This window comes from Azolla caroliniana, unplaced genomic scaffold (genome assembly GCF_043228905.1).
Source record: "Azolla caroliniana isolate FFs.n. ecotype wild unplaced genomic scaffold, voAzoCaro1.0.p SCAF_7, whole genome shotgun sequence".
In the NCBI taxonomy this organism is placed as follows: domain Eukaryota; kingdom Viridiplantae; phylum Streptophyta; class Polypodiopsida; order Salviniales; family Salviniaceae; genus Azolla; species Azolla caroliniana.
In genome coordinates, this window is record NW_028230442.1 from 9,154,287 (window position 1) to 9,226,375 (window position 72,089).

At 39.4% G+C, this 72,089-nt stretch overlaps 5 protein-coding genes across 6 annotated transcripts; 4 read left to right on the forward strand and 1 right to left on the reverse strand.

Annotated features, from left to right (window-relative positions):
- The first annotated feature begins 3,825 nt into the window (after positions 1 to 3,825).
- On the forward strand, positions 3,826 to 6,898 carry LOC147861879 (putative pentatricopeptide repeat-containing protein At3g15130). The gene has a single exon (XM_087322670.1). The coding sequence runs from the start codon at positions 4,105 to 4,107 to the stop codon at positions 6,874 to 6,876; it is 2,772 nt and encodes a 923-aa protein (XP_087178796.1). The 5' UTR covers positions 3,826 to 4,104; the 3' UTR covers positions 6,877 to 6,898.
- Positions 6,899 to 10,104: 3,206 nt separating this feature from the next.
- LOC147861880 (zinc finger CCCH domain-containing protein 66-like) lies at positions 10,105 to 37,752 on the forward strand. Its single transcript, XM_087322472.1, has 7 exons — positions 10,105 to 10,445; positions 35,019 to 35,094; positions 35,239 to 35,286; positions 35,834 to 35,971; positions 36,460 to 36,720; positions 37,019 to 37,276; positions 37,370 to 37,752. The coding sequence occupies exons 1-7, from the start codon at positions 10,105 to 10,107 to the stop codon at positions 37,550 to 37,552; spliced, it is 1,305 nt and encodes a 434-aa protein (XP_087178598.1). The 3' UTR covers positions 37,553 to 37,752.
- A 5,423-nt stretch (positions 37,753 to 43,175) lies between these two features.
- On the forward strand, positions 43,176 to 49,325 carry ABO1 (IKI3 family protein). Of its 2 annotated transcripts, XM_087322823.1 has the most exons (5): positions 43,176 to 43,422; positions 43,743 to 44,039; positions 45,048 to 48,202; positions 48,294 to 48,380; positions 48,761 to 49,325. In XM_087322823.1, exons 1-5 carry the CDS (start codon positions 43,204 to 43,206, stop codon positions 49,023 to 49,025), a joined length of 4,023 nt encoding a protein of 1,340 aa, XP_087178949.1. In that variant the 5' UTR covers positions 43,176 to 43,203; the 3' UTR covers positions 49,026 to 49,325. The 2 variants fall into 2 exon arrangements, with proteins under 2 accessions (XP_087178949.1, XP_087178950.1); XM_087322824.1 differs by lacking the exon at positions 43,176 to 43,422 and having other exon boundaries at positions 43,901 to 44,039; positions 45,024 to 48,202.
- Positions 49,326 to 49,996: 671 nt separating this feature from the next.
- On the reverse strand, positions 49,997 to 52,759 carry LOC147861882 (pentatricopeptide repeat-containing protein At2g03380, mitochondrial-like). Its single transcript, XM_087322978.1, has 2 exons — positions 52,637 to 52,759; positions 49,997 to 52,522 (listed from the first exon to the last, which is right to left on the reverse strand). Exons 1-2 carry the CDS (start codon positions 52,724 to 52,726, stop codon positions 50,474 to 50,476), a joined length of 2,139 nt encoding a protein of 712 aa, XP_087179104.1. The 5' UTR covers positions 52,727 to 52,759; the 3' UTR covers positions 49,997 to 50,473.
- Positions 52,760 to 57,182: 4,423 nt separating this feature from the next.
- LOC147861883 (GDSL esterase/lipase At4g01130-like) lies at positions 57,183 to 60,036 on the forward strand. The gene is made up of 5 exons (XM_087322993.1): positions 57,183 to 57,595; positions 57,834 to 58,052; positions 58,266 to 58,426; positions 58,937 to 59,213; positions 59,591 to 60,036. The coding sequence occupies exons 1-5, from the start codon at positions 57,292 to 57,294 to the stop codon at positions 59,845 to 59,847; spliced, it is 1,218 nt and encodes a 405-aa protein (XP_087179119.1). The 5' UTR covers positions 57,183 to 57,291; the 3' UTR covers positions 59,848 to 60,036.
- Positions 60,037 to 72,089: the final 12,053 nt, after the last annotated feature.

A 72,089-nucleotide genomic window follows, 5' to 3' on the forward strand; every position in this document is an offset into this window, starting at 1 on the left:
ACAATTCATGTCAGACCTTGGATTGACGATCCCTGACTTGCCAAGCTTGAGGGGGAGTATAAGAGAGAATAGGTGTCGTGATGTGGCGTGCTCGAGAGTGGGAAAAACCGGTGAAAGGGGGGGGGTAAAAAATGTGCATGTGCAATATGTGTGCACACAAAGCGATTAGTTGTGCATATGCAAAATAAAAGGGAAAAGAAAGGGTGGAAAGGATGCATAGAAGCTCGTGCAAAAAGTAAGAGAGAAGAGAGATAAAATGTAGAGACAGGCTAAGAATTTATAGAGATAGAATTATATATTATATAAGAGAGAGTTAGTGGCCTAGTGGATAGTCACCTTGACTACTATCTAGAGGTGCACAGTTTAAATCTAGTCTTATAGTGCAGTGTGATTTAAGGAGTTTTATTCCTTTTTCATTGAAGACAAAATTGGCAACCCCCCTTCTTTTTTTCCTATAAAAGGAGGTCGAGAGGGGCTCATTCGGGAGGACGTTTTTGGGAGGAGGAGACTATCACCAATTTTCCTTTGGAGCTCTTCATCTTCTTATTCACCACTTCTCTTCATCTCATACCCCTTTATCCCCCCATCGTCATGTGCTCGTCTTCTTCGCGTCGGCACTCGAAGTGCTCGTGAGCCCAAGCTTCATTGGTTCGACGTTGCTCCGCCCCGTTCGTCATTGCGAGCCCGTGTGGTCGCCGTTCGGGTGGTCGTGGTTCGTTGGGATTGGCATTTTGGTGGTGCTCGTGTGTTTATCTTCGCCGTGTTCGGATTTGCTTTTGTCTCTAAGGGCATTTAGTATTTATGTTTTGATTGAGCTTGTGGTTAACTATAAGTTGCCATTGTAAACAAAACCCTATTTTATAAAGGGTTCTCTTGTGTTGGAATCGAACACGTATTTATCTCTTTGGTCGATATCATTTGTGTTTCTTTCTCTCCTTCTTTCTTTATTTGTGTCTTCCTTGTACGTTCGGTCGTCTTGTGACGAGGGAGCGTTTCGGGCGTGCCCATGCACCTCTCCTCCTCATAAAGACGTACGAGCATTTGTGCGTGTGTTTGTGTCTTCCGTGTACGTTCGGTCGTCTTGTGACGAGGGACCGTTTCAGGCTTGCCCATGCACCTCTCCTCCTCATAAAGGCGTACAAGCATTTTGTGCGTGTGTTTGTGTCTTTCTTGTACGTTCGGCCGTCTTGTGACGAGGGACCATTCAGGCTTGCCCATGCACCTCTCCTCCTCATAAAGGCGTACGAGCATTTGTGTGTGTGTTTGTGTCTTCCTTGTACGTTCGGTCGTCTTGTGACGAGGGAGCGTTTTGGGTGTGCCCATGCACCTCTCGTCCTCATAAAGACGTACGAGCATTTGTGTATGTGTTTGTGTCTTCCTTGTACGTTCGACTGTCTTGTGATGAGGGACCGTTTCGGGCTTGCCCATGCACCTCTCCTCCTCATAAAGGCGTACGAGCATTTTGTGTGTGTGTGTTTGTGTCATCCTTGTACGTTCAGTCGTCTCGTGATGAGGGAGCGTTCGGGCTTGCCCATGCACCTCTCCTCCTCATAAAGGCGTACAAGCATTTCGTGTGTGTGTTTGTGTCTTCCTTGTACGTTCAGCCGTCTTGTGACAATGGAGCATTTCGGGCGTGCCCATGCACCTCTCCTCCTCATAAAGGTGTATGAGCATTTGTGTGTGTGTTTTGTGTCTTCCTCGTACGTTCAACGTCTTGTGATGAGGGAGCATTCGGGCATGCCCATGCACCTCTCCTTCTCATAAAGACGTACGGACATTCGTGTTTGTGTTATCTTCCCCTTGTGCGTTCATCTTGCGTGCTCATCTTGCTTGTACCCGTTTGGTCACTTGGCTCGTGCGGTGATCTCGAAAGGTCGACGAGTCGTGATCAACGAGAGCCACCGGCCTCACAAAACAAAGGGCAACAAGACCCTTCTCGGGAAGGGGTCAGGAAGTAGTATTGTCATAAAGCAAACCTCGGGTCTTCTCTATCCCTTGAGTACTCCCTAGTCCAAGACCCCCGTGGTCCCGCCCAAGTAACACACGTGCGCGAAACTTCGCGACACTGGATAGTGTCTGAACTGGGTACAAGCTGAAGCGGATACCAGATATCGTCCGAATCGGATACCAACCAACGTGGACATCAAACAAAAGGAACCGACCCAAGTTGAGCTTGAGGGGGCATGTTGAGAATCAACCTCAACCTAGTCTAGTGTGTGAACACACCCTTGAGAGTGTATGAACACTTAAAGGTCAAAAGTCACACCACTACTCTCTACACATTAACTATGTGTCATAGAATCATATTCTATGACACATAACTAATGAGTTGCCACATTCCCCATGACCGATGAGCTTCGGTAGTTAATGACGAGAGAGGGTGACTATATAAAGCACCCTCCTCCTACTTTGTAATGTGTCGGTTAACCTCCTTTGTAATATACATCTTCTTGAGTATTCTATTGTCCATTCTATCTAGTGTCTCTCTCCTCTCCTTCTCTTTCTCTCTCACACACACATAACACACATCTTTAACCTATTCCGCTGCATAGAATCACCATCGATTCTTACAATACCACATTTTAAGTCATCTTGTTACATTATGTATCTAAATTTTAGACTTTGAAGATGCACAAAACTTCATGTAGAATGTGTTAAGATAGGTCATGAATTCACATTTTACATATAAGAGTTACCTCAGCTCCTGAAGTATGTTTGTTGTCAAAACTCTCCCAGGTTTCAACCTCCAACTTACTCTAAAACAAAGGAACCATGCATTAAAATTATAACAAGACTTATTGTCAATAATTAGAATGCAAATGTGCATTTTGAATGAATGTTAGAGTTATATATCAAACTAGCCTTTATTTTTAGTATCTCCACTTCTAGAGCTTGCGTATTTAGGATCAATGACTACAACATGATAAATAGATCGTTCTATCTTAGTGACAAAACATCAACTAAAATATTAAAAAAAATCAAACTCATATGCTATAAGTTTTTGTGAGAAAACACCTAATATGAAGTTTCTATACAAAGAAAATGTCTCTCTACTAGTACATACCGTATGTCTCTACATCTTTATGTATCTCGTAAATGTATTCTTCTTGTTAAGCAGCTTCCTGAGTGTCTAGGGTTCAAGGTTGTTGAGGATTTACTTTGCTACATTTGTAAGTATGGAAAGGAAGGAGTTGTACTAGTTTTTATGATAAGTTGGGGAAGATATTACTATCTTGAAGGATTGCCTGAAACTCAACGTATCTTTCCTAAATCCCTAAACGACGATAAATATAGATGAGGAAAAGAAAAAAGTACTTACTGGGTGGAGGTGGAGGTTTAGGTTCAGGTATAGATGGTTGAGCGCAATGCAAGTGCAGGTTTAGGTTCAGGTGGATGCGCAGGTGTAGCAAGTTTCAAATATTCAAAAATAGGGGGATAAAAGAAAATGGGCAAGGTTTTACCAAAGCTGCACGTGTGCTCGAGTTAGGTGCACCACGATCCCGGGTTAGGCTTGAAGACTTGGGTTAGGTTTACAGAATTACACGGCGCGAGTTAGGTTAACAAAGTCTGGGTTAGGTAATCTAATGGCATGATCACTACCCGGGTCAGATGTGACAAAGGCTCATCAGAGCCGGGTTGGGTTTTCGGTGCGAGCTTTTTTGTGGACAAAGATCGAACGGTATAGATCACACGCGCCATTAAAAACGTGACCTGCACCGTCCATGACTGCGATTTCCTCAAGAGGCCTCTTTATTATTTGATAGCAAATATAAACGTCGGTGTGTGTATGTCCACATGATGTTTAGAAAGAGTGAAGAAGAAAGAAGCATAGCTTTGTAATTTCCCTTAACAAACAACAAACGGGTGATGAGAGAAGAATCAAGACACAGAGACAGAGAAAAGAATTTAGGATTTTATAGACTCTGTTTCTTCTTTCGGACATTTTTTCTCTCAGTTTTGGGACATCAGAAGGTAACCAGATGTTTTTTCTGTCATCATCGTCATCTTCATCATCATCAATTTACATTCTCTACTATTTCTACCGGAGTTTTCTGAAAACCTGAAAGCAAGAGAGCCACAACAACCAACGAAGCATCCTTCGATATGAATAATCTAACTTGGGTTCAGACCAATTCAGAAGGTAAGTTTCTTAAGAACGTTCAATTCCAAGAGAGAAATAATCTTTTACAATTGATAAAATCATGTGAAAAAGTCAAGGACATAGTCAAGCTCCAGAGAATACATGCTGATATTCTTCATAAAGATCTGACTATAAAAGATGTATATGTGGCCACATCGCTACTTACGGCATATGCTAAATGTGGGGCTCTTGAGAAAGCGAAAGAAGTATTTGAACAAATTGTAGTAAAAAATGTTGTAACTTGGAATGGATTAATCACCGGATATGTCCGCCATGGCCTTGTTAACGAAGCTCTCGAATGTTATGGCCGAATGCGAAGCCAAAATGTTGCTCCGGATGTGGTCACTTATACTTGTATTCTGAAAGCATGTGGTATCATAGGATCTCTTGAGATTGGAGAAATTGTCGCTGCTGAGGTACAAAAACAAGGGCTGTTTAGAAAGGATATTATGCTTGGAAATACGTTGGTTGATATGTATGCAAAATGTGGTGCACTCAAGAAAGCTTGTGAAGTCTTTGAACAGCTCCCTGTACGAGGTGTGGTTTCGTGGAATATACTGATTTCAGGATATGCACAAAATGGACTTGCGGCTGAAGCTGTGAAATGCTTTAGACAGATGCAGGATGAGGGAATCTTAGCCGATTCAGTAACTTGTCTTTCTATTTTGAAAGCTTGTGTGATCTTAGGGGATTTGGAAATGGGTCAGGACATTGATGCGAAAGTTAGAAAGCAAGGGTTGCTGCATGAAAACCCGGTGATTGGAAATGCTTTGGTTGATATGTACGCGAAATGTGGTGCAATAGGAAGAGCTCGCGATGTATTTGATCAGCTTCAGGTCCGGAGTGTGATTGCCTGGACTGCATTAATCACAGGATACGTTCAACATGGACCCGTTGGGGAGGCTCTCAGATGCTTCAGACAAATGCAGAAGGAAGGTGTCAGCCCGAATAATGTAACTTTTATGTGCATATTGAAAGCTTGTTCCATTTTGGGGTCTCTTGAGGTTGGAGAAGACATTGATGCTGAGCTTAGGAAACAAGGGTTACTACAAAAAGATGTTATGCTGGGCACTTCTTTAGTCGATATGTATGCCAAATGTGGTGCACTCGATAAAGCACAAGATGTACTTCAACGTCTCCCAACACGAAATGTAGTGTCTTGGAGTGCACTCATAGCTGGTTATACTCAACATGGTCAGGGTGGTGAAGCTTTAAAATGCTTTAAAAAAATGCAAGATGATGGAGTGTCCCCGGATGTAGTTACTTATATTTGTGTTTTGAAAGCTTGCGGCATTGCGGGGTGTCTTGAGACAGGAAAAGACATTGATCATGAGGTTAGGAAGCAAGGTTTATTGCAAAAAGATAACCTACTTGGCACTACATTAGTAGACATGTATATCAAGTGCAACGCACTTGAAAAAGCACAAGAAGTATTTGACCAACTTGCAGTGCGAGATGTAGTATCGTGGAGTGCACTGATAGTGGGATATGCAGAGCATGGGTTTGGTAATGAAGCACTAAAATGCTTCAAACACATGAAAGGCCACGGGGTCTCACCTAGTGCGATCACTTATATCGGTGTTTTGAAAGCTTGCGGCATTGTAGGATCCCTTGAGATTGGGGAAGATATATATGCTGAAGTTAGAAAGCAGGGATTATTGAGAAAAAATATTGTGCTTGGTGGCGCATTGGTAGACATGTATGCCAAGTGTGGTGTCCCCAAAAAAGCACAAGAAGTATTTGACCAGTTGCCGGTGCAAGATCTCGTGTCTTGGACATCGCTGTTGTTTGGACATGCCCAATTAGGTCAAGGTAAAACGGTTTTAGACCAGTATAGGATAATGATCAGAGATGGTATTATGCCTGACCTAATTACATTCCTTGTTTTGTTGAATGCTTGTAGTCATGGAGGACTATTGGAAGAGGGAGAACAGTTGTTCAATGAAATGCTTCATGTTTATCATCTCAATCCAACCTTAGAACACTATACTTGTATGATTGATCTATTTGGACGAGCTGGACACTTCGACAAGGCGAAAATGTTGCTCAACAAGGTTCCAAATTCAGACTATGGTCCACTTTTGCTTGCTATACTAGGCGCTTGTGGAAAATGGGGAAATGTAAAACTTGGAAGATGGGCCTTTGAGCAAGCGGTGAAGTTAGATGAAAAGTGTGCTTCAGCATATGTTTGCATGAAAAACATATATGCAAGGGCTGGAATGCAGATGGAGGCTGATGAAGTTGAATCACAGAGGGTGAAAAGTAAAGCGTGGATGATACCAGGGTGCTCTTGGTGGAGTGATATTAGTAGGAATGTACATTCATTTGTTGCTGGTGATAAAAGCCATCCTCAAACTACACACATATATGCAAAGCTAGAAGAGATTCATATGAAACTTGCACGAGAAGGCTATTCCCCTGGTCCGCATTGTCTATCTCAAGTTATTCCATGTGAAGATAATGAGGACGGCTTGTGTGTTTATAGTGAAAATCTAGCTCTTGCATGTGCTTTGATCAATAGTCCCAAAGGTGCACCATTACGTGTTACCAAGAACATGAAGATGTGTGAAGAGTGTCATTCTTACACAACGCTTATATCGGTGATTGAGAAGTGTAGGATACAAGTGAATGATCCAGATCGTGTTCACATTTTTGAGAATGGTAGATGTATTTGTGAAGATACTAATGATGTTGAGCTTTCAAGTTATGGATTCAGGCAATTTTCATATGATTGAGTTCAGATATTTTCATTTCTTATGTTGTTTTTTTGCTGTTCATAGTCCAACTTAATGAGCCATTTGTAGTTTCAGAGTACAAGAGAATTCATATTTACAGATGCATGGAATAATCTCAAAAGATTTTGTGTAAAGATTGACTCTATTCTTTGTGTAAGTAAGTTATATCTGAATTAAGAATAAATAATCGATAAATGAGCATCTGTAGCCCTATACTGTGGTGATATCTATGATGGGTCTTCCATCATATTTAAATATAACTCCTTGTCACATGTCACACTCAATAAGCTCAAGCTAGGAGTGCACTTGCAACTAATGGAGAATGAGAAGAAATGGGAACATTGAGCTCAAACAATGATTTGAGTAGAGATAAGGGTGGCACACTTTTGGCCACTCATGGAGAATGAGAAGAAATGGGAAGTGAGGAAAGAGCCTAGAGCTCATACAATGATTTGAGAAGGAGTAGAAATAAGGGTGGCACACTTATATTATATGATGGGTTTTTCTTAGAACATGAAGTATCAAAGACTACAACGAAGACTATGAAAATGGGGTATTATGGGAACATAGTTTGGTGGATTGGATGGTTTCCATGGTTATGGTGGAAGGATAGTCGTGGTGGTGATGGAATAAGAAAGATAAGGAACCAACGGTTTAGGTTCTAGGTCAGTCTAGTATATGGATAGTTAGGTTATGGCTAAAGGAAAAGATTAGGACAAGGGTCAAAGGTTCCAACTTGGTGGACCAACACTTCGCACATACTAAAGGATGTGCAAGTTTGGTGCGGGTGGATGTCATGATGTGGGAAACACATAGGAGGAATTAAGTTAAACTCGGAAAATTAAAAAGGTTGAATGATAAATCAAGAGTGTAGTAACAAAGACATATATCGACTTGGACTTAAGTACAACAAAAAGGCTTAGCTCAATTGGTAAAAGTGTGTGTTATGAGTTGGAGGTTAGAGGTTTGAGTCCTACTTGGACCATAGGAATTTGGGTGGATAAATGAATGTGATGGTATTAAACATTATGATTACCCTTTTGCTAGCATCAAGCACCAAAAAGGGTAAGTAAAGGGTGTAAGTGGGAAGAAAGCATGGTATATGCTAAAATGAAAATGAGGGAGAGCCTCTCGAATTCTATACAAAGGTGAAGAGGCCTTATTGTTCGGAAGCGCAACTGAATTCTACAAAGAGAGCAAGACCAACAAACAGAATGTTTGCTGACCTCAGTGTGCAAGAGCAAATCAGGGTGAATCCAAACCCAACTCGATATGATAACAGAGTAAGGGTATGAAGAGGAAGAGGACAAGAGTTGATTGAAATAGATTGTGTGCTACCAAAGGTTGGTGTAATTCAACATGAGTTTCAAGAATGGAAGCCAAAACCAGTGGAAGAAGAAAGGAGAACTTTGATTTTGGATCTTGATTAAGTCCTTGTGAATATGCGACTGCAGCAACAAGGGAGGACGAGAATCAATTTTTGAGATGAGTTGTGCAATGGTTTGATTTATTTATTTGGAGTGATAAAGTACGTAATGAAGTTTGGAACTATGTGGATTGAATCTTCCCAAAGTGGTCACCCAAATTTAAGTGTTAGTGGACTAGGGAAAATTGTGAAGAAAAGGACTATGTAAGGTTCAAAAGCCTTGATGAATTTTGGTATGTGTTCCCAGTTTATAATGAGGACACTACCTTAATAGTGGATACACAACATTTTCGGTAATACCTCAACCTTCGTAGATGTTGTCTTATTGTCCTAGAAGATATGCAAGAAAACTACTTGGTGGAAACTCTTAGTAGCCAACTTCAAGCATGGTTATCATACCGAATTGAGTACATAAACAACATATGTAGAGAGGTTCCACTCAATTCGAATAGCTTGGCAATTTATTGTAAATTTGTGGAACCATCATAGTCTTCAATATTTTCTAATTGATGTAATTTAATAACAATATTTTACAGAAAAGTATGATCTCTAGGAAGCTACAAATTCCATGGCATAGTGTTCTAAATACATTCGTACACATAACTCTAATTGTATATAAATTTGTGAAGTTCTATATTGTGATATCGGTACTTTGATGCACCTCACCAAATGAGAGTACATGTATGCTACTGGTTTGTCTTCTAAAAGCTTGTAAACATAATCAAATTCATCCACTCTTGCATAAAAAATACCTTCGATGTAGAATGCCCCAGCAAATACACATTTCCTGAAGCATCTACAATATTGTGAGTTGCATCTCCAATTTTGTTTGACATACACAATGGTAGCAAAAACATGTTAATTCTCTAATTGCAATACGATGACCATCCTTCATAACCACGAGCAGAGTGGAGAGATTTTAGTTTAGGGATTCCTTAACACTCCCATGTCTTCTCTCAATTTACTTAATCTATCATCCCTTCCCAAAATACTCTTTTGATATCTCCAACCTATGAGTAAATACCAATTGCACTAGATGACATACCAGTTCTTAAAAAATCCACTACATGAGTGACACAATTTAGATGCAAACCATTGACCTTTAGTTGTTCACGAGTAATTGCTCACTTTATAGTTGCACTTGCTCCATCAAGTTCACCTTTTCTATGAATAGACCCGAAAAAGTTCCATCTCATCTCTAATCTTGTTTTAGAAGGATACCTCCCAACCAAATACAATGGTCGTTTAGCCTTGAATTGTGATGCAGATCCATCAGACAAAGCTCAATGTTGAGTAAGCTCCAAATGTTAATCTAACAACCATTCTAATGTAGTTTAAAACAATGTTGAACAAACAAGGGATCATGTTTCTTATCATCATATATAAAGAAATGAATTACTTTCTTTACATCACTTGAAACTCGATAATAGCTTATATGCACAAAAATTGTTACTTGTACTGACCACCAATTTCATTTTGCTTCTTGAAGGTATAATTCTTTGCAAAATCTACGACTAACACAACTACATCATTTGGAAAATTAGATATTGACACCTTGACCTAATTGGCTTACCATAAATAAGTAAAGTTGTGATTAATGAACTTCTTTGAAGATACTTAAAAAAGAGACAACAAATCACTTGGTTTAAGCAACTTTCTAACTAAATCCTTTATTTTACACACCTTGCCTTCATAAGTCGTCTCAACATTTTCAAATGACCTAACAAGGATTAAAATTTCACTAAACTCTTTTGGACACCACCTAAATCTAGTAGGTCCATAGTCTTGAATGCTTTTATCGTATGGAAGATGGAGTCAACCTAGTCGTGGTAACTTATATTTGCATCTTGAAAGCTTGTGGCATTCTTAGATCTACCCACATTGGAGAACACATAGATACTGAGGTCAGAAGGTTAGGATTATTTCAAAACAACGCTATGCTTGGAAATGCTTTGGTAGATACGTATGCTACATGTGGTGATATAGGGAATGCACAAGAAGTGTTTGAGAAGCTTCCTATTCAAGATGTTGTATCTTGGAATGCATTGATTAATAAATATGTCAAGGAAAAGCTTCTCAATGAAGCTTTGGAATGCTTTTCAAAGATGACGAAACTAGGGGTACATATAGATGCGGTCACTTGGTACTTGCATTTTGAAGATCTGTAGCATGTGTTGAGTGCGTGCAATCATGCGGGGCTTTTAGAAGAGGGAGAGAAATGGTTTGATGAGATGTCTAAGGTTTATTGGTAGAACATTAAACTTGTATTATCGATCTATATAATCGCAAAGGACGTATTGAAAAGGCCAAATCTCTCCTTGATAGGGTATCATCTTCTGGTCATTTGTAGCTATTGTTAGCTATACTATACGTGTGTTCCAAAAAGGGAAATGTAAATCTTGGGGAATGGGCCTTTGAGCAATCAATAGAGATAGGGTGAAAAGTGCATGGTTGCATATGTGAGCATGGAAAATTTATATGCTACTACTAGTATGCAAATACATGCAAATGAAATCAAAGTTTAGAGAGTGAAACATTTAAAACATTATTTACCTATTTTTTTCATATTACTAATGACATCTATAATTGTTATACATGCATAACACCAAAGCTTGAAGAAATGCATCAAAATTTATGATATGAAAACTAGGGAAATGTGTTGAAATACAGTAAATTTTCCTACATGAATTTCCTATAATTTTTTGTTATTTCTTCGAATGCTCTTGTACAACCCAATGTTCAAGCAATTATTTTTGCAACTTGAGCAATTCTATGATCTAACCTCAAATTTCTCAAAACTTCTTAGATTCCTAATCTATTTCGAATTTTCTCTTTCAAAATTTAAATACCAAAAGAAAAACCCTAATGTTATTCTCAGTAAGCATACAATTGGAGAAGGGCAACCATGACCCTAATGAAGATACTCGTGAGGGATCAGTATTTGAAACCATGACCCTGAACATTGGCTAAAAGCTCATAGTGATGCTAAGTTCATTACCTCCACATCCCCGAATATGAACTATGTGCATGCCCTAGCAACTGTCAGTGCGATGTAGATAGTAAAAAAGTGTATTGCTTGAACCTCTCCCATATACCTATAGAAGTTGAAGGAGAGGAAACACTCATTGAGCCTATCCACTTTGTTCGCCTAAACCTCACAATGTCAAAAATGTTAAATGAAATAAATGGGACACCATGTATGCAACAAATTCCTAGACAATGTAACATGACCTTGGTGATGAAGACCACTCTAGTAACCTCTCCCCTCACAACTACCATTACTCTTGCCAAATTGCCAAATGTACTAGAGGAGGCAAATTTCCACGCACACTTTTGACTATATGAGCAAGGGTCACACTTCATCATGTGGCATAGACCGCAAAGGACAAGACGTGTACAAGGTGCGACATGCGATAGCTTGACCAAAGTAAAGGCAATCAACCTAGGAGATGAAGACAATGATAAACTAGTGCTAATCAAAATTGAGCTCACACAAGCATACAAAGTCTCCTTAACAAGACTCTTACAAGAATTTGAATGCCAAGAAGACCTTGAACACAAAACAACGTTTGCCACTCAATTTGATACATTCGCCTACAAACAAATGCCATTCCGCCTCACTAGCGCCTTGAGCAAAACCAATGAGTTGATCACATCTTTGCTTCCAACTAATGCAATGGAATTGAATCATATGTCAATGACATGTGCATCCATTTAGGGTGGGGTGTCCACCTCCAACTATTGTGCATGACATTCACTAAATGTAGAGAGTACCAACTTTGCCTTAACTTTCTCAAGTGCCAAAATTTGGGTGAAACATGAACTCATCTTAGGACATACATTGTACAATGATGGATATCCACCTAGAGCCACAATCAAACTCATATTGTAGCCACATATAAAGAAATGACCCCAAGTCTTGTTGGTTAAATATATAGAAGGTTCATTAAAATGTTTGCAAAAAAGTGTGACCCTTATACGACCTCTTAAAAACATTCACATGGACAGAGGAATGCATGACCGCCCTTGAACTCCTCAAGGAATGTCTATCCAAAGCATCCATCCTCCTATCACTTGAGTGGGACAAAGAATCCCACATGAACACATCTGCTTTTGTGATCGGAGCAGTCTCAACCCAACCTACAAAAGGAAACCTTGACTTCCCAATAACTTTCCCCAGTCATCAACTCAATGTTGCAGACGAAATTAGTCTACAACGGCGCAAGATGGACTCACAATGATATATGGAGGCAAGGAATTCCAACACTACCTCTTATCTATCACTTTTGGTTTTATGTTGACCATCAGTATCTTCTACACCTTGTCAATGAGACACATGCCATAAGGTGGATCTCCCCATGGATCATCAACTTCCTTGAAATCATCATGCAAAAAGTGAAAGACCACGTTCTTGCCAATCATTTACCGTGACTTTCAAGTCGCAAAGTAGCAACAAATTATTATTGAATCAAACGGGTTGAAGCTGAAGCTTTCCAAAAAAGAGATGCATGGGAATGGCTAAATTCTTATACAAACATGTGGTCGTGTGATTCGGATGCCCCTTGGAGTTAATAAGCAACCAAGGATCTTATTTTCTGAATTTAGTTACTCACCTCCTTGGTGAATTCATGGTAGTCCATCGAAGAAGCTCTTCGTAGGGTTTCAACAAGGTTCTTTGTAACATCCTCACATAAGTAGTGGCCGCATCATGGTCCAATAGAAGTACAAAACTCCAAGCGGTGTTCATGGTTTGTGAACCTCTTACAAAGTCGTGACTTGGCACACATGGTTTAAATTGGTCTATGGTCAAGTTGTCATCTTGGTGATTTCTTTGTACCTAGCCTTCATATCACTGCCCAAGAATGATGGGATGGTGACCTCCGACCTTCTTGCCTCGAAAACCTTAAACTCTTGATAGAAACCTACTTGCTACCATACCATGCCCTTGTAGAAAAAGCAAAACGAAACAAATGGCATGATAACAAGGTCAAAAGGTAAAGATTTAGTAGGAGGAGGCACAATCCTCTAATTCGTCTCCCAAACATCCAAAAAGAAACTCAAACTCCAATCTGAAGGACCCTATATTGCCACCACAATCACAAAAACAAGAGCATGCATTTTAAGAACCTTTGATGGCCTCGATTTTCCAGGGTTTGTCAACAAGGAGTAACTTGAAATGCCACTATGGTCCAATTATGTTGGAATCTCAACTCATTCTAAGAAAAAGGGACATGCAAAAATTGAGGAAAACCTAAGTGTCTTGCATCAATCAAAACCAACCTTCAACATGCTCAAACTAAACTTAAATGTTAAGATGTGACCAAGGCTAAATCACAAATGCTCTATGTGCCGTGTCATATCCAACAAGTTCCCCTATTAGATATGGTGGACATTGGCGTAACATCCACACTACTCTCATTAGAAACTTAGGAAACCATTGGATTGTAAGATCTGAACAAGTGCTTTATCAAATTGTGGAATTTGAAGGGTCAACATCATATTGCTTAGGAACCCCACATGCTCAGTCTAGTTGACTTGGGGGTTGATTTTGATCACAACTTGTGTCTTAGTTAGAGGTTGAAATTTTACATCATTGTGTGTTATATGTAATGTTCTCTATAGTTTTCCTATCAGTGGCAACATTTCTCAAATTTCTAGCATTGGAGCTCAAACTCCTTTAATCTAGCATACATTTCTATTTTTCATAAGTTTACTTTTCATTAGTCTCTTTAAGTAGGGCTTAATCTTGTGATATTAATGTTTATTCTCTCTAAATTTTTGTGCTTAAATCTAATTGAGGATGTTCTTGCAACCAATCACACAAGTCAATATGGTTAGTGTATAGTAGTCAGTTACATTAATTGCAAACAACTTTAATTTGTGATCAAGAGGAATTAAGTGATATTTTTGTAACTACACATTATTAGTAGTACTATGGATAATGTTGATATTACAACTAATACTAGGTCTTGATGTTATTACACCAACTTTTAGTTCCATTTTAACATCATATGTTTCAAAGACATACTATTCTAATGCTAGAAGTAACTTGTGAAGTCGTGAAAATTTTACATTTGCAAGACACTTAAAACACTTGTTCAATGCAAAAACTTGAAACTTGAAATTGTAAACCTATTGTTTTAAGATCGTGAAATATGAACTTTTTGTCATGATCACAAACATCAACATATTCCTCACAAATTGAACCACAATTGTAAGGTTGCAAAGCACATATTGTACCACTTCAAACATACATAAACAAATTTTAGAAGGTAAGAATCAAGATCATGCATTTGTATATTATCCCTCTGCCTAATAGAATTGAAGGCGAGTGTATTGAGTCTCTTATGTGATGCATATAAAGGCAACACTTACACATTGGACTTCCACTGTCCACATCAAATCTCTAATTGAATCATATTGAAATAGTTGCTCCCAATATGTATTATTGGAGTGCAATGTGTACACTTTTCCTTTCCTTACTTAGGAGTAGTTACGACTATAATTTTTAATGCTACATAAAATATTCTTGACAACCAAGATGAAACATGCTAGCAATTCCTTTTTTATATCATTAGTCACAATTTACAAAATAAATTTTCCCACACACGCTAAATTCCATTTTTCTCAAGGCACTTTGGAAGTTTCTATTTTGGAAAGTTTAAGCTATGTCATAATAATTATATCATCAAGTGGTGAATGATTTAAGACATTGTCAAACCATCACTTTGACCTCACACAATTTGAAGTCATTACTATTTAAAAGAGCCCCATTAGTGGGCCAAGATTTATTGACTAGGTGAAGTGCAAATCCTAATACAAAGTGTTGCAAAGCATCAAATGCTAGCAACTAGTGTTGTTATGAGGTAGGCAATATTCATGTTCCTCGACATCAGATGTCTTCAGCGTAATCTCCTTGGTCTCCTTCTAGTTTTTTCCATATTATGCATAATCTCGTGCTCAAGCACTATAGATGTCATCGTCATGTTTCCTTCAAGCCATAACCTCTCTGTCTTCTTTTTGTTTCAAGACATGATGCAATTCTATTACTTCTATCATGACTTGCCACAAAGTAAGCATCCTTATCCATGGGTTACAAAAATCAAACAAAACGGAAAATATTGTCAAATATTCCGTTTGATTTCATGGAAAGTGAATGCATTAAGTAGATTACACTTACTTTTTTATTTTCAACCAAAGGAGAAACTCATGACATTTGTACCATTTTTGTGTATTTAATAGTGGATATTTGTCACTAGCAAGTATGTGCGGTCCTCTACCACACCTCTTGTGCAATTGTCTACGTTTCGTAGGTCATAAAAGCAGAAATGTTTTTTCCCAACAAGAAGAAGATGAAAAGTGTATCTTCATAGAATAGTCAAATAGCCCATATTTAAAATTTCATTTTTTAATCCCTAGTACCTACAAAGAATATTACAATGATAATCCATTCTTCATTGTGCTTCCATTATTATTTTTTCTTAATTTCATTTCTTAGGTGTTAAAGCTTGTTCAACATTTGTATACCAATTTTCTCATTTTACCAATACATGTATATATAAGAGAAGCCATGCATATAGATGCATACCCTTGCTACATTGTATGTATGACTTTCCATGCCAAGTTCTTGGGTGCATAGCATGGAATGCACCAAATTTGGAAATTAATCAGGAAACATATTTATTCATATCATTCATTCAAGCACTAATGTTTTTACTAAATTCTTAGAATGAATGTCTAAAATTGTCTTATTTAAGACTATGAAACATTTTTTAGGTATTATATATGTGGAACTTGTTGGAATTTATGGTGCCCTAAGTGTCCATGTGGACATATTGTAGCCCTATTGTATATTCTCTAGTTTAAATTGTATTTGGCAATTATAATGGAGGATAGGTGCAAGATGTTGTGCCATATGATGGTGTCTCTCATGTATTAGTCATTTCATGCAATAGACATTTCTAGGTCTATCCATTTGATGTTTCTATGAAATAGGCAAAAATCTAAATTAAAAGTAAGATTTCTTGAAGATCTCTTCTATTGCTCTACACTACATTTGTGTAGGATCATGACCACAAAAGAAAGATTGGTTGAAGACTTTCCATTATTTCTCCATATCTACCTAATCAGCACATGCATTAAAGTGACCATTTACCACCTTGAAAGGGTTCACTAAAGGAATATTTCAAATATGACCAATGATGTTAATGGGTAACGACAACATGAACATAACTGAGTTGAAGTTGTTGTTTCCATTTTGATGACTAGTCTAAAAAACATCAATCTTTTATATGAGATGATGAAAGACTTGTTATTACACACACTAAATCAAGCATTTACATAAAAGAACGACGAGCTTGTAAACTCAACGAAAAATGAATCAAGAGCGGACTTTTACATTTCACATTCAAGAAATACAATTCTACTTAAAAAAGTCTGCCAAAAACTTTTTAAGTCTAGTTAAGATCATTATAAAACAAAATGGCACTCCATTTATAACAAGAACTTGGTTATATACAATGAAAATTTAGTGATAGGACCATTGAAACAATAACTTTGAGGAAAAGATGGAACTATGTTGTCGATGTTAGTGAAGTTGGCGCTATATTATGACATTGATGCATTGAGGCTCCTTCCACTCGCAATGCCTTTGACAATTTGGTTAGGACACTTTTTGAAACATTTCATGTACTCAATAATCATTCCTATATGTTGCACCACTTATTTGGCTAGTCATAGATCATAAATTTATTAATCAATAGTAGTAGGCTTTTCTTTCCTTCCTAAGAGAAACAATAAATTATACCTTTTGTAATGTATGCATATGGCAATAAGTATAAACAAATACTTTTAGTATGGACTAATATGAGAACTATTTTTGCACGAACATAACATGGATTCCGATGTGCATACCTCAATTCATAATTGTAAGATTGCAATGGACACACTTCATCTCATACTCCCATGGACTAATATGAGAACTATTTACCTTTGTAAGCATTGGAGGCAAGCATTGTCCGTTCCAAGGATGACTTAGAGGAAGGAAGGTGGCGGTTGATTATTTTCAGATAGTAGGAACCCACTTGTATTGTTTGATGATTGGTTTGTTAATCACTGCTTCAGTGTTTAAGGTGGTCTATAAACATTGAGTGCAAAAGCTCTATGACAAAAGCTTGAGCTTGAAAGCTCAAATGGTAAACCCTTAACCCCAAAGCTCGAAGGCTATATAGCAAAGACATCCAAGCACCCTTCTCCAACAAAATTATCATTGTCAATCATTCACGCCCCGCCTCTAGAGGTTTCTATTTCTCATCCCGAGATCGTAGTTAAACATCACGTAGACCTCCTTCTACTCCCCACACTTTATGCCAACAACATCGTGACTTTGTCCACAAGTGTTCAATCAGATTTTGAGGATGGTTCCATCATATCATGGATCCCCTTATTGAACTATTATCAAGCAAGACTATTGGGGACTTCGACTAGGGATGATGTCACTTTGTGCTCCTCTCAAGCATTGATGTGTGAGTTAGCAAAACCCTTTTTCAATGTCGTCGAGATGCAATGCCCTCTATGGTGGAAAAGAAGACCAAAAATCTATGGATAAGAAGAGGAGGTGAATAAGAGAAAATGAAAAATAATGACAATATACCTTAATGCAAAAATCTTCCAAAATAATGAAACAAAGAGCTGCTTCTCCCCCAAAAATTCCCAAAAGAAGAACCCCTAAGTAAGTCCTCTTCCCTTCCTTTTATATGGAGAGAGAGGTACCTCATTTGCATTAAATTCTCACCTACCTCGTTTGCATCGAAAATGCAAAAGGAACAATCCTTTTATATGCACTACAAAGATTCAAATTCTATACCCCTTTTTACATAGACAAAAAGGTGTGGAGTTCCTAGACTCTATACCCCTTGACTACCCAACCCCGTGGGGCCTTCCATTCTGTGAGGATCCAACCATCAATTCCCAATTTCAGTAGTGATCCATGAGACACCATGCCATCTCTTCTCCTACCACACCCATCACTCAACCCTATGTTCATACCCCCCTTGCATCTCTCCATTTCCCTCTTTAGTTTTTTTTCCTGTTTCTCAGTGTTGGCAATGGCGAGAATACTTCACTGCAAAGCAAATGTGCTCCACACTCTTATTCAACTGGCCTCTTTTGCCTCGCCCTCATTGACATAAAATCTCAAAAGTGAGGATAATCTAGGTTATGGAGATCAAATACCTTCACATCCACGATCCTGACATCAAGGCGACCATGTACATTTTGGTACGTCTCTAGATTCTCCTTACTACTCCCACATTTAGAGACCCTGAGTTCCATTGTAATGAACACCCTAAATGGGTGGTCATTGTCAACTTAAATAAGGGCCCCAACAACTGCCAAATGGTTCGTCTTTAGTTTCAAGTCAACATTTTTCCTTCCACATACGAAAGAGATTTTAAAACTATGGTCAACATACTTCCTCCCACCTTAGGCAAGTTATGAACATAGTCGACCATCAATGTTCACAACTATGCCAATCAACTTTAACTAGTTGGGAATGAATCACCATAGAAAAACAGGATGTCCATCTCCCCCCCTTCTCAAGATTCAATACATCTAGTTCCTCGTACCCTGATTGCCTTGACGCTAATTGTCTAGCTCCTCCAACTTCACCGACCAATTCCTCCTACTCCACCGTCCAATATTGGGGTTAGTTTTTTTATGCTTGCAAGAGATGTATTCATACTCCCAACCATGGGAGGACAATGATTAAGGAATCATGATGGCAAACACTTCAAATTGCTCCAAATTCCTCATTCTTCTTGTGTTCAACATAGCTTGGTTGTCCTATGGCATGAAGCACTCTCCTTATTTTTATGGGGACAAGAATCAAGCAGAAAACATTGGAAATATTTGAAAAAAGAGCTAATTGTGTCTTTTCCATTATTATGTTGACCTTGGGAGAGATGTGTTCTCCGTTTATTGGCTAGTTTCTTTTGTGGGCCAAAAAGGTGGGAGATGAAGTTGAGGCTATAAAATGGATACTCATGTACTTAAAAGGCGCCTCAAGGGTATGCCTTAGGTATGGTTTCAGAAAACCTATGCCCAAAGGTTTTACCGACTCAAACATGTCAGGGGATGTGCACTCCAATCGATCCACATCAAGTAATGTGATGACCTATGAAGGGGAAGCAATGTCATGGCAGTCGAGATTGTAAAAGGTTGTGGTTTTCTCGACCACAGAGGCAAAATATATGGTTGCAGTAGAGGTTGGAAAGGAGCTGATTTAGATGAAGAATTTTCTCAGTGAACTAGGAATGAACCAAGAAAGATTCTTACTTCATTGTGATAATCAAAGTGTCATACATTGCGCCAAGAACACTGCGTACCACTCTCAACCAAGCATATAAGAGAAGGTATCACTAATTATGAGAGAAAGTGGAAGAGGAAGAGTTTACCCTTGTGAGCATCCATACTGATGATAATGGATCTGACATGCTCACGAAAATCCTACCTATGGACAAACTCAGAGTCTGTCGACAGAAGACATGATTGGCCGACTCTCCCTACATGAGTGAAGGGGGAGGAGTTTGTTAGGATTTAGTCCCTCCTAATGGGTGAAGTTAGTTGATCGATTGGGAGAATCGGTAGTTGAAATCGGGTCGATCATTTGGAGTGACCAGCGAGTCAACTTGGTAGTTGACTGAGTGAAGAAAATGAAGAGTCGACCATTTGGGGTCTCGAACGACCAGAGGAATGACTTGGGGGTCAACCAATTTGGAGGTTGAAAATATTGGGTGGATAATCCAAGTGCAAGAATAGGCCGACTAGCCGGGTTGACATGATTGTCAATGACAGAGTTTGCTAGTCAAACCGACTGGATAGTCGACATAGGAATCGACTAGTCAAATTGACCTGTGGGTCAGATAGTCAAGTCGACCAGCCGGTCGAATAACTATTATAATATAATAATAACTTATTCCTTCTATAAATATGTGAAGCTAGGGAAAACTTTTGGGTGTAGTGTGCAGTTGTAGAAGAAGTAGAGAAGGTGTAGAGCAGATATAATAGTGATAGTGTAACAAAGAGAAGGTAGGAGACAACAAAGGTAGTGTAGGCATATTTAGGTGAACTTGCCAAAACCCTAAGTGGTGAATACTCTGTTCAACAAAGTCTTTGTAATCTGATTCTCCTCTTGTATCTTTGTCATATAATGAAGTTCTGTTGCCCCGTGGTTTTCCCCTACTTTAGGGTTTCCACATAAATTTGGTGTACTGCGTATTCTTTCTATTTTGTTGTTTTCTATTTTCAGTTCTATATATCATTTGTGTCTATTTTTCTCGTCTATCTACGGTCCTAAAACTGACACCTTCATCTCACCTCATTGTATCTATTTTTTTTTCTTTTAATGCTTCCTCTAACTCAATCTTGTTAAGTGCTCATTTATTTATTTCAAAAGAAGCTTTCTTACATTCTTGAATCTCATCTTCAAGTTTTGCAACTATTTTCTTAAGAATTTCATTCTCAATGACAACAGTTTGGAGCTTAACATTCTCTTTCATTAGTTTCCTAATCTCTTCACCTTGCTTGTTTATGGTTTCTTGAAGAGAAATCAAGTCACTCATAAACATTTTGTCCATTGTTACTAAGTATATTGCATTGGCATAAAGAATCGTTGGTTATCTTGGCTCATTATCAATCATACTCCTGGACTTTGTGGCAGCTTTACGAGCGTTTGCCATTGTAAGACCAAAACTAGGAGAAGGATACCTCTGAAACCTATTAGCTTTTGTTGATTACGAAACAAATCTTCTTGGAACATATCACAGACCTTGTTGTGAGCTTCGAATCAAGCCATAGCTTGTCAAACTTGAAGACCGAGATAGATAGATAGATAGATAGATAGATAGATAGATAGATAGATTATATTATCGTCTTCGGAGGTCAAATATGACCTATGAGACCAAAAATATTATATTTCACGTGATACGTGTGGAAGTGAGTAGTGACTCTCGATGTTCAAGAACTTTACTAATGAATGTTGCAATCAAGAGTGCACATTGTGGTTGTGAGAGGAATTCATGCAAGGATTGGGCTCGGTCAAAGAGATGTGGAAAGCATGGTTGAATATGATCAAAGGCAAAGCATTGTATCAAAGTGTGATACTTGGACTCGTGAACTTGTTTAGGGCAAAGTGTGCATAGCCAACTACTCTCATCACTTGTGCCCCAACACCCTGTCTCACATCGTAATGCATGTGAGCTAAGTTGCATGGAAGCAATGGTTTGAATGACAGATAACGGTATGGGCTCTAACATGTATCGATGTGTACGGTTTTCCAGTTCCGCAAAGAATATGGTTTTGTAGTTAGGTGCAACATGTGTAGTATGATGTGTGAAGCGTGACCCTCCACACTTGCCCAATGTCATGATACATTGGCATTGCAAGAAGGCCTCATTTATAGAGGAATCTAGTGATGCATCATGAAGCAACTGTCTTGCATCCCATCTACCAAACCATTTTTCTATATCTTGCATCCAACTGGAACACAAAATTTTGCTTTTATGAGTCTTTTGGATCTTTTTGCTTGCTTCCCATACAATTCTAGGAAGTCGATGCGAGGGACTTTTTTGAACCTTAAGCATGTATTCAACTACCCTTTCCATGGCCATGATCTCAATGGGAAGCGATCCCATCTCAAGGAGGAGGAGGGTGTAAGACGTTTGTTTCTTAACTTGTAGAAACTTTGTAAGAAAATGTTTTTGGACATTTTCAAACTCTTTCCACATAGATTTAGGGATGTTACCGCCCCATACTTCCACCCCATAAAGAAGAACTGGTGTCACCAAAGTGTCCAGAGAGAGAGAGAGAGAGAGAGAGAGAGAGAGAGAGAGAGAGAGAGAGAGAGATTAACGTCTTCTAAGGCCAAATTTGGTCCATGAGACAAATGGTTTATAACAAAAAATGGGATATTTACCCATTCATCGAAAGTAAAAAATAAAAATAAAAATAGAGTTTTATGCTAAATAGTTCTAGTAAAATAACAAACATGTTCTACAATGAAAATGATGTTATACTAGGCCTAATTTCATTTCCATCCAAGTCTCTCGAAGAGAAGCGGAAGGTCAAAGGGTTTCGATGTGGATGTGGCCCGTGGCCCCAATGTAAAAGGTACCCCAACCATAGCTTCTAGTCGACGTAGCTCACGTTTCCTTATCTTCTCAATCCTTTCTATTCCGTGTCGACTTGTTTTGAAGCCCAACACCCAAGGGCGTTTGGTTGTTCTTAGCATTTCGGCTTCCTCAAGAGAGAGGCCGAGAGGCGTAAGAGTATCCACATTCATCGTCTCCCCTTGTTCTTGAAAAATTACACTAGTTACAAGTTGATGAATAGTAAAAGGGTTATGGTTAACACTTTGTAATTTATTCTCCCTATGTTGTTTTAGCTCTAAGATATACCTACCTAGTCTCTTTACATCCGAGGCATCTAATAGTTTGGAGAGGGTGGGAGAGGGTCCTAATATGTCTTGGTATTCCACTCGTATCTCGGCATAAGTTGGGCACTTGCATGTGAAGTGATACTCATCCTCTATCTCTATGTGGCACAACCTACATAGCCTTTCCTCCCTAGGGACTCTATTAGCCTGACCATTCTCAATCTCAAGTTGGTGAGATGATATCCTAAGTTTTCCAATGGCCACCCTTAGTGCATTTATTAAGAATGTATCTAGATATCTTGGTCATGTAATAAAACCTAACTGAGAGAAGTGCAAGAAGTGTTCCTTATAATATGTAACATTTTAGATAGGAGTGGCTCTTGTATCGAGTATAAATTTGCCATATTTCTTGGTGTATCACTTTATTACGGTCTTCATGAGATATTAGAATTTGGTCAGTCCCATGGTTGTACTTAAGGGGGGCGTAGGTTATTAACGTCTATGTCGTTTGCAAGTAACCAACTCACCACAGTGCTATACCAAGAGCTAGTGTCTCCAGACGCATGTAGGAATCCGGATGCCTCAAAGGCTCTACGGGATATCCTATCTTGTGGTTGGCTATGTATCCGATGAATAAAAACTACCACTTGAAACAACGCTTCTACTAACATCGGGGGCAGACTGAACTCTGCTCTAATAATGTCATGTGGTACTGTCGATTTGCTTTGGAGTTGACGTGATAACATCGTCACCAAAGGTCTCTCTAATTGCGTCCACATGAAAGATGGTAGACCTAGAACCCATACTCCTGATGCTTACATGAGGGACGGGGTCACTAATGGGTCGAAGAGCCATCCCTTAGTTCGTGGCTCTTGAAAGTATGCTTGGTGGCATTGTCTCTCTAAGAGTGAGAGGGATGCATACCCTCTCGTTAGCCTATCTTTGGTTGCCTAGGTCATTGAGAATTTACCTAAGCGAGCACTAAAAGTGACTCCCAAGTATACATATGATCCAACTACCTCAACTAGTTTATGAGAGAGGATTAAGTGACATTTACTCCTAACTCGGGACAATGTCTGAAAGATAAGGACATTAATTTTCGCTAGATTCACTACAAGTCCTCGTTGTGTACAAAAGTCATCTAGGGCATTAAGATGCTTTTGTAGGCCGTGTTTCAACTCTGAGAGCAAGACAATAATGTCGTCTGTGTAGAGTAAGAGACTAACTTGTGTATCCTCAATAGCTACTCCCTTGCCTCCCTTACGAGCAATAAAATTAATGATCTCATTCATCAATGTAGATCCCAAAAAGAGTCAGTGATAGGGGCAATCCTGTTTTACACCAATGGTGCTAGTGAAACCATCGGATAGGCCACCTGGGCATCTTACGCACCCAGAGACTTGCTCATATTGGGCATAAATGGCCCAGATCATGTCATTTGGTATCTCCAAGCTCTTAAGTCTATCAAACAACTTCTCCCTAGGAATTGTGTCAAAGGCTTTGCTGAAGTCCACAAAGCAACAATATAGTTTCTTCTTACGAGCCTTCGTTTGGTCAATTAAGCACCTAAGTGTGAAGATATGGTCAATAGCGGAGAAGGCTCGTTTAAAGCCAGTCTGCTCAGGTGCTCGAAGACTTAATGTTTCCATATAATCGTTGAGCTTTGCTTTCATTACTACACCATATAGTTTAGTGAGTGTATGACCCTTCATAATGGTCCTATATGTATTTGGGTCCATTGGGTCCCCTCCTTTATGTATAGGGGCCACTGTGTTCATGGTCCATTGTGGTGGAAAACCCTCGGCGAGGGCGCGGTTGAAGATTAGAGTGAGAAAGGGGCCTAGCCACTCTCGAGCATATATGATGTGCTCGGCTCGCAATCCTGTTTCACGTGTGGTCCATGGATTTCCTATGTTGTAATTTTTTTATGACCTTCGTGACCCTAGAGGTCGTGAAAAGTGTCCCCATGGTAGGTCGGGGTGTGGAAGGCATTGGAATGGGTGGTTGGTTTGGGACATGGTAGAGTCTCTTGATATATGTGTGTCAAATATTGAGAGAGAGAGAGGAATTGGGGGAGTGAACACATACATACATACATTACTCCTTCATACTGGAATGCATATATACATACATACATACATACATACATACATACATACATACATACATACATGTATTATCGAATAAATACATACATACATCATACACATACGTACGTACGTACGTACATGTACAATGGAATACATACATACATGCATTATCGAATAAATACATACATACATCATACACATACGTACATACGTACACGTACAATGGAATTCATACATACATATATTAACATACATACATACATACATACATACATACATCATAGAAAAACATAAATACATACATCATAGACAACAATGTGTCTATTGGCATCTAAACCATTAATAGGCTTGGCAAGGGAATCATAGGCATGGAGGGTGCAGGTGTGTAGTCGATGGTGCGCGTGATCAATACCATCCAATTTTACTTTATGGGGAGCCCAAGGAGCCCAATTTTACTTTATGAGGAGCTCGACTCAATTGAAGGCAGGATCCCGTGGAACTAGAGGAGCTCAACTCACTTGAAGACAGGAGCCCGAGGATTTCAACTCATTTGATGGTAGGAGCCCGAGGAGCTCGACTCACTTGAGGCAAGAGCCCGTCTTATTATGTTTTATGACAAAAAACCCTGATCCTTGTCATTTTGATCATTTCTTGAAACAAACGACCAGGGTTTTAGGAGGGAAGAAGCTACCTAGAACTACACCTGCCATCAATTTGCATGTGGCAACCATCTGCACCCACATCTGATCAACTTTTGGAATCATTTCCAGGTATATAGTTTAATGCTTTCTACCTTTTTTTGGATTAAAAAAGAATTGGGTGAAATTTTTTGGTTGAAGGTTAAACGTTAAAATAATCACATAAAAAGTTAAAATGTTATTGAAAATGGTTTGCATGCAAGAGACGATTTTTGAATATGTTTGCATTGCGCATTTTGATCACTTGCATACATTGGATGATGGTTGTAGTAGGGTTGGGTTTAGGGATTCTGAAGATTGTCAACTCGGTGTATTTTGGAATTGTCAAATTTTTGTATTTCTTGTACATGGTATCAAACGATTTGGGGTTTTTCTGTAGGGAAAGAAGAGAAAAAGAGAGAGAAGAAAGAAAAAGGGGGGGGGGGGGGGAGAGAGAGAGAGAGAGTTGAGGGAAACAGAAGCGTATTGTATTAATAGAATTCCCTTAACTATTACATCATTGGTGGTGGCTTTATAAGACCACCACCGATACGGTTAGAGTTTCCTTCTTATGAAGGAAACCGTATTCCTAAGAACTAAGAACTAATACTACTATTTTTTATTTTTTTATTTTTTTTCCTTATAATAATTATTATTTTCCACACTTCCCCCTAAGCGAAAATTTCTAGTAGTGTAGATTTTCATCTTTGTCTTCGATTACATAAATTAATCCAACTTGCTTGCAACAAATAATGTGCTTAGAATGTTGAAGAGGTTTTGTTAGAAAATCAGCCCACATTTGATGAGTGGGAGCAAACTTTAACTCTATCTTCTTTGTTTCAATGAGATCACGAAGAAAATGATGTTTTAAGTCCACATGACGTATATTGTCACTCATCTTCGGATTGTTGGCTAACTTGATGCAATATTGATTATAGCAAAACAAAGTCACTATTGGAATAGTAAATAGTTTAAATTCTTCAAGCATAGCTTTAATCCATATGCCTTCTTTAGCCGCTAAAGCTGCAACAACATATTCAGCTTCGGTGGATGACAATGTTACAGTAGTTTGTTTCTTCGACTTCCACGAAATTGCAGCGCCAGCTAGTGTGTAAACATAGCCACCTGTTGACTTGCGATCGTCCACATCTTCCCCCAATCTAAGTCCGACCAACCAATTAGTTGGCTAGTGGGATTTGTCCATCCTTGCACAAGTGTGGTTGACTCAGATTGTGTGGCTGAGTAAGTCAACACATAATGTTGAGTATGCTTCAAGTATCGTAGTAATCTTTTGAGCACGATCCAATGCTTTGGTCCTGGATAAACCATGAAACGAGAAAGAAAACCGGTGGCAAAGCAAATATCGGGACGTGTGCCACTTACTAGATATCTTATACCTTATACACCCAAGGATTTGTTTATAGGGTACATCCTTCATTTCAGAACATTCTCGTTCATTCTTGGGACAATCATCATTTGAAAGTTTACATGGAGAGGTAAGAGGAGTACTAATAGGTTTACTATGAAGCATATCAAATCTTTGGAGAATAGAAATAATATAGTTTGATTGTTATAATGAGATAATATGATTTGTTCTATTTTGAGTTATTTTGATGCCTACAAAATGTGTCATAGGGCCTAAATCAGTGATAGGAAAGACATAAGCGAGTTCCTTCTTTGCAATAGCTAGATAAGATTTAGAATTAGAGATCAAACATAAGCGAGTTCCTTCTTTGCAATAGCTAGATAAGACTTAGAATTAGAGATCAAGGGCAAATCATCAACATAGACACCTATGATAACAAAATTGGATTTGGCTTTTCTAACATATATATTTGGCTCATTGTTTAGACGATGATATCCAATTGTTATAAGAAAAGAGTGTAGTTTGTGATACCATATGCATGGAGATTGCTTAAGGCCATAAATAGATTTACGAAGTCGACAAACATGTGCTGGATGACTTGGATCTTCAAAAAATTATGGTTGTTGTAAATAAAGTTCTTCATCTAAATCTCCATGAAGAAAAGCCGTTTGTACATCCAAGTGATGCAACTCTAGATCATGTTGAACGGCAAGAGCAACGAGCATTTGAAAACCACATATTTTTAGCATTGGACTAAATGTTTATTTATTAATATTTATTTCGCTTATTAATATTAAACTAATAACTACTACTACTAATATTTATTTATTAATTTTTTTCACTTATAATTATTGTTATTTTCCATATTTTCATCCCGATGTTCTTGCAAATGGTATTGTCCCATTTTTTTATTTCTTGTATTTTTGTTTCATGATATGGATGCTATTGTCTTTTACACTACACAGGAGCTAGACTCATTAGTCAAGACCCTGACTCATGTAAGAAAGCAAGAGTCCAACTCATTACTCAGGATCCCGACTCATTAATGAGGAACCTAACTCGCCGAGTGGTAGGACCCCAACTACCTCAAATGTTTGCTTTGGTAACGATCACACTAATGTCCATTTTCCACAGACAATAATCACATAAAACAATGGACCATCCTAACAAAAGACTGAAGACACATAATCCAATCACATAAAATAATCGATCATATAACATCCATTTTCCACATAATTCAAACACACCTTAATTAAAGGAAATAATCAATTCCTATTACACCCGAATGGATTGGGCTGATATTAATCCCAACCGATCACACCCAAATTCAATCACAAATGAATCATGGAATCTTTGCCATGATGGAAGACGAATTGGAGGATATGTCATCGTCGTCCACAACATCATTCACATCTAAAGACAAATTGGAGATGGGCACTCAGTCATCTACATCCGAATGTGAAGACGAGGCGGTGGATCCCTTCATGTATTATTCCCCCAGGTATTTTGCGTTCACAAAAGGTATGTATGATTTGATAGTTGACGATTTATCATGACAAATTAAGGTATGTCGTGAAGATTTTCGGCAATAGTGTGAAAATCCCATAAAACGTACAAAATCGAGTATGAATCACGTAATACAATAATTGTGAAGATAACATTTTCAATATCTAAGTACAAATGATGGAGGTTTCGAATGCACTTTATTACACGAGAAATGGACAACTAAATGTCAAGATATGAGGGTATAAAGTTTGTGAAAAGAAAAGAGAAAATTGTGAGATATCCCACATAGGCACGACAAATACGGCTCTCATCATATATAAGGTGGAGCAAAAGACATTATCTTTGTGTCTATGTGTGGAGCATAGAGAGTTCAAGGCAACTTGAACTTAGAGTGGAGGTGGCTAGCTACTCGAAAAGGGTTTTGGCCAACCATAACTGGACCGGCGATGGAGCCGGTTATCCGACCGCAATCCGGCGGCGGCATGCGGCACCGGTATTCGACGTCGGTATCCGGCGTCGGCGACGGTATCCGGCGAACCGGCGACTAGATAAAATAAATATATAAAAATATATACATATACAAGGAGGGCAAGTATGGATTCGAACCTTGCACCTCCAAGTTAGGAGTCAAATGGCTTACCATTAAGCCATAGTATTTAGTTAAAATTATATTTCTATCATTGTAATTTTACATGTAAATTCTCATCCATGAGTGCTAAAATGAGTGACATGATTAGCATGCACCACATGTAATACTTAAGCGCCAAATGGCAAACATGCAATTTATGCATGTCTTGTACCCTCACATGCATCATATGCATGAGAGCATCTATAAAAGAGGGAAGGGGGAGGAGAAAAACACGAGGTTTTTTGTATGAAAATTAAGAGGAAGAAATTCGTTATCAAATCAATCGTGTAATCTCAACTTCTCTCTTTCCCAATCTATCTTAAGTACTTTCTCGCCAAAGCTTGTATCGACTCTAAATCCTTCCGGTCCAGAACCCCGGCGGTTCCGCCTCATGATCCGCGCGTAGTGACGGATCTTCACGACAACGTTAAGTGATGTCACAAGGGGTGCACCTCTCAATCTCCATGCATGGAGGCATGTGAAGAGTTCACACATGCTAGGGGATGAGAATGCAATTTAACTTAAGGCATCACCTAATCTTCAAGTCATATGCGTAGAGAAATGGAGCGAGGTAGTATTGGTGTCACATGGTGGCGTCTCCCATCAACCATTGAGAGGGACTCTAAAAACGTTAAAGAGACATTGGGCAGTGGATCTTCGTGATCTTGGCTGCGTTAGTGCATATGTTAAAGCACTCTATAAACATTGTGGTTGCCTATCGGTGTCAAAAGCAACACCAACCGATATGTTGGGAATGTGTGTCGTCAAATATAACAAGACTACTTCGATAGAAGTGATCAAGGTAGAATCCCTTAAGTTAGATGATGCGCTCGCGGAGATTCAAACTAAGTATCACACACGCTTAAGGAAACAAGTACACCCAATAGTGGTCATGTTCCAAGAAGTACACCCAATGTGTACCATTTGCCAGCACACCCAAATGTCATACGTTGTGGCAAAGATGACCTATTTGATGTTTGGTGTGCAAGGCATGTGGCACGGATGAGCATGCATAAGGATGTCAAATATGGTCATATAATGGGTGTATTCACACTATCTCCTCGTACAAACTAGGTGGCTATTTCTGTAATTAGCATAAAGGGCAGTTGCCCTAGTTTGGTTAGTATATAACCAACTTCGTAACTAGTTTGTAGGATGATGTTGTTGTTGTCGGTTCTTGAATAATACAAGTTTGTATTTGTGCCTCTCAGTTTTTCCCTCTTTCTCTCCCCCAAATGTTGCAAGTTGTTAGTCTTCTCTATTCATTGTTCATTGTTTCATTCACTTAAGTTTGTTGTCTATTAGCATATAGTGTTGTAGACATTTCTTCACGACGACCCATTTCCAACAAAGGAAGCATAGTCTAAGACTAGTCCATTAGAACTTGTTAGCTATAAGTTCTTTATGATACCAAAGGAAGTCCATAACATGGTAAATAGGTTAAAAATCGGGAGTGCCATGTCAAAGGTTGATTGATCTTTGATGATGCAAGATGCCTCTACACTCTGAGACCTTGGGAAGGTGGCTCATGTCTAACCCTACTTGCCTGATGAATGTGGATCTCCGGTGCGGCAACCATTTATGTTGGTGCTTCAAGATCAATGGATGTTAGAAATGTGTGCGCAATTGTCGCTAAACAACTCTTGGGCAATTGACTCTACATTTAAAACAAACTAATTAGGGTTGTCATTATATGCAATTGTGGCCCCAAATGCCATGGGAATTGGGATCTTGTTATGGTACAAGTCACGTTAGAAACTTGTTTGAGAGTCATATTCACAAGGATGCCCAATGTGAGGCAAAATCAATAGTGATCAATAAATGTTGGACATCATATAATGCCATAAGTAATGTGGTTCCATATGACCATCAATCTTGGATTGTTGCTAATGGGAAATGGTCGCAAACTCATTGTCAACTTTTATTGTCTCAGTTCCATGCCAAAAAACCATGGGTGGACAACTTGTTGCCAAAAGTAAGTGCAATTGAGAGAAACCATCTTTATCACCGAATGTGTCAACTCATGCAATGCATTACGGAATCCACATTCAGTGTGATGTGTGAGGAGTTAAAGGGAGAATATGCAAACAAGCCAAGTGTTTGGCAATATATAAAAGGAGGATGGTGTGGCTTGACATGTGTGTGGAGGAAACTTTGGCCCAAGTTTGGGAGAATGTTCAACTACGGACACGTTGACACTACCAATATTGTGGAGAGACATTGGCAGTTTATCAAATATATTGCCTTGAGAGGAAGAAGTAACCGATCAATTATTGATCGTGTACATGTCTTAATCGGGGATAGTGAAATTGGCACTTGCATCAGAAGTAACATCGTAGAATAATACTAGCAACAACAAGAAATATGTGAGAGTGGTAGATTTGCACCCTGTGCAAATTGTATGGATCAAAGGTCAAGACTTAAAGAGGCCGAGAGGATACTCGAAAGGTATGAAACTAATATTGCAATAGTGCATATTGTGGACAAGGCCCGATATTGGTTTAAAATATTGAGCTTGATGACTCCCACTCTGTGATATAATGTATCACTTCAGTGCTCATACTGTGATTGCCATGACCTTGTGAGTAAATGTAAGCATATATTCAGCATCTGGATGATTATTGAGAGGCACATGTCCCATCTATATGGGTTGTTGCTTTTTATAGATCACGTGGCCCATATGCGCAACGACCATTTCACAAAAATAGAAGTGGAGACAGAGGCAAAACTAGTCGAGGAGACAAACCCTATAGCATCAGGTATGGAGTAACGGGAGTCGAAATTACAAACGGCCGAGGCAACTATTCCATGTCTAAAGCAAGCGTTATGACCCCTCGACCGTACAACAAGTATTAGGACGAGAACATTTTGTTTTAGGACCATTGTAATAAGGTTTACGAATCAAGTATGTTTTAAGTTTTAGGTTTAAAGTTAATTTTTCGTTGTTAGGTCTAAGTTTGTGTATTTTTTGAAGTGTTAAGTTTTATGTATGGTGAAGTTTGTCGATTTTGGAAGTTTTAATGTTTTAGTTTGTGGCTATTTGATGTGTTATATTTTAAGTTTTAAGTTTCAAGTTCAAAGTGATTAGAAGATTTTGGTGGAAATGATACATTTGGTTGGGCAACCTGCAACAGTCAGAGTTAGGCGACCACTGACACCTTTTTCTTCGCGCGTTCTTTTTTTTCCAAATCAGACGATAGGGATCGGCAACGGCTCGGCTCAAGCCTAAACTGTTTAGGCTTGAGCTTACGTAAACGGTTTGAGCTCGGTTCTACTTGGCTTGAGCCTTGCCAAAACGGCTCAAACCGTTTTAGCTGTTTAAGCCATTTATGTTATTTAATAATTAGCGTTTAGAAAGTTTGAACTTGAAAGTTGAGAGAGAGATTGACAAGAAGCCATAGGCAATAGACTGTTGAGTGATGAGAGAGGGAGAGGGAGCTTGCATAATGGATGATCAAAGGACCTCCTTCTTTCTGTTATATGCATTCTTTCTATACATATAGATGAAATTTTAGTTCCAAATTCTCTCTCGAGTTGGACCTAAGATGCGGCGAGCTCGACTTGATGGTGGTTGAGGGATGGGCAATAGCAATCAAGAATGGACATATTGAGGTCTGGAAAGGGTTACATCGACCCTCTCGTCGTGAGCTGACTATATACTGGAGGTGCTCGAGGGTCGAGCGGTAGCAATCTACAAAGCAAGATGAGGAGGATTGGGATGGGAGGAGAAGAAGAGTAGGAGGAAGTGGTAGTGGTGTTTTTTGGGTTTCTTCACACCTCTAAAGCTTTTTTTGTCTCAAACCGATTCCCAAACTGGTTTAGGGATTGGTTCGGTTCAAGTTTGAGAACCCCAAAACAGTTTAGGCTAAACCGAACCGTTGTCGATTCCTATCGAACAATGCAGATTGCACACGCCACTCAGTTGAGTGACCTGCACCATTTGTGGCCACGATTCCCTCGTCAGCCCTATTTATGATTTGGTAGCGGATAAACACACACACACACACACACACACACACATTAATACATATTGGCATTCCTACATTAGAATGAACCATACGTATCATACGTGCATTCACATTCGAGAATGATTCAATCAAACGTGTATAGTAAATCATCTCAATGTTGGATAGGATTGACTATGGTCTATATTATATATTATTCACTCTCAATCCCAATAAGTGGACTCTAATCCATTGTGAACCACCAACATAAGTATGGTTGCAATATTTGCATTGTATCACATGCATACTTTTGGGATGCTTATTAAGAATCAAGACATCTCTATCATCCTCACTTTAGAACTTTACAAAAAAAGGAGTATGAACTATAGAGATTGAATCAAAATATGTCATTATAAATTATAATCAAACGTTCAAAAACTCATAAAACATATATTCGAGAATATGAAGAAAACATGACATAGGCAGTAGTAGCATAACAATTTACCACCAAGGCAAGCTAATTTCTAATAACAAAGAAAGAAAAAATAAATGATCAAAAACTCATAAAACGTATATTTGAGAATATGAAGAAAACATTACCTAGACAGTAGTAGCATAACAACTTACCACTAGGGTGAGCTAATTTCAAATAACAAAGAAAGAAAAAAAGAAAAGAACAACTAAACGATCAAAAACTCATAAAACGTATATTCAAGAATATGAAGAAAACATGACATAAGCAGTAGTAGCATAACAACTTACCACTAGGGTGACCTAAATTCTAATAACAAAGAAAGAAAGAAAAAGAAGAAAAAGGAACATGACACTAACATAAAATTTTGCCATGACACTAACAAGAGGATATGAGAAAGTTAAGAATAGAGCCCAAGACACAAGTAATAGTAGCACAACAACTTACCACTAGGTTGTCCTTAGTTCTAATTTCTAATAATAAGAAAACAAAAGAATTATTATAACATGAAATTTCGCTATGACATTGTACTAATGAGAGAGTAATGTAAATATTGGCAATCGAACCCCAAACACAGACAACAATAGCATGGTTACCGACCACTAGGGTGAGCTCAATTATAATGAAAATGTATGAAAAAGAAGAACAAAAAAGGAGTACGTATTTTTCTCATTTCAAACGTGGTCGTTTCCAAACGTTTGAATGCTTGCAGTCTACATACATACATATATACATACATATACATGCATACATACATTATACATACATACATATATACATACATATACATGCATACATACATTATACATACATACATATACATGCATACATACATTATACATACATACATATATACATACATATACATGCATACATACATTATACATACATACATTATTACATTATACATACATACATACTCCTCCTCCTTCTCCTTCCTGCGTATAAATACATACATAAATTCATACATACATACATACATATTCCTCCTCCTTCTCCTTGCTGTGTATGAAGACTGATCATCTCTGTCTCTCTCTCTCTCTCTGTCATCAGAAGTTCGTTTGTTGTGATCATTATTGGCACTACCTCCTCTCTGTGTCTTCTTCTGTTCGCCATGGCTATGATCCATCTTTGCTCCATCTCAGACTTTCGTGATTCTGTCTGATTCATCCTTCGATTGCTTTTACTCCCTTCTTCTTCTTCTTCTTCTTCTTCTATTAATTCCTATTATTATATCCAATCCATCCCACCAATTAAGTGCATGCGGAATATTATTAAGAAGATCAGAATTTAGAGTGACAGAGAGGAATTCCACCTCTAGGTTCTCCTTCCTTCTCCATTGAGGAATCCGCCGAGAATCAACAGATTCCTCCACCTGCTGCTGCTCTGCGTGACTGCGCCTTCTTCCTCCGTACTGCCACTTGCCGATTTGGACCCCATTGTCGCTTCAATCATCCGGAGCCGTTGGATCATCCATCCATTACGATGGTAAAACAGCAGAAGAAACAAGTTAGATTGAATCAGAAAGAAGAGGCTAATCATTCCATCCTTTACATTGCTTCTTCTGAATCTTCTGAATCTTCTGAATCTTCTTCTTTTTAGCCTTTTTGATTTTCCATTTTCTTGCTGTTTTTCTTTTCTATTCTTCTTTCCTGTTCCTGCTACATCTTCTTCATTGGTTCTGTTTTCTGTTAATTCAAAATGTTGCTTCCTCTTTTCTGTTTTTCCTCCTCCTGGATAGATTAATCTATAACCCTAATTTCCTGTTTTCCCTGGTCTGTTTTTATTCTTCTTCTTCTTCTTTTTGGTATTCTTCTTGCAGGAAGGCTATATTGGGCTGCCACAGAGGATTGGACAGCCTGAATGCCAGGTAGCTCTCTGTTCTTCTTCTTCTTCTTCTTCTTCTTCTGTTTTCAAACATCTATTAAGGGCCTCATATCCTTCAGATTAAGCTAAGATGAACAGCATTATCATAACATTAATAGTGGTAATGTCAAACTCTGGGCATTAATCATCATCATCATCATCATCATCATCATCATAACATTAATAGTGGTAATGTCAAACTCTGGTTAATTTGATATGAAAATTATGAATGCAATCCTTTCAAATCAAATATCTTGTAGATAACTAACATATACATATGTATACACACAGACATATAGATATGTATATATATATATATATCATTATATGTAATGATCCCATCTCTATGCTTATGATTCATCTAAAGACCCATAATATTTATGCATATGCATAATTATATATGCATTTTGCAATGATGGGCATTTGGGAACCTTAGTTTTCCTAACCCATCCAACCTCTAAACCCTATTATTTATTTTGTTCAAGTTTCATTTAAATCTCAAACTCTAATACTTTCTTTCTTTCTTATTTCTGTATATCCCATATGTCCAGTTCTATCTTAAGACAGGGACCTGCAAGTTTGGTGGTCAGTGCAAATACCATCACCCGGGCCAGCAGCTTCCATGTGCAGGAAGTACTACAGAAGGAGCCCTACTATGGTTCAACCATCTCGGATTACCTATAAGATTGGTTAGTAAATAATGATGATAAATAATGTATTGATCTCTACTTATCAAGCAAGCTCATCTACACCAAAACAAAAATAAATAAAATAAGGACATAAGGCCTTTTGTCCATAAACTAGTAGAGATCAATGCATTCATTGCATTGATCTCTACTTATCAAGCAAGCTCATCTAAACCAACACAAAAATAAATAAATAAGGACATAAGGCTTTTGGTCCATAGGGTTCAATAGGATCTTCTAAAGTTCGGCCGGTTTTAAGTATAGCTCCCAAGTTTCGGAGGAAAGAAGTTCGCACTTCAAGGGCTTGTCTAAGTGGCGTAATGCTCATCCACTATCACTTCTAAAGGAAATTAACACTTTTTTGAGGTTTTCAATGTTGTTGTTGTTGTCCACATAGAGATAGATTGATAGAGATTTTTTGGTGTCCATAGAGAGGACAATGTTGATCCCATGGGACCTAAGTACAAAAGTTTTCTTGATGACTTGGCTAGGGTGAAAAGGAGTGTGTGTATTATCTAAGGACGGGCAGATGCAAGTTCGGTACATCGTGCAAGTTCCATCATCCAGAACCCATCAACATTGAAGCCATGTTTCGTTCGCCAATACCTTTACAATGTTGGGCAACTATAAGGCATGTTGCTTCTGTGGCTGGCTCTGGATTTTATTCGGGAGTGTCGCCGCCTTACGATATGCAACCCCCTTATGCTTCTTCTTCTCAGAGCATTCCAATGACTTGTTGGAATTCATATCAAGTAAATATTACTTTATGGTTTCTCCCTACCCCTTGTTTAAAGATCAATGTCTTTTTATATAATGACGCATAAGTAGTCACAAGAGTGCACAAAGGTATGTCGCCCTTTTATCCTTTCAAAAGCCTAGTTTTTTTCTATACCACGGTTATATCGACTAAATCGTTGTTTGACACTTGATGCATAATTAATTTGTAATTAGTCGAGCATTGTTATGTGTATGCTTGTAATGTTTACGTCCATGATAATATGTTCTTTTGGCACGTCTTAAATCCTTTAAAAGTTTTTCCATTTGTTTCAGGGTCAATATGTCACTTCAAACGACCGACAAATGAAATTCATGAATAGCACCCAACCAAAGCCAGGATGGACATTATCGTCGGATTCGAAGGACTTGTGCTTAGAGTACCCCCAAAGGCCTGAGCAACCAGATTGTGACTTTTATATGAAAACAGGGCTTTGTGGGTTTGGCGGGAATTGCAAGTATCATCACCCCAAGGATATTACCATTCCATCATTGCCAACTTCGATGAGTCCTATGGGTCTTCCTCTTCGTCCGGTAAGATAATGTTATTAATTTATTTATTCTAAAATTCCTCTGTTGAAATTAAAATGCAATCGGGTATCATTTATGGGAATTTTGTGTCAACAGGGGATGCAACTTTGTACATTCTACCTTCGAAATGGAATATGTAAATTCGGACCCATTTGCAAGTTTGATCACCCTATTGCACCCCTAGTCTCGTTATTTCCTAGTAAAGAGCCTTCCAAAGCGGGCGTTGATCCTCCATTTTCACCCATTCCAATCTCAGTAGTGTCATTACTCCCTCCATAAAAGTAGACAATTTTTATCTAAGCTCTTGTATAATTACGTCCTTGTAAAGAGCAATGAGAAGTAGGCAATCCTCAATCAAACAAGAGCCATACATGGAAAATGGTAGATCTAAGTCAAGAGGATAACTAGAAGAGCCTCAAAATGACATTTACTTGTCACGTTTTCTAGCTTTCCAAAAACCATCGCGGATGAGAAGATGAAATTTGGGCCCTGATTTATTTTTCATTGTTTTAGTGTTTGTGCTCTTCATTACCTCTAGAAACTCTTAAAAAAAGTGTGATTTCCTTCGAGACATTATCGAGGCAAGCCTTCTATGACACGTAATGACCTTGCATACAAAGAAAAGGTGAAAAAAGAAAGAGAAAGAGAATGAAGGAATAAAACTTTACTTTCCTAAGGCCATGACCGTTGACCATGTCACATAAAGAATTGATTGTAATTCATTTGTTTTTGTTGCAATTACATTAGGGAGTTTTATGGCATGACGACTCTAATATATATTTTCTCACTTCTCCTTCAACATACTCTTGTGTGTTGTATATATATTGGCTCCATTTAAAGTTTCATCTAGAAAGATTTGCAAATTGTTATTATTTTGTTCGAAATTGTTGATCTTGCAATCATGTATGGAAAGCAAACTTACATACAAAGATTAAGATGGCACAAGCCTTACATAACTATTTAACTTTGCATATACATGACATCAACGTATTTTCATTGTGAGATTGTAATTTTGATAATACAACGTTGTTTAGCTTGTGTGCAATGTCTACCAACCAAACCCATTGTCCTATTGGTATAATTGTTAACACATTTCTTGATAAGCCTACATTTGGGATTTAGATGAGCTCAATTGTTTTGGACTAAGGGTTGACAAGGTATGGAGAAAATGGACTTTAGATTTTGATGTCTAAAGTTAAAGAGTTACCTTCCAAATAAATGCTACACAAACCAAGATTACCAACGTTACTAATATGTTTACTAATATGTGGGTACCATTCCTTATGTCAAAATAAGATTAACGTAATTCACATTGAAATTAATATCTCAAATAGCACATAGGCAAAGATTTTATCAATACAAATCTATAAATTGCATATTTAACATCACACATAGTTAATCAAATAGTTTGACTCAAAGAAAGAGTTACACAATATTATTAGAAAAGGTACGAAGCTAGATAAAAAAAGGTTTACATAGGAAGAGACATGATTGTGGTAGATAACCAATAGGAAAGAAAGAGGTTCTCGACCTTGCAAAGAAATGAGTTTTCTTGGTAGCATGTCATGAGAAAATGCCCATGGCCCGACTCCATTGATTGTGCTACTATTTGTAAGGATTGTATCATGTAACATTGTTTTCCATGCTAGCACAAATCTCTTCCAAGATTGTGAAATTTTCTAGTCATATTTCCCGTCTCCACTAGTATTTCTAGTACAAGATCTTCACTATAGAGAAATGTCCTTAACAAGTACTTAAATAATTACACAACGTTTTTGAACAATTCTGAGACCAATGGCTAGGGTCCTAGGGATGTGATTTATCTCGATGTCCTTGAATTTCTCTTACTTCCACTCCGATAGTGTGTTGACTCAAGAAGTCGCTTTACGACTTGAAGCAAGCCCCTCGAGCTTGGAATTCGAAGATCACGCACCAGTTGCGGAAGATGGGGTTTGCGGCCTCAAAGTTCGACTCATCGTTGTTCAACCGGTCTCGACACCCCTTGATCAAAACCTGAAGCTTCATCCTAACTCTAGACAGGCAAAGGCACTGGACAATCAACAGGAGAGAAGGAAACAACCGAAACAGGGGGAGACAAGGATGAAAATGAAGCCGAACCCGAACAAGTTTGAACAAGTGGCGACGGCGGCACAGTCAAGAAGGACAAAGTTGATCGAAAGAAGAAGGCCAAGACATGGACGTGGTCCGATGTTGTGGGCTTGAAGACCGATGACAAGGTGGCGACAACCAGCTCGAACAAGAGCAGGAATGAATCGGAGACAACTGATTTGGTTGAGGATGTTCGATTCAGATGAACCGAATCACTTGGAGGACAAGCTGATTAGAAGGCAACGGAAGTCGATGCTGACATGGAGGAACCGACGGGTCGAGAAACGCCAAAGTCACAGCAACGAAGGAACTGAGAAGGGCCTCTTGAGCAGACACATTGACCAGGAAGTTCAAAGTGCGCAGAACCAGATGAGTCGTTGGAAGAAAAACCGGATGGGTCGAGGAGCGCGAGCAAGACGAGAAGACGCCAGGAAAAGCCAACTGCAAGAATCCGCAAAGACTGACTCGGTCGGGATGTTCGATTCGGACGAACCAAATCACTTGGAGGCCAAGCAAACTAGAAGGCAACGGAAGTCAACGCCGACACGGAGGAACTAACAGGTCAAGAAGCGCCAAAGTCACAGCAACGAAGGAACTAAGAAGGGCCTCTTGAGCAGACAAGCCTACTAGGAAGGTCGAGGTGCACAGAACCAAACAAGTCATGGGAAGCAGAACTTGATGGGTCGAGGAGCGCAAGCAAGGCGAGAGAGACGCCAGGAAAAGCCGACTAGAAGAATCGGCAAACACTGACATTGAGATCTGATCTCAAGTTGAGCTTGAGGGGGAGTGTTGAGCGGACAAGCTCAACTGGATCTAGATCGGTATCCGGAACCAAGGGCCGGATCGAAGAGTCGTACCCACGTGCGAACCGGTAGGCCGTTGGAGGTCTACACTCCTAGACTACTAGGTACTTATCCTAGGAGGAGTTAGTGTCAGTAGCTTAGTACGAGCATTGAAGTACTTGTCAGTACTTCCGTCAATCCTTTATGGACTTCTATAAAAGTGCTCACTAAGCACATTGTATGTACACAGTCTTTGAGTAGTTTTGAAATAGCTTTTACTATTCTGCTCTCTCTGTCTCTCCCGCGTACTCTCTATGTGTAATTGAAGGTTCCGTTAAACCAGCACAATATTTTTGTTAATATCCGATGAAGTCAGTGAAGTCTACAAGCTTCCGCACACATTTCTTTGCATAGCCTCAACGTTATGCTGGCGATTTTTCTTGGGCCGGCTTCATTGGCACCCTTCTCTCCGGACCGGTGCAAGTGTTGTTTGCGCCATTGGTCGAGACCTCATCCCCACTCTTAGACAACTTTTCCGCCTCTTGTGGAGCTTGAAGCCACGTTCGGAGAGACAGACCGGCGACAAACGACACTCACGAAGCTCTATTCCTTACAACAAGGCTCACGTCTAGCCTTCATCTATGCTTCAGAGTTTCGTCAAATCACGTGCGATGTCTACTGGGATGTGAAGACTAAACCTTAACCCATTTTCCTCGAGGCCTCCGAAACGATGTGAAGACTCTTCTCTTAAACTTTCCAGAGCCCACATCGTTGTCTCAAGTAATCTCCTAAGCCGTTCAATGTGATAATCATCTTTTCGAGCTTCGTTAGGAGGATTGTGGGACTCGAGGATTTCAGTCTTCCTCCTGATGCTCTAATCGCAAGGCCATATGTATCAATTTCGCCAACCATGCGATGGTTGCCATCCTCCAATGATACTCATACCTAGATGGAGGTCAACCCCCATACCCCGATTGAGATCGACCATGCTCGGTCCCAACCATTAACTAATGCCCAATGACAACATTGACATGACAACTGTGTCTGCCTCTATTGTGGTGCCCCTGACCATGTCATCCTCCACTTCCTGGTGCGAGGCCCTCGGCGCCAATCCCACCATGCACGTCTTGTGGAGGTTTCTCCCAACAGGAAAATGACCAAATCCGGTTGTACTAGGAGTCATGCCACTGGATGCTTTCTGTTACCCAACTTTTTTGTGCTCCTACAATTCAATTCCGCCATCAGATTGTTTTACTTTGCAAGTAAGTCTTTATTTTGGGTTTACTTCAATAATCCCGTGCCTTGCTCGATTCCAGTGCATCTACCTATTTTATTGATATCTCATTCATCCGAGCACATAATATCCCCACCATCCGCACAACACAACCCATATCCGTTGAAACTATCGACGGATGGGTTCTCTCTTCAAGGGCAGTTATTGAAGCCACTATCCCGTTGATACTTCAATTCGGACCCCACCACGAGGTATTAATGTTCTACCTCATTGCAACCCCTCGACATCCGATTGTTTTAGGACAATCTTGGTTGGAAACACACAATTCAACAGTGGATTGGTGCAACTGCTCCATCACTTTTTCACAGACACCAGTGGGGTCACGACTCCCCACAACGTTACTTGTGTGGGGGTTGCTTTCAGCTTGGTTGCACATTCTCCCAATTTCAACTCAGTTTCCCACACTACTAATTTCGTTGTGACGATTCCAACTTGGTCGCTTCAGTGCTTGTTGTGCCATGGGACCTCTCTATTCCTGTTAATCACTTGCCTTTGTGTTGCTTGCAACCATTATTGAGGTTTTCGATCAAACAAGTGAAAGGAAAATCTTACATAACCCCCAATTAACATACGTTTACTCTTCATGAATTCAACATCCACAACATTACAATTGTCTCCTTTGTGAATCTACCAAAGCAGTTTAGGAGTATTGAGATATCAAGCTTAACTAGGTTTAGTTATTTTGTCAATTATGTAACTTGGTAGTTACATAAATAGAATCAAGTTAGTATGTTGACCTTAAAGCCTTAAATAAAACTTTGTATGTAAGTGGGGTACATTCTAGATCCTCCAGTCCCAAGTTCATTAAATATAGGACTTACATCCTTGTTCCTATATTCTCCTCACACATGTGCACACATGAGATGTATATATACCACATTATGGGTATATTTTGTAACTTGATGTGTATTAATACAGAGAAAGGACTTTGAGCTATATTCTTGTTAATCATCCCCCATATTGTCTTATTGTTCATAAGTCTCTTCCTCTCTTTCTCTCACACATATATCACATAGCCTTCCACTGCTTAATCACATACGTGATTAACTACTCACATAATTAGATACTAATTAACCGTTAGTTAAGTACCTAATAATGAACAAGGAGAAACATAAGTGTGCCAAGTTCAAAATTACCAATACAACCCAGTCAGTAACCTAGTGTATGTAGATTCCAATGAATGGAATCATTGATACCCTAGGCTCCTTTTTTTTTTCCAGAGTTGTGGACCGAAAAACATCCATATGACGTCATATACATGCTAGTGCGAATTCATGCGAAGGACATGCAGCTCATCAGTTGGATCAAACCACTTGATGAATCAGAACCAACTTCAAAGAATCGAATCGAATGGAATCAGTTGGCGAGAGTAAAAAAGAAAGAAACAGAGAGGAGATCCAACTAGTAATCAGAGTGAATGATGATGCGGTTTAACGTAAGAATTGAGGGGCTAGTAGCGGGGGGGGGGGGGGGGGGGGGTACGTATGAAATGGTAAGACGTAAGACGAGAATGTTTTCCGAGAGGGAATCAGGATGTCTTCAAGTCCCCTTCTTTTTCTTCCTTTTACTTCTTCTTCTTCTTCTTCTTCTTCTTCTTCTTCTTCTAAAGGGCATGCCATGAAAATAAAGAAAGCTCAGGGGCAGAGATAACACCCCCTCTGTGTGTGTGTGTGCCGCGGGTTTAATTAGGGTTTTGCTCAAGGGGGAGGAGGGAGCTCTCTTCTGCGCTCGCTCTTTTGGACACCATGAGGAACCTCAGAGTCTGCAGGGTCGAAGAATTCTCTGCAGCAGAAGACCTTCATCATCATCATCATCATCATCATCATCATGACACAGAAGGCGAAGATGCCAACGTTTCTGCATTCGATTCCTTCAGAAACCAGTTGGTCCTCGCTTCTTCTTCTTCTTCTTCTTCTTCTCCCTTTTCTGGGAAGCTCCTCTGCATCTCTCTCTCCTCCAAAGAGGTAATACTTTCGTACGGCTCTCTCTGTGCTTTGTATTTTTTCATAGCCGGGATTGGTTCGGAAGAGATCTGATTAGATGGATTGCAAGATGGGCAAAAGTCTGGGAGGAAGAGATGAAAAAGGAATTGGGGTGAAAAAACGAAAAAGATAGGGATATTTGTATAGATGATGCTATGGCCTATTTTATCATATCAAAATCAGTCTGAAAAAATAAGGGGAGGGAGGGAATACTGGCACTAATGGCAGAAATTTGAACCTGAATTGATGATGGATAATAAGAAAATGATGGAAATTTGTTTATACTGCCCTCGTTTTTGCAGGTTTGTTGGACTTTATCCTTCCCTACTGACTTGGCGCTGGATAAGGACAGAATTTTGGGCTTGGAATTCATGATGGATAATGAAATTTTAGTAGTGGGTACACGATCTGGACAACTGCTTTCGGTTTTGATTTCGTCACAATCTGTAGAAGTTGTGGGCAATGTAGAAGGTGGAATCATTCAGATGTCTTCTAGTCCTGATGGAGAGCTTCTTGTGATCGCGACGGGTCTAGGAATGTTGCTCTTTATGACACCAGAATGGGATGTTCTGTATGAGATTCCTTTGGTGAGCAGTGAGGTAAATACATTCTATGTTTTTTACATTTTAATCTCTACGTAAGGGGCTTTTACACTGCAATGATGTAGAAAGTGGAGTAATGACATGTGATTGGCCCTTTTTTGAGGAATTTTCATTTATAACCTAGATGGGTTCGATCTCATAGTTTATGGAGATCCAGGAGAATGAAGTTGATGACGAACTCCCCTAGTGAGCTTTTTCATTTCCAAACGTTGTTGAAACTGATCTCACACTTTAGTGAAGATGGGAGTCAATAAATGTCATTGGAACTCTCCTTTTCTAGCTTTTTCACCCTAAAATTTAGCTAAGACTGAGTTTGTGTTAGCGTGAAGGAACAGAAGAAAAAGCAAGTTTGGTTCAGTTGGAAGTATTGCGTTTCAAATCACAATTTGCAGTAGGTAGCTGAAGAAGCAATAGTTTCTTTCTTCTTACATCCGGCCTCACCATGTTGCACTCAAGGGTACCCTTGACCTTGGTAGAAACATCAGAGGAGAATACCACTTCATATTGATTACTTGTTTATTAGAGAATGGAATGCAACCTGTAACAGGGTAAAAAGAAACAAGAGAGCTATTTTTGCTGCCATGGTGTGTGAAATACTGGGCGTTGGATTTTTGTTTTCTACCTTTGAACCCACCATTTTATTCCTAGGGATGCCCTTGCTGTTTTGAAGAGGTATCATTATTTGCCTTGGTTGGTTCTTTATGTCGAGAGGTGAGGGTGAGAAGCAATGGAAAGATAAAGAGAGATGAGAGAGATTATGCTATGTTTGCTACCTGCCTGTGTGAAATCTAGGGGACCTGAATGTTTTCTTCCACTCTGAAGTGCTCAAAAATCAAACAGAGATATGATGTTCTCTGATGTCGTGTGAGAGGAGCATAATAAATCTTTGAATTTTGCTGATATAATACTGTATGTGTGAGGGTTTGTTTGATCTGCATCATGCTCTGAGGGCGTTATGTCTCTGATACGATGAATTAATAGGTGACCAATCACGAATACATGTAGGGCAGAAGCATGGAAGTACTTGATGATTCTAGCCACTCCATAGATGGTAATGTGCGTTTCAGTTGGCGTTCGGATGGTAAATACTTTGCTACTCTCAGTAACAGTGCAAATTTGAATCACCAAAAGGAGCTTTGCATCTGGGAGAGGGATACTGGAGCTTTGCACTCTCGCAGTCAAGGTTTTTTATCGACAACCTCTGCTGTTGATTGGATTTCAAATGGATCTCGGTTAGCAAGTGTTTCCGGCGTAGATTCTGATGGAAAAATCAGTAGGGTAGTATTTTTTGAGAGGAATGGCTTGCAAAGAGGGTATTTTCATGTTGAAGGAGGAACTAATATGATGATTACATGTGTGAAGTGGAATTGTAATGGTGAGCTCTTTGCGGTATTGTTGGAGGGCAGTGAATATGATGCTATACAGATATGGAGTTTTAGCAACTACCACTGGTACTTAAAACAGGAATGGAGGTTTCCAAAGGAAAACCGGATCAGCTTTTTATGGAGTCCAGAAGATCCCATGCATATATTTAGTTGGACTCTGAATGGTTCTGTAAGATTGGTTAAATTATGTTGGGATAATGCAATTTTTGGAGATTCTATTGCACTTGTTATAGATGGGTCTTGTTTACTTGTGACACAACTAGCACATGCTGTGATCCCACCTCCAATGAGTTCTTTGAAGTTGAAGTTTAGTGCTCCGATACAAACAATTTCACTGCATCCATCTGAAGAAGGTGGGCATTTCATTGCTGCGAGCTTGTCTACTGGTGTGGTCAGCTTGCTTTTTCTCCCTAGTATAGAGGCATGGGATGCACTTGAAGGCACTGAGATGATGGTTCCAGATAGTAAATTTCTCGGTGTTTGTTTAAATGATGTATTTCCTTCTTTCCAGCTTTTGTCTTGGTTAGATTCAGAACACCTTGTTGGCATAATCTCAAGGGTAGTGCCAATGAATCCCAGCAGTTCATTGTTTTCGAAATCAAAATACCAGTTAAACTCCGAGACTTTATTTGAGTTTGAGGTTCAGAAGAAGAAAGATGAGTTGCTGAGTGATGGGTCGTGCAAGTTGGACTGGATGCTGACACTAGTCAACCAGACTTTCTCAGAGAAAAGTGTACTAGCCATCACAAAACATCCTTTGAAAAGTGAATTGGCAATTGAATATGCAGATGGATCACTATTTTCTTATGGTACTAAAGAAGGACTGTTTCAAGATGAGACATCATATTCATTGAAAAGCCTTTCTTATCCAAGTTTCTGGATCCAAGCACTTTTAACTGATTCCTCTAAGACTATCATACTAGCCTTAGATGCTGAAGGAAGATTGCAGATTGGTTCCCACCTTATTTCTACTGATTGTACAAGCTTCACTGTCCACAGTACATCTATTGGGGCAAAAAAAGTAAGCCATGTACTGTACACTACAAAACAAGATCTTCTTCACATTATCAACCTCGGGGAAGCTTTCGAGGCTGACTTATCTAGCAGAATAATGCAAGATCTATCAAATCTTTCCTTGAAAAAGAAAGATGAACCAATGTCCCTTCAAAATCCTTACAGGAAGTCATTGAAGAAAGACTTTTTGAAGGAGCGGACAATATGGGAGCGGGGTGCGAGGTTGGTTGCATCTATTGGAGGTTCTGGTGCTGCTGTAATATTGCAAACCATCCGAGGGAATCTAGAAACAATTTATCCAAGGAATCTTGTTCTTGGATCTATTGTTGCAACCTTGTGTGATTCCAAGTTCAATGAAGCCCTGCTTCTGGCTAGACGGCATCATATCAATTTAAATCTGATTATAGATTTTAAAGGCTGGGAGGCCTTTGTACAATGCTCTGTGGAGTTTATTAAGCAAGTGAAGAATCTGAATTATATCACGGAGTTGATTTGTGCTGTTAGTGCTGGGAATTTTGCAGATAGCATATATCGAGATTTGCTACTTCCATACATGAAGGAAATTGGAGATCTGAACGTGTCAGCTGAAAATTCTTCAGATTTACAACCAAAAATCCCAGATCAAGGCTTGAAGGTTCGGTCGGTTATGCGTGCGATTAGAAAAGCTCTTGAAGATGAAGTCATTGCAAGCCCAAAGAGGGAATTATGCATATTAACAACAATGGCAAAGAGTGAGCCCCCTGAGTTAGAAGAAGCTCTGCAAACGATAAAGAAACTTCGTGAGGAAGAGTTAGACTCTGCAATGGAAGGAGTGGAGAAATCTGCAGAGAGATTGAATGCAGAAGATGCCCTTAAACATCTCTTGTGGCTTTCAAATCCTGAATCTTTATTCAATGCAGCACTGGGTGTCTATGATCTCCATCTTGCTGCGATGGTTGCAAATAATGCGCAACGTGATCCTAAAGAGTTTCTTCCTTTGCTTCAAGAACTCGAGCGAATGCCACCACCTGTAATGAGATACACAATAGATCTTAAGTTGCAAAGATTTGAGAGTGCTTTGAAGAATCTTGCATCAGCAGGGGATTCTCATTTCAATGAATGTTTGGACTTGCTTAAGAAGAACCCACAGCTATTCCCCCTTGGTAAACAGATTTTTCAGAGTGGACCTGAAAAGATATTGATCATGGAAGCTTGGGGGGATCATCTATTTGCTAACGAGAAATTTGAAGAGGCAGGAGGTGCTTTTTGTTCTTGTTCTCAACTTGAGAAGGCATTGGCTGCATATCGTGCTGGTGGTCTATGGCATTATGTTTTAGTTGTGGGAGGTTTGCTTAGTTTTTCTTCTTCTGAAATGCTAAATTTGGCACAAGAATTACGAGATGAACTTCAAGCTCTCGGAAAGCCAGGAGATGCTGCAAAGGTTGCACTAGAATACTGTAAAGATCTTGATGATGCCATAAACCTATTTATTGAAGCTCGTGAATGGATGGAGGCTGTGAGAGTGGCATACTCCTATGGAAAACCTCACTTCGTAAAGGATGTTATTGAACCGTTGGCTTTGGATTGTGCTGCCTCGTATGTATCTGAATTTGAAGAAGGCTTGGAGAAATTAGGTAAATATCTTGCGAGGCATAATGCTGTGAAACAGCGAAGATTGCTATTGGAGATAAAATTGAAAAATGACGTGCCAGAAGACATTGATGATGATGCTGCATCTGAAGCTAGCAGCAATCTCAGTGGGATGAGTGTTTACACAACTGGGTATGGGTCATATAATCAATTCCTATGCTTATGTTTTAAGCTTTAGCCTAAATTAGAGTGAATCTTTATATTCTCTTTGTTGGGTATACAGTAGTACAAAATCTTCCAAATTCTCGGTTCAGTCAAACCAAAAGCAGAGTAGGGTGAAGTCTCGTAGTGGGAAGATCCGTGCAGGAAGGTATGGATGACTACTTTTTTTGCTTTACTTCTCTTTATGTTTTCTCATACTGGGCAGCTTGCCATTTGTGGGAATGGAACTCCTGAACTATGGCTTTGTGGTTCAAGTTCTTGCCCTGTAAAATCCATTAGTTGGGAGTTCAATTTCCCTTCTTGCCTTTACCCTCATTTAGTGGAGGATGATTATTCTTGGTAAAAATACTTGAATAATCTCAACTTTTGGGACACTTAACAGAGTATCCCTTTGGTAAATATCTCCAAAAGTTGAGGGGTATCTGTGTATTCCCCATCCTTATTTTTCATCTTGATGCCTTCTCTTGTCATTCTTATTCTTGAATACTGACAAAAAGATTATGACTTGTTGATATTTCATGTGTCTAGTCCTGGTGAGGAGGTTGCTCTTATCGAACATTTGAAAGGCATGGAGCTCAGGGCTAGCACTCTTGAAGCAATACAGAAGCTGTTGCACACTCTAGTGCTGCTTGGGCATTCTCTCGTGGCAGAAAAATTACAGCATGTAACATTACAGTTTCAAACCTCGCAATGGAAAGCAGTTCTTGAAACAGACGATAGTAGTTCAGAAAGCATCAATGTGCCTCAATATCACTGGTTTATGGAAGTACTCAATACCCCTAGGACAATCTAGCTTTCCTCTTATAATTAATCCTAATGATATGAGTGATGAAGATCATTTTAGTAAATTGTTTTATTCTAGAATCTGATGTTTGTATCTGATAATCCATATTAAGATATTAGGTATAAAAAGTAGCCACGGTTTACCCATCTCTGGGTCATTAAAATAGGAGATGTTCATGGTATGCGGCTCTCTTGGTTTGATGCAAGACTTTCAGTTACTGAGTTGTCATTGACGTCGCCTGAATACTGTTTGACATGCATTCATTTGGAGGGATGTGGAATATTAGAAGATTGGGTGAATTACGATGCCCTCCCACTTCTGTTGCTGCCATTTCCTTCGATGTTTCATATCCATTATGTATAATTACTTGGTGTTGTATATTTCAGATTAGGTGGATGAGGTGCACTAGGGGATGAAAAGTGTGTTTGGAAAGATCAATATGGTGAGATCTTAACATATAATAAATAGTGAGGGGATTGGCTCTTCAGCAATGAAGACAAGAAATTAAGAAAAAGATTTGTGCTAACAAGATACTTTCATTGGGTTGGAAACAAATTAACAAATGGTGTTGACAATAGCCTATCCTCATCATTGATCATTATGAATGCGGAGTATGTTTCCTGTTAACTATTTTCCTTAAATGAACATTTGCTAAGTGTATTGACTTTAAGTTAAAAGATACTGATGCTGTAATAATGTCGAAGAAACTGTAGTTCCTTTCATCCTAATCTCACAGTTGCGAATTTGTGAGTATTGCTAAATAGATTTGTGCAAATTGCTATGGAAATAGATTATTTTCCTACTTTTGTAAAATACAAGAGCTCAGTTTGTATGATGGAGGATACCAGATAAATGTTAAGAGGAGAGTAATAATATGAAATGTAAAGCATTGATTCACTCTGAACTTGTTCTTGTTTATAAAGTGAAATTAAGTGTTAGAAACAATGGCTTCCTACACATGTTAATATTTTCAATCAAACTTCATGCTTAGTTTTCTTATTTTACTTAAGCTTTCAAGTTTGCTCGAGTATTACTCGCCTTGATAATATTAGCAAGCCACCTTATTGACTTGAACACCAGCATCTCAATTGCTAATACATTCTTCATTCTTTGTGTGATCAAATCACAGATCTGCATGTTCTTCGTAAGACATCGGCACATCTTCAGATGTAATGATTTACCAACTTCTCACCACTGTCACATAAAAAAAATCTCTTCAGCATCTACACTGGCTTGTCATTGTGTTGCTCTACCACTTGAACAATAGTCTCATAGTTTCACATGAGTTTCTTCAGGATTTTCTCCATTATAGGGTAAAACCTATAATAGTGTTTTAGACAGCAGAAACTTCAATATTTGTGAGAGCATGATTCTTTATCAAAAAATGAACGCAACTGCTATCAATCCACTAACTCCTTAGTGCCTTGTGTACCTGATTTTTCATTCCCTTAGCTTGCTTAAATCATGCCACTCCCTAGATATATATTTTCCATGGATATATATGCTGCAACACACCTTTCATCCAACTCTACTGATTTATGAAAGGCCCATCTCCCAAGCTTCACATTCACCCACTTGCAACAAGCACCCAATATAGCTAGCAATTGTGGAAGACGGTCTGAAGATGACACCTTCTCAAGCACAACTTTCGCCTTCTCAAAATGTCCAGCACGGCCAAATAGATCAATCATACATGTATAGTGCTCATGTGTCGGAGTGAGGGAATACGCAGCACACATATCATCAAACAAAATTTCTCCTTCCTTTAATAGGCCCGAATGAGTGCAAGCCATAAGCAAAACAAGGAAAGTGACTGTATCAGGCATGACATCTTCTGCCCGCATTTTTTTGAACAAATCTAAAACCACTTTAGCTTGACCTAATTGGGCATACCCTGATAATAATGCAGTCCAAGTTATTGTATTTCGGACTGGAAGCTTCCTGAATATATCTTGAGCTTTTTTGGGTGCACCACATTTTGCATACATATCTACTAATGAAGTTCCAAGGACAACATCTTCTCGCAATAGCCCTTGCTTTCTGATTTCAACATCTATAAGTTCCCCAATCTCAAGAGATCCTACAATTCCACAAGATTTCAAAACACAAATATATGTTATTACATTTGGCATGGCCCCCTCATCTTGCATATGCTTGAATAATTTTACAGTTTCATCCCCAAGACCATGTTGGTTGTATCCGGCCAACAATGCATTCCAAGTCACAACATCACGAATTGAAAGATGTTCAAATACTTCTTGGGCTTTTTGGATGACACCACACTTTGCATACATGTCGATCAAGGCATTACTGAGGGTAATGTCCTTTCCCAATAGTCCTCGGGTTCTGATTTTTGTATATATGTCTTCCCCTACCTCAAGGTTTCTTAGCATCCCACAAACTTTCAAAATGCAAGTATAAGTTGCTACATTGGGAAGGACACCCTCATCATGCATATTGTTAAAGCATTCCAAGGCTTCATCACATAGCCCTTCTTGGGTATATCCAGATATAAGTGCATTCCAACAAACAACGTCATGGACACGAAGTTGTCCAAATACTTCCCTTGCTTTTTCAAGAACACCACACTTGGCATACATATCAACCAGTGCAGTGCCAAGCAAAATGCTATTTTGCAATAGATCTCGTTTTCTGACTTCAGTATTGATAGATTCTCCTATATCAAGTGACTTTACAATGCCACAAGCTTTTAAGACACAAATAAATGTTACTGTATTCGGGGAGATACCCTCATCTTGCATTTGCTTGAAACATTTCAATGCTTCTTCACCATGTCCATTTTGGGCATATCCAGCAATCAATGCCGTCCATGAAACAACATTTCTAGTAGGAAGTTCGTCAAATAGTTCTCGTGCTCGATCAAGTGCACCGCATTTAGTGAACATATCCACCAATGTGTTGCCAATCATTGCATACTTCTGCAATAACCTTTTCTCTCTAATCTCACCATATATTCTCTCTCCGATCTCAAGAGAGCCAATTAGTCCACAAGCTTTTACAATGCAAATATAAGTGACCTTGTCAGGTGTGATTCCATGGTTTCTCATATCTAGGAAACGTTTTAAAGCCTTGTATCCGTGACCATGCTGGACATATCCACTTATCAATGCATTCCAAGTTATGACATTTCTCACTAAAAGTTGTTCAAACACTTCTTCTGCTTCTTTCAAAGCACCACATCTAGCATATGTGCTAAGTATAGCAGTGCCGATATAGATATCCTTTATAATCAACCCATTTTTGGTGAGATTACCATGGATCCTTCGAGTTTTGCATAGGTCTTTCTCACTCCCACATTGTTTGATAAGGTTTAAAAGAGCAAATCTATCTTGAAACTCAAGATTAGGAACATCTTCAACGAGAAGAGTGTCTTGAAATAGAACCTCTTTTAGCTTGACCTTCACCCAAGGTGAGTTAGAGAAGCCATGCATATACAATGGATTCTTTGTTTGGTTATGTATGAAATCAGGGGGGAAAGAGATTCTCTGTGATGAAACAAAAACAGATTTTTAACAAAAAAAACAAAAGCATAAAGAAAGCAGGTTTTTCTTTGAGAAAAAAAAAGCAGAGTAGGATGAAGATGAAGAGATGTCCTTTACCTTTTTGCTTCCATTAACCCAAAATGGAGAAGGGTTTGTGAAGAACTGCTCCTGTGGTGTTGTCTGTGGAAGTGATGAGGCGATCACCATTTGGTCACATACACATACACATACACATACACATACACATAGCATAGCATAGCATAGCACATGGGAAACTAGACTATGCTCTCTTTTTTTTGAAAAATGATATCCTTTCATTAGTGTAAACAGTTTACAAGATCTCGATGTCTATACGATCGACAGAGGAAAGAACCTTTCATTAGTGTAAACAATTTACAAGATTTCTAAGTCTATATGATCGGCGGAGGAAAGAACCATTTTGGAGGGTTAAAGTGCCAGAATGGAGTGCCGTTCTTGGAGATCATGAATGGAGTAGTTGTCCACACTATAATAAACTCATGACGTTGAGCAGTTTTAGTATCAGAATCTCCAACTATACCATCCCATTGACCCTTCAAAGTATGAACCATGTCCAACCAAATATTTGTAACCAATTTAGCTGTTGATGCTTTAACTTGATGGAAAACGAGAGAGCACCGAGCCTTCTAGATGTTATATACAATCGTGCTACTCATTATCTCACATATTGGTTGGATTTCCTTCCTTATCCCTGAAAACTATAGAGACAGTAATGGTAGTGCACGAACACTTACAGAATTATTGTAAAATCCATAGTCCATAGATTCGGTGTTGTAGCGGAAAGTGTAATGAACAAATGACGTCCAAACCACCGTGCCCCATGTGAAAACCAATGGGGAAAAGTGAGCACGACTAGAAGATACGCCCATCTTGCACAACCATGTGCCAACAGGCAAGGCTCGATGTACATGAAACCACTGTACATGCAATATTTGTTGTGGCTATTTTCTTGCCCATAGGTTAACCCGGAAATTTCCAAGGAACTGGGGAGTAATACTTTGTTGATTCCAATATTGAAATGCAGATGGTAACACATCCTCTCTGTCCGAAAGGAGAAACTAGACTATGTTAGGAACTCCAAACAAGAACAAAACATGGGGCAACCAACACTCATTAGCTTCTTACGTGTGTGTGGCGTGGTCATCAAACTTCACTCTATACCACATAATGGTTGCATGACATGACTTTGGATTCATGGGTGCCAAAAGGTCGTGCCTAGCACTAACAATATTTGTGGTGTCCAAGTTTTGTAATGTTCAATCATATTCAAGAAATCGATATGAATTGTTTGTGGAAGTCAAATATCTCTCCTTAGCAATTCAACATGGTTGTAGGTGTTCTTCAGAGTTAGTGAGATATTCTTGCAGATTTCTCCACGATAACACTAAGATAGTAGTTGTGGCCATTTGGAGCCATGGGGTTTTGAATATCTTAAGAACGTATCTCTAGAGGTCCATTACATCTATTGTTGATGTCAAGCTGTATGTGTTGGAAAGAGATGTTCACACCTTTGCAAACCCTACAAATTGCAAGTCAAGCCTATTACTAGTTCAATTGAAGATGAGATACTTATTGTGTTTGAACAAAAGTTTGAATAAAGGTCAAAATAATTATTCAATGTATGAGCGTGATCTATTCTATATCATCCATGTGAAACATTGGCACAATTATCTCTGTGGCTCTATATTTGAGAGTTTGAACTTTACCACGACTATATAAAGTGGTTTGTTAATAAACGAGGCTAAGGGGTTGAAATACTTCATGATGTGGACCAGACACTAGATTATTGATAGGTGTTAATTCATGGGTTTGTGTTTGAACAAAAGTTTGAATAAAGGTCAAAATAATTATTCAATGTATGAGCGTGATCTATTCTATATCATCCACGTGAAACATTGGCACAATTATCTCTGTGGCTCCATATTTGAGAGTTTGAACTTTACCACGACTATATAAAGGTGTTTGTTAATAAACGAGGCTAAGGGGTTGAAATACTTCATGATGTGGACTAGACACTGCATTATTGATAGGTGTTAATTCATGGGTTTGTGTTTGAACAAAAGTTTGAATAAAGGTCAAAATAATTATTCAATGTATGAGCGTGATCTATTCTATATCATCCACGTGAAACATTGTCACAATTATCTCTGTGGCTCTATATTTGAGGGTTTGAACTTTACCACGACTATATAAAGTGGTTTGTTAATAAACGAGGCTAAGGGGTTGAAATACTTCATGATGTGGACTAGACACTGGATTATTGATAGGTGTTAATTCATGGGTTTGTGTTTGAACAAAAGTTTGAATAAAGGTCAAAATAATTATTCAATGTATGAGCGTGATCTATTCTATATCATCCATGTGAAACATTGGCACACTTATCTTTGTGGCTCTATATTTGAGAGTTTGAACTTTACCACGACTATATAAAGTGGTTTGTTAATAAACGAGGCTAAGGGGTTGAAATACTTCATGATGTGGACTAGACACTGCATTATTGATAGGTGTTAATTCATGGGTTTGTGTTTGAACAAAAGTTTGAATAAAGGTCAAAATAATTATTCAATGTATGAGCGTGATCTATTCTATATCATCCATGTGCAACATTGGCACAATTATATTTGTGGCTCTATATTTGAGAGTTTGAACTTTACCACGACTATATAAAGTGGTTTGTTAATAAACGAGGCTAAGGGGTTGAAATACTTCATGATGTGGACTAGACACTGCATTATTGATAGGTGTTAATTCATGGGTTTGTGTTTGAACAAAAGTTTGAATAAAGGTCAAAATAATTATTCAATGTATGAGCGTGATCTATTCTATATCATCCACGTGAAACATTGGCACACTTATCTCTGTGGCTCTATATTTGAGAGTTTGAACTTTACCACGACTATATAAAGTGGTTTGTTAATAAACGAGGCTAAGGGGTTGAAATACTTCATGATGTGGACTAGACACTGCATTATTGATAGGTGTTAATTCATGGGTTTGTAAAGGATGTCCCTCATAGGGTAGTGCACTTTAATTGACTAAGAGGGTGGAGCTATTTCCTCACATGGGTGTGTCTAGTCCAGTAGGAGACATTGATGAAATGTGACTTGTTCTCTCACGCAAGGCTAATCATTGAAGCAACCAAACATGCAATGAACACCTAATTAAAGAGCACAAATATGTGCTACACATTAGTAGAATAACAACACACTCAATTATTTCTAACGTGAAGGTCATTAAAACTCTTTATATAGGCTTCACACCTCCATTGCCCTTAGACATACGTCCCTTTCCTCATGAATGAGTCATACTTTGGTAATCTTAACTTGAAAAGTGAATGATTAGATGCGTATTGGGCGTGCGCCCAAGTGGGTCAAATGTTCACAAACAATCGATAGTCTCATTGCATTGTGCATGATGTTGTGGACAATTGGAAATAGTCCCACACTTATTATAGACTTGCTCATTCCCTACAACATTCGTACAAAGACGAAGTGGATCTCTTTCTCACAGATTTCCTAGTCGAAGGTTTAGGAAACACTTTTACCTATTTGGATAGATTTCATGCACCCTATCCAGCAATGCCTATTTTCTCCAATAGACAAGATTTTAGGCACTCTAGACCATTTGGACGGCCCACAATAGTAAGGTCTTTGATCGAAACCGACGACACGAAGTCAGCTTCTTTAAGCAATCCCTCTCAACAATGTCTGTTTGATTGTCTGCAACTTAGAGACATCGCACTACAAATTTACACTCTTTACTTTGAGTGATTTATGGTATCTTTGTTTGACCAACACCTTATCGGATTTGAACTGATGACTTATGCCTTACCATGGCGCTACTTCACCGTTGAGTTAAAAGGGACCTAGATTTATTTATCTATTCTATAGTTATTCGAGTTTAGACCATGTTCTGCTTCTCCACTTTGGACCCTATAGTGGTAATAGAGAGATAGGATAAATTATTCAAAAATTCTTTACTTTGTTACGTGATGCAATGTAACTATAGGTTGAGATTTTCTTTAAATAGTCATACTTTTTTAGTATTAGTATCTATTCTATTTGCAGATGAGAAAACTTTTAGGGTAAGCTCGATAGGGGGCATGACCTAGTGCACCAACAAGAGAGAAAGAATCTGTGGTTCCTTTGTGGAGACAACATTTGAACCTGTACACTCTTTACTTTGAGTGCTTTTAAGTTCTAAGCTTTGTAGTGTCTGATCGACACTTTGTACACTTCTCTTTGTGGGTTTTCACACCACTTTGAGGTTTCCCACTAGTAATAAAATTGTTACTAAAACAAAGAGAGTTATTAAAATGTCTATCACAAATCTACTTTTATCTCACAATGTTTAAAGAGGAGTACCCGAAAGAGTTATAATGTGACGGGATAGGAGAAAAACAAACCGGAAAAAATCGATGCCCATATATATGAAGAAGGGATAAAAGACAAGGACAAATGCGAGTCTGAAAAGGGAAACGCAAAAGCAAAAGCTTGAAAGCACAAGGAGTAAGAAACACGTGACAATAGGATAAGAAAGTGTAAGAAAAAGCTAAAAATGATTAGGACGTTACAAACACACACAAAAACATGCATATTTATAAAAGACATGAGAAAGGAGTAGGATAATGGAAGTGTAAGAAAAAGATAAAACTGATTAGCAGGACCGGTTTCTGAGAGACAAAAAAACACGAGAAAGAAGAGAAGAGGTAGAGACACAAGAGCTAGAGATAGATGAAGATGAGAGAGCTGCTCGTGGTGGTATTAGTTCTTGTGTTATCTTCTTTCCCAACTTCGACATGGTCGTATCGCCGTCTAAATTCGGGTCCAGCTCGGGGTTCCGCTTCTCGCCATGCCTGTGAATCATCATCTTCGGACGGGACACTGGTGGTATTCGGGGCATCCATGGTGGATGTGGGGGAGAACGCGGAGGCCATGCCCCTACGTTCGGAGGCTGAGTTCGCTCCCTATGGCCTTGATTACTTCCACCGGCCTGCCGCACGATTCAGCAATGGCCGTCTCCTCATCGATTTCTTGTGTAAGTGTATACAAACTAGGTTTCCTTGTTGTAAATGAGGCCATGGATGACAAGGTCCAAATACATACATATACATACATACATACATACATGTGTGTAATATAAGTTTTGTTGGTCCTTCCATCATCAATATTATCGACAATTTTGTGATGTGCCGCGACAAGGCCTGATTTTATGATTATATGCATATTTTTTTATCTATCATGATGTTTCTTTTGTCGCGGGGTTGGTGCCGCAGCTCAAGGATTGGGCTATGGGCTTTTGGACCCTTTCTTGAAATCAATTGACCCCGATTTCTCCCATGGTGTCAATTTTGCATCATCTGGATCATCGGCAAGGAACACAACCGTAGTGGGGACTGGTACAAGTAGTAGTGGCTTGTTCTCTCTCGATGTACAAATTGATCAATTTCGAAATTTCAAGGAGAAGGTTCTACATGCTCAATCCAAACACAGTGGTAGGGACGAAGAATAGATTAACTTGTACATAAAGAGTTGTATGCATATATATCTAGAGAGTTGTGTGGATTGTGCATTAAAACACAAAGTAAAAGCATTTCCACCTCATATATTTATGCATCACACAATCATTAACTGGTTGGATTCTTGCCACACAAACACAAGATGCACAATGACTTGATTAGCAAAACTACTTATTTGTTGTTTTGTAGGATCTCTTAAAAGATTACCGAGTACCAATGGATTTTCGAATGCCATTTATTTCATCGAGACTGCCCATAATGATTATATCTCAACCTTTGTTAAATCTTTGAACTTTGATCCTCTTTCTCTTGTGGCCTCTGTCATCTCCGCAATGGAGGGTGGAATTAGGGTATGCTTGATGTGTGCACTCAAAAAGTCTTTTGAACTAGTACAAAATTCCATTTATTTTGTTTTTTACTTCAAAACATACCATTGCTATTTCATAGTCTCATAATTAGCTTTCTCAAAATTCAGCAAAAGCATAGACCAAATAAAGTACGCTTGCTTATTTTCAAAACTACCATAATAATAAATTCCATGAAATTGGGAAATTATGTAGCAATTTGGCTAGGTTTCATTGAAAAACTCTGCTTTCTTTTGGGGGGGGGGGGGGGGGCATAGTTATTAAATGTCTAGCATGTAAACATCTTTCGGTAATTTGTCTCGCTAGAAAAACAGGGGCATACACACTTTTTAACCTTGTTCAAAATAAAATGAGATTGTCGAGTTTTCCTAATTGTGACACTTAAATGCAACTTTCTCTTATTCATTCTCCATTATTTACTTTTGCACTTTGTGCACTTGAAAACTTATGGAAACTAACTCTGTAGTAGTTTGCTTGTTCACTATGTCCATGTAGGAATTGCACAATCTAGGAGCCAATACAATCATAGTTATGAATGTGATACCGTTAGGGTGCACTCCGGGATTCCTATCTTTCTTAACTAGTTCCAATTCCAATGGGACACTTGATGAAGATGGTTGTCTGGCTTCAATCAATAACATTGTGGATCTCCATAATATGCAACTCCAACACTTGATCAACAAGTTGAGGGCAGAGCTTTTGTTGTCGAATCTTGTGGTTTTTGATGCCAATGCCATCTATCGGAATGCAATCCATCATCCATCTAAATATGGTATTTTGATCTCAACTTTTGTTGTTGGAACAATATCATTTACCCTCTGATAGAAAAAGACTAAGAGTTATTTATTTGTAGATACAATATACAATAATAGTGGTAGTAGCATTATATACCTTCCATATAGTAACATTTCCTTTGAGAATCAAATATCTTAATTCATAACCATGGCTAGAAACTTGAAAGGTGATATGGGTTGTACATGAACCACATGAATGTAAACAAAAAGGCAACATGTTTAGAAAAGTTCAAAATATAAGGCTACACAAACTTGATGATTTATTTGGTATATTTATGGCCTAGTTGTTGATCAATAAAGAATAGTATGGGGCATAATTTGTCTTGCTTTTATGATCCATAATTTGTGTGCATAGGTGTGAAATATCCATTCAAATCTTGTTGTGGAGCTGGTGGGGATTACAATTTCATAAGTTCCATACCATGCGGTACCAAGGGGATATTGAATGGACAAGAACTTGAGGCAACACGATGTGAGGACCCTTCACAATACATTAGTTGGGATGGACTTCATCCGGTTGAGACTTTTGCAAAACACCTAGCTAATGGAGTGTTAAATGGAAAGCACCTTAGACCGCATATTTCTATTAAGGAAAAATTATGCAAACCATAAAAATCACATGTTTTTACTCAATGTTGTAATATTAGAATGTTTAGCCCTTTTTCAAGAATTCATGTGAAATAGATTGACTTCACAATGTCCTTGAAAAACTATGTTGGGAAGATCGATCCAATGCACATTGGACTATGCAAACATTGGGTTGTTTTTGTCTCAAGTTGAATAAAACTTTGTTTTGGTGCATAGGTGTGAAATATCCATTCAAATTGTGACGTTGAACCTTGTTATTTTATCTTAAAAAAGTTACTAGACAAAGAATGCATGTGATAAATGTATAATTTTTAATGCGAAATACATATGTTGAATCATGGGAAACATTTAAGGAAGGCTTTGAGAGTGGATAAAACATAATGAAAGATCCTTAGCTAGAAGGTATCATATATTAGCATGATAGTAATCCTTAGCTAGAAGGTATCATATATTAGCATAATAGTGTCATGATATGGCAAGACTCAAACCCATGACCTTATGTTATATGGGTCGAGCTCTTGACCATTATACCATCTATTGTAATACATAAAATATTATTTTCATTTAAGTTTTATTATAGGAAATTAATGTATATTCTAGATTTCTCTGGAACATTCTAGAAGCTTCAGGATTACTCCTGAGAACACTATAAAAGAAGGCACTAGGCATTATGTTGAACCAAATTGGTTCAACGCCAGTCTTAAGCCTCTTAGCCATTTTGTACTTATCCTTCACATAATATATTAAATGTTATCATCATCTCTCTCTCTCTCTCTCTCTCTCTCTCTCTCTCTCTCTCTCTCTCTCTCTCTCGGGAATCTTATGCAGTCCCGTCCTCTTAGTACTAATAGTACGTCTCTTCTTTAGTACTAATTCCCTCTCTGCTTTAATACTATTCCTGACAGTTTGAACCAATTTTCCCTCCAGCCTACTTGTCTTTCTCCCTCATCCTCCTACCCTTTTCCCTATATTATGGCTATTGTTAGCGCCCAAGAATATCAATCCGTTTTCTCTGAGCTACAGTGCCTAAAAGAAAAATTTGTTGCCTTGGAACAAGAAAACCAACGGTTGATAGGGGATCTGCAACAAATCACTCTAGAAAAACAACAAACGCAGCAACAACATGGGGAGTTAGCGTTACGGGTACAACAACTTGAATCAACATTGCAACAACAAGGATCAAGTCCCAAGGATTTCATAAAGAGCTGAAGATTGGACTTCCTGTGAAATTTGATGGAACGCGATCGCAATTTAGGGGATTCCTTAATCAGGTACGATTAGTTATCCAAATGCATCCTTCCCGATACCCCACTGATGCATCCCGAGTCGGCCTAATAGGCATGTTGCTTAGCGGCTCAGCCTTAGCATGGTTCGCTCCGCTTCTAGAAAAACAATCGCCCTTGCTTAATAACTTTGAAGATTTTATTAGTGAGTTTAAAGCATGCTTTGGAGACACCGACAACATCAGGATGGCGATCAACAAGATCCGACGATTGCGTCAAGGCGATCGTCCAACCTCTGCCTACGCGGCAGATTTCCATCTACTCGCCTTCGATATTCCCTGGGATGATCAGGCACTAATGGAGCAATTTCGCTACGGCCTGTGAAACGATGTAAAAGATTTACTTTTAACCTTCCCCGAAGAACCAAAATCTCTTACGGAGGCAATCAGTCGAGCGGTCCGATGTGACAACCGCCTTTTCGAACGACGTTCCGAATGTCAATTACAAATACCACGCTCTAGGCCGGAGCCCACGTACGCCTCAATCGTGGTTAAAGCGTTCACACGCGACGTACCCCAAGCAAATACTCCGACACTGATGGAGATTGACACCATGTGTCGACGTGGCCCATTATCGGAAGAAGAAAAGCAATGACGCCGTGCAAATCTATTATGTCTGTATTGCGGTGGACCAGGGCATATCGCAATCAATTGTCCCCATAGGCCAAGAAGTTAGGTAAATCAAATCGTAGCCTGTACTAAACCCGAGTCAATTTTTCCCTTAGGAGTGTCTGATAGTATTAATAGTACTAATAGCCCAAGTATCTCAAACAAATTTGAAATCCTTCGTCAATTAGATGAAGAGTTAAAAGATTGAGTCTAGCCAAAATAGGAGCCGTTTGGTTGGACAACCCTAGATCTGTACAACCCATTAGTGGTTCCATTCCCTCCAAGCAAGTTAGCAATGTGTTCCTAGCCCAAGTCATGGTTAGTACTAAAAGTACTCCCCCAGTCCAAGTCCTAGCACTTTTAGATTTCGGAGCCAATTCCTATTTCATGGATCGAAAATTTGCCCAAGCTTCTCAGATATCCTTAAGAAAACTTCCTTGCCTTGCATCTGTAGTAGTCATTGATGGTCGTCCCATTGCTTCCGGGAAAATTGTAGAGAAGTCAAAACCCATTCAGGTTGTCCTAGGTAGTTTTGTGTGTGTAGTATCATTTAATATTATTAGTAGTCCAGAGCATCCCATTGTCCTAGGATTACCTTGGTTTGAACTACACAATCCAGACATAGATTGGAGAACAAGAGAAGTCCGGTATCGACAACCCCAAGAATCTACTCATTGAGTTTCGACCATTTCATTACGTCAACTACGCGAAGAATGACAAAAGGAGGCAATGTTCCTATTTGCCATATGAGTACATCCTTCCAACAATATTAAGGAGGAATCCTTAGTGCAACTTCTGGCGAAATATCATCCTTATGCCGACGTATTTGACTGAAGGTAAAAGCCAATACTCTTCCTCATCATCGTGCCTACGATTGTCCCATCGATTTACAACCAAGAGCAGAGCCACCATGGGGACCAATCTACAACTTGTCACCCACCGAGTTATAAGTCCTTCGAGCCTACATAGAGGAGAACTTGGCAAGCGGGTTTATTCTTCATTCGAAATCTCCGGCCAGAGCACCCATCTTCTTTGTCAAGAAGAAAGATGACTCACTTCGTCTTGTCGTTGATTACTGCGGCTTCAATAAGGTCACCATCCGGAATAGGTATGCACTTCCTTTTATATCAAGTCTTTTAGAGCGAGTTAATGGTGCCAAGTTTTTTACAAAAATCGATCTACGAGGAGCGTATAACCTCGTGCGGATCCGGCCGGGAGATGAATGGAAGACTGCCTTTCGCATGCGGTATGGGCATTTCGAATGTACTGTTATGCCGTTCGGTCTAACCAATGCACTTGTAGTCTTCCAACACATGGCAAATGATATATTCAGAGACCTCTTGGATATTTGTTTGATCATCTATCTGGATGATCTATTGATTTATTCGAAGACCTCGGAGGAGCACGATTCTCATGTACTATTAGTTCTAAACCGACTCCGCGAGAATGGTCTTTATGCCAAGCTAGAAAAATGTAGCTTCGACTGCAAGCAAGTGGAATTTCTAGGCTACGTTATCTCCTCAAAGGGCATCTCCATGGATCCAGCTAAAGTCCAAACTATGCTAGAGTGGCAAATTCCACGGTCAGTACAAGATGTACAATGTTTTCTAGGTTTTGCTAACTTCTACCGCAAGTTTATACAGGATTACTCAAAGATTATTTTACCTCTCACACAACTTACAAAGAAGGGACAAGCATTTCTTTGGTCCAATGAAGCGGACATGGCTTTTCGGCATCTTACGAAAGCCTTTACATCAACACCTATTCTAGCCCATGTGGATACAAGCAAACCATTCATCATGGAGGCCGACGCATCAGATTTAGCCCTCGGTAGCATCCTTTCTCAAGAAGGAGATAAAGAAGAGTTACATCATGTGGCTTTCCATTCGCGCAAATTCGATGCTGCGGAAATCAACTACGAAATACATGACAAGGAGTTATTAGCCATCGTGGATTCATTTGTACAATGGCGGCATTTTTTGGAGGGCTCTCCAGATTAGGTCATCGTCTTTAGTGATCACAAGAATCTTTCTTATTTCCAGAACGCTCATGTGCTAAATCGACGGCAAGCTAGGTGGGCTTAATTCCTCACACGTTTTGATTTCAAAATCGCATATCGACCAGGGAAGCAACAAGGAAAGGCAGATGCACTATCACGACGTTCATATCTTGCACCTCGTCCTGGTGATCCCGCGTTCGATAATCAAAAGCAAGTAATCTTGGGACCAACACGATTGCACACAACACGGATTTTTCACACCCCAATGGATTCCCAGATTATCGACACCATACATGAGAATTTGAAGACGAACAATTTTGCTCAAGAAATTCTGGCGCACATTGATACCTCTCGGGCATCCTGTTCCTAGTCTCAGCAACCAGGTATGGACTACAGACAATTCGAATATCATGATGGTTTGTTATTCTTTAAAAAGCGCGTATATGTCCCCGATTGCTCTTGTCGCTTTCAAATCGTCCAAAATTGTCACGACACCCATATGGCGGGACATTTCGGTAGCACTAAGACGTTGGATCTAGTTCAACGATCCTTTTGGTGGCCCCATATGCGACGTTTTGTCGATGACTACGTTCGGACCCGTGATGCTTGCTGCCGAGCAAAGATGCCACTACACCATCCATATGGATTGTTGGAACCCTTACCGATTCCAAGTAAGCCATGGCAGTCTATTTGTCTTGATTTTATCACAGATCTGCCAGTCTCGAAGGGGTTTGATGCTAGCTTAACCGTCATCGATTGATATATGAAGATGGCACATTTTGTGTCGTGTACTAAGGCCATCACTAGCGAGGAAACCGCCGCCCTTGTCATGCGTGAGGTATTTCGGCATCATGGCCTCCCAGACAGTATCATCAGTGATCGAGGACCTCAATTCATCTCCAAATTTTGGCAGCATCTCTTCAAGATGCTCAAGGTCTCTTGCAACCTCTCCTCCAGCTACCATCCTCAGACTAATGGGCAGGCAGAACGAACAAACCAAACGGTGGAGCAATATCTCTGGTGTTTCCTGAGTTATCAACAGGACGCTTGGGCTAAGATTCTCCACTTTGCGGAGTTTGCGTATAATAATGTTGTTCACTCCTCGACTCGAGTCTCCCCATTCTACGCTTATACTGGTTCTCATCCTCGCTGGTCGGTGATCGACACCCCGGAGCTACCTACCAATCCTCGTGTCGAGGATCATTTGGAGAGACTACGCAAGATCCAGATGGATCTCTCTACTCATCTTCGTCATGGTCAACAGACACAGAAGACTTATGCGGATCGTCATCGGCTTCCCTCCTCTTTTGCCATCGGAGATCGAGTATGGCTTTTACGTCGTCACATCAAGACTACTCGACCGTGCGACAAGTTGGATTATCGCAGACTTGGTCCTTTCCGTATTACCGGTAAGGTTAATGATGTCACGTTCCGCCTTGATCTTCCTCTGCATCTTTGGATACATCCGGTCTTCCATAATTCTCTTCTTGAACCTTATAAAGCAAACACTCTTCTCGATCGTGTTACACCACTGCCGCCCCCGCTTGAGTTAGACGCCGGCCCGGAGTATGAAATTGTTGCCATCCTCGACTCCAAATTTGTTCGCAACAAACTTTATTATTTGGTCGATTGGCTCGGCTATAGTCCGAGTGAACGTACTTGGGAACCCGTCGAGCCTGTCGCCAATGCTCAGAATCTTGTTGTTGAGTTCCATCGAAAGTATCCAGACAAACCCGGTCCGCAATCAACACCGACTCGTTCCACTCGTCGCCTTAAAGGAGAGATAGTGTCATGATATGGCAAGACTCGAACCCATGACCTTATGTTATATGGGTCGAGCTCTTGACCATTATACCATCTATTATAATACGTAAGATATTATTTTCATTTAAGTTTTATTATAGGAAATTAATGTATATTCTAGATTTCTCTGGAACATTCTAGAAGCTTCAGGATTACTCCTGAGAACACTATAAAAGAAGGCACTAGGCATTATGTTGAACCAAATTGGTTCAATGCTAGTCTTAAGCCTCTTAGCCATTTTGTACTTATCCTTCACATAATATATTAGATGTTATCATCATCTCTCTCTCTCTCTCTCTTCCTCGCTATCTCTCTCCTCTCTTCTCTCTCTCTCTCTCTCTCGAGAATCTTATGCAGTTCCGTCCTCTTCGTACTAATAGTACGTCTCTTCTTTTGTACTAATTCCTTCTCTGCTTTAGTACTATTCCTGACAAATAGTAATTCTTAGCTAGAAGATATCATATATTAGCATGATAGTGGATAACACATATGTATATTAGTAATATGAAACAGAAAGATTAACAAAAATATTGAATGTGTTGAATTGGGTGTGGTGATCTAGGATCAGGACCATAAAAATGTTCTTCTTAATTTAAGTGCTAGTTTGAAGAAGGTCACGAATAAGCACAAATGTCTTGCCAAAGTAAAGCTCTTCCCCTTGAGGCATTCAGGGAATATATTCCAACAAAATCATATGTCTCTCCATTTATCATGAATCACACAACTATCCACCTCCCATATTGATCATTATAGGCAACCATTGGGTTTAGCTCATGTTTTATGATCATTAGCACTCTAGATGTTGTACCTTGACTTACATAGAAGATGTCAAAACCTCCAAATGGACTAGCTTGACCACTAAATTCAACTTGCTTATGTTCTTGAACACAAATGACATCTACTTGAGAAGAGGTAATATAGTTCCAAAATAATTTCCATTTACTAGGGCTGCAAAGACCCCGTATATTGAAGGAGACACATTTGACTTTTTTTATGCATGGTATGGTTGAAGATATGAAACAAAGCATAGTACTAATTTGAGTGCATATTAGTATCGTCACCATGCTTATTTGCACGAAGACTAATATTTGCATTTGATCCTACCATCTCAGGATCACCTCAATAGGTGAGTTCCAAATGGAAACCTATGATTGTGAGAATTTGGGGTTTATGTGTAAAGGAATAGAGGTGCATTTGTAAGCCAGGACAAGAGTTTTCTTGCTGTATATAAATCACAGGCATAAAAGACAATGATCAGAACAATTATGGCTGTTTGTTTACATTCTCTTTAGAGAAAGATACATATATATTACTGTAAAAGGTATACATCAAACCACTACATGCAAAGTGTGTCAAGGCCTTGTCTCTATGACCTGTGTATAGAGTTGTGTATAAAACAATTGTCTATATAAGAGAAGTTTGAGATGTGCTTGTGAAACATCCTATAGATTGGAATTCAGTTTAGGGTTTACCAAAAAACTTATTTCACTAATAGAGAACATAATGTTCATCGAAGTATTACGAAGAGAACATTAAAAACGAGGGTGCAAGAGATGAATACCAAGAGTATATTGCCATTGGGAGATGTAGTATCAGATGCTTCTAGTGCTGAGGAAGCTCTTGAATTTCCTACTATAGCTATCAAAATATGCTTCTAGCGCTGAGAGTGAGGACATTGGGATTGTCTTTGTTGGTCCTGGGACAATCACAAAAACATGGGATAACACAACAAAAAATAAGTTCACTAGGTATGTCGTTATGGTGGGGGCATGAGATCAAAAGTTAACTTTATGTATTTTTATACTTGCTAATGTGGCCTAATAAATAGGTTTCAGGTGGCTTGCCGAAGAATAGATCTAGCGGTCTTTTTGACTGAGGTAGAACTATGTTCATTGTGCACTGTAGGGGAGATGGCATCCACATCGACAATGACCCTCCTTCACTTATGGATGGAGTACTCACTACCCCTTGAGATCAACAAGCAGTTTCATATTGTTGATCCATTATGGGTACAATTAGTAGAGCAACGTCATAAGGTACAAAATATACTCACTCGGGTCCTTGAACGAGAATATGTCTTCATTCCAATATTGCACTCAGGGCATTGGGTGCTTTGGGTGAAGATTTGGCAGACTACTATGGGTTTCGAAGCCAAGAAGGTGAGGAGCCCAATTGTTTTTTGTGATCCACTAAATAATCATCCAACTGTCGACATGAAGACATTGGGTGTTTTAGCTGTACGACATATCTCTAGCACCACGCACGACCATTGCATCATTAGAGAATGAACGGTTCCATGTATTGCATATCCTGACCCGACCTAATGGGATAGATTGTGGGTATTACGTGATGCAAACGATTCAGATGTTGGTTGAGGAATTCATTCAAGGATTTGAGTCTAGTTATTTTGTAAGTATCCCTTAGGATTGAATATGAACATTTGTTTTTGTAAGGGGTTAGGGTTGATGGCATCTTGTGGTGCAGGGTAAGGAGCAATGGTTTGGATTCGAAGACGTGGAGCTCCTTCGAAAAATCATGGCAAAATGGGCACGAAGGACTCTAGGCTTAGGGTTATTTTGATCATTCGGAGTTGTATTTTGTAACATCAAATATATGATCTCAATGTACTATCTAATGTAGTTGCTAGCCTTTTTGTATATTCTGGAACCAAGGTTACCACCAATGTTGTATTTTGGAATCAAGGCGGCTTGCCTTTTTTGTATATTCTGGAACCAAGGTTGCCACCAATGTTGTATTTTGGAATCAAGGCAGCGTGCCTTCTTTGTATATTATTGGCCATATCAATATAGTTAATTTTGTAATCTCAAATCAACATTTGAATGTCATTTTGGTTGTATATGACTTAATGTGAATTTATTTCATTCTCGATTCATACCTATATAAACTGTGTATGCAATGCTTTAGTAAAAGCTAGTTTCTTGGTTGGGGTTCTTCGAAGAGATGAAATAATCCTCTGTTAGTGTTGCATACGCCCTAGTAAGTCAATAATGAAGAAGATAGGCTTTGTGAACACTACACTAAGGTACACAAAGTAATTGTTAAGAATTAGGTAAGTAATTAAACAATGATTAATTAGTACCTAATGTAAGCGGAAGATTAAGTGATATGTGTGTGTATGTGTGTGTGAGAGGAAGAGAGAGAGAGAGAGAGAGAGAGAGAGAGAGAGAGAGAGAGAGAGAGAGAGAGAGAGATACACTTATGAAGAACACACGATGGGGGATGAGTAAGTATATTAAATTAGCATTATCATCATCATCAAATACAAAAATACCCACAATGAGGTATATATACATCTCATGTGCAAAGGTGCACATGTGTGAGTAGAATATAGGTACTAATGTGTAAGTCCTATATTAAATGTACTTAGGAGTGGAGGATCTAGAATATCCCACTTAAGTACAAGGTCCTATTTAAGGCGTTGTAGTCAACACTTCTAACTAGATTCTATCTAGGTAACTACGAAGTTACATTGTTGACTAACTAACTAAACTAAGTTGAGCTTGATCTCTCAACACGCCCCCTCAAGCTCAAGTGTGAGGCGTCCGACATCCGGCGTTGTCTGGCTTTTGATGTCGGCTTCTGTGTGGCGTCCGTCCGACCTTCAACTTTCTTCGTCGTGGCAATCTTGGGTCCTCCCCCTCGAGCCGGTGACGAAGGCTTGTAGTGTGTGGGCGAAGGCCGACTACTTCCACCCATCGTGGGTGATGAGCCGCTTCGGTGGAGCTCTTGGGCTCTTGTTCGGCTGCTACCTTCATCGCGAAGGCATAGTGATGGGCCATATACTCGTTGTAGCAGAGCTGCGTGACGGGGTTCTTAGCTATAGATGAGCGTCGAAGTTTTTTGCTCGCCGATGTGAGTGCCTTCTTTACTCTGGGTGTCCGCATGATGGGTACACCGAACTCACTATCTAGTGAGGGAGCCGATCCATCCGAATCATTGTCGTCGGGGTGGTCGACTTTGTATTCGGGCATCTTACCTTTGCCTTTGTCCAAGTTCGTACTTGGCCGGGACGTGCTTGGGTCGCGTGGGGGCTCCTATGGCCCACTAGGCCTTGCCGTAATCAGACATTCTTCGAACATGTGTTCGAAGCGATCTCCATCTTCTATCTCTTGTTCGGTGGATTCCGGGTCAAGCATAATAGGAGTCGAAGTTGTCTCTAGTGCGTACCGGGATGCGGACTCGTCGAAGACTACGTCTCGACTTACCCAAACCACTCGGGTAGAAGGGTTGTAGCACTTGTACGCCTTCTTCTTGGACGAGTATCCTATGAGGATACATTCCTCCGACTTCGCGTCGGGCTTCTGTCGTTGTTCGTTCGGGATGCGTACATTCGCAATGCTTCCGAACACCTTGAGATGCGACAGGATCAACTTCCTTCCGACGAGGAGCTCGTATGGAGTTAGCTCATGTAGTCCATTAGTGGTGCACCGGTTCATGAGATAGATGGTTGTGGATGCCACTTCGGCCCAATAGAAATTCGGCATGTGCTTCGCATGCATCATGGCACGTGCTACCTCGAGTATTTGTCGATTTTTCCTTTCAACTACTCCATTTTGTTGGGGTGTGTGTCGACACAAGAATTCTCTCCGAATGCCTTCACTTTGGAGGTAGGAGGTGAATTCATCGGAGAAGTACTCCTTTCCTCCATCCGATCATAGGCATTGAATGTGCCGACCGGTTTCTTTTTCGACTTAACCCTTGAGCTTTTGGAAGTGGGAGAACACTTCGCTCTTCTTCTTCATTGGGTAGATCCACGAGTAGCGCGAGTAGTCGTCGATGAAGGTTACGTAGTATTGGCATCCGCCGATCGTCGGCGTTTGAGCTGGTCCCCATACATTTGAGTGTATGACGTTGAGGAGGCCTTTGCTTGCGGAGCTCTCCTTTGGGAATGGGACTCGATGTTGTTTGCTGAGTTGACATGCTTCACATACTTGGTCAACTCGTTTCGACTCGAATGTCGGAAGTCTAATGAAGACTCCCTTGATTTGCATCGCTCGAAGCCGTTGGAGGTTTATGTGGCCGATTCTCTTGTGCCACAACTCGATGCTTGTCTCAGTTTTGAGACCTTTGGCGTACATTGCCGATTTCACCTCATTCGAATCGAGGATGAACATTCGGTCGTCTCTTCGCCCCTTAGCTATGAGTCGTCCATCTTTCTCAATGAAACAACCTTCGTTGTGGAAGCGGACTTGCATGCCTTGCTCCACGATTTGGCCGACCGAGACCAAATTCTTCGTTATTGTGGGCACGTGCAAGACATTCTTGATGCAAGTTTGCTCGCCTTCTTTCCCGAATGGGACATTGCTGATGTGGCGAATGGGGTGCGTGGTGTCATCTCCCGTCTCTATGAAGTCGGGTCGATCCAGCGTTCGTAAATCACGAAACCACTCTTCGTGAGATGTCATGTGATGTGAGGCGCCGGAATCGACGAACCACACGTCTTTCGAATTGGAGGTGCTTGCGGAGTCGTAGGCTGTCATAGAGTTTGCTCTATGCCTCATTACGAATAGTCCGCCGTAATCATCGTATTCGGAGTTGACAACATAATTCGTGTGTTGTCGACTTGTGGAAGCCGACTCGCTTCTTTTTTTTCGGCATTCCTCCTCGTGGTGGCCAATTTTGCCGCAATAGTTGCAAGTTGCGGGCCTCATTTGCCGACCTTGTTCAGCATGGAAGTGTTAAGAAAACGTGAAGAAGGCACTCGGGCTCTTCTTATGTGCGCGGCGGATCGTGGTGTGCTAGATCGTTTAATGCTCAAACACAGAAGGGAAGGGGGAAGGAGACTTACCTCTGTAGCAACCAAAAACTTCTTCTATTTCATTATGCGCAGAGCTCTACTTGCTCTCGTTTGTTTCTCTCTCTTGCTCTCACTCTCTGAGTTCTTTCTTTCTATTCTCACTATCTCTCTCTCAGAGTTCTACTTCCTGTATATCTTCTTCTTCTTCTTTTCTTACTCTCTTACTTTCTACCTAAGTAATAAGTTACTTACGTATGCAGCTAATTAGCTGCCTGTAGCTAATTAGCTATCAGTCGCTAAATAGCTGTCAGTCGCTAAATAGCTGTTAGTAGCTAAATAGCTGTCAGTCGCTAAATAGCTGTCAGTAGCTAATTAGCTGTTTCTCCTTTATGTTCACAAGTAGCTAAATAACTACTATAGCTTATTTCCCAATAAGCATCGCATACCATGTTGAGCTTGCTTCTCAACACTCCCCCTCAAGCTCAACTTATCCTTTCTTGGGGTTATCTACAGCTTCTTTTTCATGATGCTTTTCAGCCATCATATCAATGTCTACAACTCCCATCATGTTCCGAAATTGTGTATGCTTTTCCACACTCAATCCCTTTGTGAGAATATCAGCAACCTGCTGATTTGTATTCACATACACCAGATCAACTTCTCCTTCAATCACTTTTTCTCTAACAAAGTGATAATGCACTTCAATGTGCTTTGTTCTTGCATGGAACACAGGGTTCTTTGCAAGTTGAATGCTGCTCATGTTGTCACACCAGATTGTGACAGTACCGTCTATATACTCTCCCAAATCAGCAAGC

Excerpts from the sequence above, each read along its gene's own strand:
- LOC147861883 (XM_087322993.1), top strand. The coding sequence starts at position 57,292 with ATGAAGATGAGAGAGCTGCTCGTGGTGGTATTAGTTCTTGTGTTATCT. Across the intron at positions 58,053-58,265 it reads TGCTCAATCCAAACACAGTG|GATCTCTTAAAAGATTACCG; the intron begins GTAGGGACGAAG and ends GTTGTTTTGTAG. Across the intron at positions 59,214-59,590 it reads CCATCATCCATCTAAATATG|GTGTGAAATATCCATTCAAA; the intron begins GTATTTTGATCT and ends TTGTGTGCATAG.
- LOC147861879 (XM_087322670.1), top strand. The coding sequence starts at position 4,105 with ATGAATAATCTAACTTGGGTTCAGACCAATTCAGAAGGTAAGTTTCTT.
- LOC147861880 (XM_087322472.1), top strand. The coding sequence starts at position 10,105 with ATGGAAGATGGAGTCAACCTAGTCGTGGTAACTTATATTTGCATCTTG. Across the intron at positions 35,095-35,238 it reads CTGCTACATCTTCTTCATTG|GAAGGCTATATTGGGCTGCC; the intron begins GTTCTGTTTTCT and ends TTCTTCTTGCAG. Across the intron at positions 36,721-37,018 it reads CTTGTTGGAATTCATATCAA|GGTCAATATGTCACTTCAAA; the intron begins GTAAATATTACT and ends CATTTGTTTCAG.
- ABO1 (XM_087322823.1), top strand. The coding sequence starts at position 43,204 with ATGAGGAACCTCAGAGTCTGCAGGGTCGAAGAATTCTCTGCAGCAGAA. Across the intron at positions 43,423-43,742 it reads TCTCTCTCTCCTCCAAAGAG|GTTTGTTGGACTTTATCCTT; the intron begins GTAATACTTTCG and ends TCGTTTTTGCAG. Across the intron at positions 48,381-48,760 it reads GGGAAGATCCGTGCAGGAAG|TCCTGGTGAGGAGGTTGCTC; the intron begins GTATGGATGACT and ends TCATGTGTCTAG.
- LOC147861882 (XM_087322978.1), bottom strand. The coding sequence starts at position 52,726 with ATGGTGATCGCCTCATCACTTCCACAGACAACACCACAGGAGCAGTTC. Across the intron at positions 52,523-52,636 it reads GGGTTAATGGAAGCAAAAAG|AGAATCTCTTTCCCCCCTGA; the intron begins GTAAAGGACATC and ends GTTTCATCACAG.